Source organism: Ahaetulla prasina, chromosome 17 (assembly GCF_028640845.1).
Source record: "Ahaetulla prasina isolate Xishuangbanna chromosome 17, ASM2864084v1, whole genome shotgun sequence".
NCBI lineage: Eukaryota > Metazoa > Chordata > Lepidosauria > Squamata > Colubridae > Ahaetulla > Ahaetulla prasina.
The window spans coordinates 11697256-11769344 of record NC_080555.1 but is presented as its reverse complement, the minus strand read 5'-3'; the positions used below and the strand labels follow the sequence as shown (position 1 = coordinate 11769344).

Sequence of the window (72089 nt, the reverse complement as noted above, 5' to 3'; positions counted from 1 at the left end):
CCAGAGATGATGAGTATGTGCTGAGCTTCTTTCAGGAAAGGCACCTACCTTCAGGATTTTGGAAGAAGGACCTGGGAATGGTGAGTATTCGTCAAGCTTCCTCCAGGAAAGGCACCTACCTTCAGGATTTTGGAAGAAGGACCGGAGATGGTGAGTATTCATGAACTTCCTACAGGAAAGGCACCTACCTTCAGGATTTTGGAAGAAGGACCCAGAGATGGTGAGTATTCATAGAACTTCCTCAGGAAAGGCACCTACCTTCAGGATTTTGGAAGCAGGACCAGAGATGGTGAGTATTCTAGAGCTTCCTCCAGGAAAGGCACCTACCTTCAGGATTTTGGAAGAAGGACCTGGAGATGGTGAGTATTCAAGAGCTTCCTCAGGAAAGGCACCTACCTTCAGGATTTTGAAGCAGGACCTGGATGGTGAGTATTCATTGAGCTTCCTCCAGGAAAGGCACCTACCTTCAGGATTTTGGAAGCAGGACCCGAGATGGTGAGTATTCAAGAGCTTCCTCCAGGAAAGGCACCTACCTTCAGGATTTTGAAGCAGGACCAGATGGTGAGTATTCAAGAGCTTCCAGGAAAGGCACCTACCTTCAGGATTTTGGAAGAAGGACCTGATATGGTGAGTATTCATAGAACTTCCTACAGGAAAGGCACCTACCTTCAGGATTTTGGACGCAGGACTTGGCGATGGTGAGTATTCCCAGAGCTTCCTCCAGGAATGGCAACTACCTTCAGGATTTTGAAGCAGGACCTGAGATGGTGAGTATTCAGAGCTTCCAGGAAGGGCACCTATCTTCAGGATTTTGGAAGAAGGACCTGGAGATGGTTAGTATTCCAAGAGCTTCCTCCAGGAAAGGCACCTACCTCCAGGATTTTGGAAGCAGGACCCAGAGGTGGTGAGTATTCAAAGAGCTTCCTCAGGAAAGGCACCTACCTTCAGGATTTTGGACGCAGGACTTGGCGATGGTGAGTATTCATAGAACTTCCTACAGGAAAGGCACCTACCTTCAGGATTTTGGACGCAGGACTTGGGGATGGTGAGTATTCGTAGAGCTTCATCCAGGAATGGCAACTACCTTCATTATATTGTAAGCAGCACCCGGATATGGTGAGTATTCATATGGTTTTGTCCAGGAAAGGCACCTACTGTCAGAGTTTTGGACGCAGGACCCGGAGACAGTGAGAATTCATAGAGCTTCCTCCAGGAAAGAAATCTACCTTTAGGATTTTGGAAGAAGGACCCAGAGATGGTGAATTTGTGTTGAGCTTCTTTCAGGAAAGGCACCTACCTTCTGTATTTTGGAAGAAGGACCCAGATATGGTGAGTATTCATCGAGCTTCCTCCAGGAAGGGCACCTATCTTCAGGATTTTGGAAGCAGGACCTGGAGATGGTGAATACTTAAAAAGCTTTTTCCAGGAAAGGCACCTACCTTCAGGATTTTAGAAGAAGGACCCAGAGATGGTGAGTATTCATCGAGCTTCCTCCAGGAAAGGCACCTACCTTCATGATTTTAGAAGCAGGATCCTGAGATGGTGAGTATTCCAAGAGCTACCTCCAGAAAAGGCACCTACCTTCAGGATTTTGGAAGCAGAACCTGGAGATGGTGAATACTTAAAAAGCTTTTTCCAGGAAAGGCACCTACCTTCAGGATAAGCTCGAAGAAGGACCCAGAGATGGTGAGTATTCATCGAGCTTCCTCCAGGAAAGGCACCTACCTACATGATTTTAGAAGCAGGATCCCGAGATGGTGAGTATTCCAAGAGCTTCCTCCAGGAAAGGCACCTATGTTCATGATTTTGAAAGCAGGACGCGGAGATGGTGAGTATTCGTCGAACTTCCTCCAGGAAGGGCACCTACCTTCAGGATTTTGGAAGATGGACCCAGAGATGGTGAGTATTCATCGAGCTTCCTCCAGAAAAAGCACCTACCTTCATGATTTTAGTAGCAGGATCCTGAGATGGTGACTATTCATTGAGCTTTCTCCAGAAAAAGCACCTACGTTCATGATTTTGGAAGCAGGACCTAGAGATGGTGAGTATTCCTACAGATTCCTCCAGGAAAGGCACCTATGTTCATGATTTTGAAAGCAGGATGCGGAGATGGTGAGTATTCGTCGAGCTTCGTACAGAAAAGGCACCTACCTTCAGGATTTAGGAAGCAGGACCTGGAGATGGTGAATATTCATTGAGCTTCCTCCAGAAAAGGCACCTACGTTTATAATTGTGAAAGGAGGACCCAGAGATGGTGAGTTTTCCTTGAGCTTCGTAAAGGAAAGGCACCTACCTTTATGATTGTGAAAGCAGGACCTGGATTTGGTGAGTATTCATTGAGCTTCCTCCAGGAAAGGCACCTACCTTCATGATTTTAGAAGCAGGATCTGGAGATGGTGAGTATTCCTACAGTTTCCTCCAGGAAAGGAACCTATATTCATGATTGTGAAAGCAGGACGTGGAGATGGTGAATATTCGTCGAGCTTCCTACAGGAAAGGAAGCTACCTTTATGATTGTGAAAGCAGGACCTAAAGATGGAGAGTATTCCTAGAGCTTCGTACAGGAAAGGCACCTACCTTTATGATTGTGAAAGCAGGACCCGGAGATGGTGAGTATTCCAAGAGTTTCCTCCAAGGAAGTCACCTACGTTCAGGATTTTGGAAGAAGGACCCGGAGATGGTGAGTATTCCAAGAGCTTTCTCCAGGAAAGGCACCTACCTTCAAGATTTTGGAAGAAGAAACTGGAAATGGTGAGTATTTGAAGAGCTTTCTCCAGGAAAGGCACCTACCTTCAGGATTTTAGAAGAAGGAACCATAATTGGTGAGTATTCATCGAGCTTTCTGCAGGAAAGGCACCTACCTTCAGGATTTTGGAAGCAGGACCCGGAGATGGTGAGTATTCCAAGAGCTTCCTCCAGGAAAGGCACCTACCTTCAGGATTTTGGAAGCAGAACCTGGAGATGGTGAAGATTTGAAGAGCTTTCTCCAGGAAAGGCACCTACCTTCATGATTTTAGAAGCAGGATCCCGAGATGGTGAGTATTCATCGAGCTTCCTGCAGGAAAGGCACCTACCTTCAGGATTTTGGAAGCAGGACCTGGAGATGGTGAGTATTCATTGAGTTTCCTACAGGAAAGGCACCTACCTTCAAGATTTTAGAAGAAGGACCCATAGTTGGTGAGTATTCATCGAGCTTCCTGCAGGAAAGGCACCTACCTTCAGGATTTTGGAAGCAGGACCTGGAGATGGTGAGTATTCATTGACCTTCCTCCAGAAAAGGCACCTACCTTCATTATTTTGGAAGCAGGATCTAGAGATGATGAGTATTGAGCTTCTCCAGGAAAAGCACCTATGTTCATGATTTTGAAAGCAGGAGCCGGAGTTGGTGAGTATTCAAAGAGCTTTCTGCAGGAAAGGCACCTACCTTCAGGATTTTGGAAGCAGGATCCGGAGATGCTGAGTATTCCAAGAGCTTCCTCCAGGAAAGGCACCTACCTTGAGGATTTTGGAAGCAGTACCTGGAGATGGTGAGTATTCCAAGAGCTTCCTCCAGAAAAGGCACCTAGCTTCAGGATTTTGGAAGCAGGACCTGGAGATGGTGAGTATTCATCGAGCTTCCTGCAGGAAAGGCACCTACCTTCAGGATTTGGAAGGAGGATCCCGAGATGTTGAGTATTCCAAGAGCTTCCTGCAGGAAAGGCACCTACCTTCATGATTTTAGAAGCAGGATCCGGAGATGGTGCGTATTCATTGAGCTTCCTCCAGGAAAAGCACCTATGTTCATGATTTTGAAAGCAGGAAGCGGAGATGGTGAGTATTTGTCGAGCTTCCTACAGAAAAGGAACCTACCTTTATGATTGTGAAAGCAGGACCCAAAGATGGTGATTATTCATCAAGCTTCCTCCAGGAAAGGCACCTACCTTCATGATTTTAGAAGCAGGATCCGTAGATGGTAAGTATTCCTAGAGCTTCCTCCAGAAAAGGCACCTACGTTTATGATTGTGAAAGCAGGACCCGGAGATGGTGAGTATTCATCGAGCTTCCTGCAGGAAAGGCACCTACCTTCAGGATTTAGGAAGCAGGATCTGGAGATGGTGAGTATTCATTGAGCTTCCTCCAGAAAAGGCACCTACGTTTATGATTGTGAAAGCAGGATCCGGAGATGGTGAGTATTCCAAAAGCTTTCTCCAGGAAAGGCACCTACCTTCATGATTTTAGAAGCAGGATCCCAAGATGGTGAGTATTCATCGAGCTTCCTGCAGGAAAGGCACCTACCTTCAGGATTTTGGAAGCAGGATCCCAAGATGGTGAGTATTTGTCGAGCTTCGTACAGAAAAGGCACCTACCTTCAGGATTTTGGAAGTAGGACCTGGAGATGGTGAGTATTCATTGACCTTCCTCCAGAAAAGGCACCTACCTTCATTATTTTGGAAGCAGGATCTAGAGATGATGAGTATTCCTACAGATTCCTCCAGGAAAGGCACCTATGTTCATGATTTTGAAAGCAGGACGCGGAGATGGTGAATATTCGTCGAGCTTCCTCCAGGAAAGGCACCTACTTTTATGATTGTGAAAGCAGGACCCGGAGATGGTGAGTATTCCAAGTGCTTACTCCAGTAAAGGCACCTACCTTCAGGATTTTGGAAGAAGGACCTGGAGATGGTGGGTATTCCTAGAGCTTCGTACAGGAATACTTCATGATTTGGGAAGCAGAACCTAGAGATGGTGAGTATTCCTACAGATTCCTCCAGGAAAGGCACATATGTTCATGATTTTGAAAGCAGGACGCGGAGATGGAGTTTATTCATAGAGCTTCCTCTAGAAAAGAAACATACCTTCAGGATTTTGGAAGCAGGACCCGGAGAGAGATTTTGGAAACAATCATGAAGGTAGGTGCTTTTTCTGGAGAAAGCTCAATGAATAGTCACCATCTCAGGATCCTGCTACTAAAATCATGAAGGTAAGGTGCCTTTCCTGGAGAAAGCTCTTCAAATCTTCACCATCTCCAGGTTCTGCTTCCAAAATCCTGAAGGTAGGTGCCTTTCCTGGAGGAAGTTTTTTTTTTAAATTTCTTTTTGTCACAACAGTATACACAAACAATTTTCATAGATAAAACAACATATTTTGAAGAAAATATATACATATATGTAAAAAAATATGTATCAACTATATCAATTTGATATGATGAAGGGAACAATAGGACAGGAACAATAGGCACTTTTGTGCTCTTATGCACGCCCCTTATAGCCCTCCTAGGAATGGGGTGAGGTCAATAGTAGACAGTTTTTGGTTGAAGATTTTGGGATTTTGAGTAGAGACTATGGAGTCAGGTAATGAGTTCCAAGCATTAACAACTCTGTTACAGAAGTCATATTTTCTGCAATGAAGTTTGAGTGGTTGACATTTAGCTTGAATCTATTTTTTGCTCTTGTAATATTTTAATTGAAGCTGAAGTAGCCTTTTATAGGAAGGATATTGCAATAGATGATTTTGTGTGTTAAACACAGGTCATGTCGAAGTCGATGGAGTTGTAAGTTTTCTAATCCCAGGATTTCGAGTCTGTTGGTATAAGGTATTTTGTTGTTTTCGGAGGTGTGAAGAACTTCTACTAAAATATTTCTGGACTCTTTCTATTGTATTTATGTCAGAGATGTGGTATGGGTTCCAGACGGATGAGCTGTATTCAAGAATAGGTCTGGCAAATGTTTTGTACGCTCTAGTTAGTAGTGTAGAGTTTTTAGAAAATATATACATATATGTAAAAATATGTATCAACTATATCAATTTGATATGATGAAGGAACAATAGGACAGGAACAATAGGCACTTTTGTGCTCTTATGCACGCCCTTATAGCCCTCCTAGGAATGGGGTGAGGTCAATAGTAGACAGTTTTTGGTTGAAGATTTTGGGATTTTGAGTAGAGGCTATGGAGTCAGGTAATGAGTTCCAAGCATTAACAACTCTGTTACAGAAGTCATATTTTCTGCAATGAAGTTTGAAGCGGTTGACATTTAGCTTGAATCAATTTTTGCTCTTTAATATTGCGATTGAAGCTGAAGTAGTCTTTATAGGAAAGATATTGCAATAGATGATTTTGTGTGTTAAACACAGGTCATGTCGAAGTCGATGGAGTTGTAAGTTTTCTAATCCCAGGATTTCGAGTCTGTTGGTATAAGGTATTTTGTTGTTTTCGGAGGAGTGCAGAACTTCTAGTAAAATATTTCTGGACTCTTTCTATTGTATTTATGTCAGAGATGTGGTATGGGTTCCAAACAGGTGAGCTGTATTCAAGAATAGGTCTGGCAAATGTTTTGTATGCTCTAGTTAGTAGTGTAGAGTTTTTAGAAAATATATACATATATGTAAAAAAATATGTATCAACTATATCAATTTGATATGATGAAGGGAACAATAGGACAGGAACAATAGGCACTTTTGTGCTCTTATGCACGCCCCTTATAGCCCTCCTAGGAATGGGGTGAGGTCAATAGTAGACAGTTTTTGGTTGAAGATTTTGGGATTTTGAGTAGAGACTATGGAGTCAGGTAATGAGTTCCAAGCATTAACAACTCTGTTACAGAAGTCATATTTTCTGCAATGAAGTTTGAAGCGGTTGACATTTAGCTTGAATCAATTTTTTGCTCTTTTAATATTGCGATTGAAGCTGAAGTAGTCTTTTACAGGAAAGATATTGCAATAGATGATTTTGTGTGTTAAACACAGGTCATGTCGAAGTCGATGGAGTTGTAAGTTTTCTAATCCCAGGATTTCGAGTCTGTTGGTATAAGGTATTTTGTTGTTTTCGGAGGAGTGAAGAACTTCTAGTAAAATATTTCTGGACTCTTTCTATTGTATTTATGTCAGAGATGTGGTATGGGTTCCAAACAGGTGAGCTGTATTCAAGAATAGGTCTGGCAAATGTTTTGTATGCTCTAGTTAGTAGTGTAGAGTTTTTAGAAAAGAAGCTGCATAAAATTAGGTTTACAACTCTTAGGGCCTTTTTTGCTATGTAGTTGCAGTGGGCTTTGGCATTAAGGTCATTTGATATGAGAACTCCAAGATCTTTAACAGGGTGGGGGTCATCAGTTAGGTAATGTCCATCAAGTTTGTACTTGATGTTAGGGTTCTTTTTTCCAATATGTAATACTGAGCATTTGCTGGTTGAGATTTGGAGTTGCCAAGTTTTAGACCAATCGGAAATTAAGTCGAGGTCATCTTGAAGGGTAGAAGTATTATTAGTGATATTAAATAGTTTGACATCGTCAGCAAAGAGAACACAATAACTTGAGATGAGGTCGCAGAGATCATTTATGTATAGTAAGAAGTGTGTTGGTCCAAGAACACCACCTTGGGGAACGCCACTTTTGACAGGAACAGGATTTGATATAGCGTTGCCAATTTTGACCCCTTGTTGTCTGTTTGAAGGAAGGCATTTATCCAATTGTGAAGAGGTCCCGAAATGCCATAGGATTTTAGTTTGAGGAGTAGTTTATCATGTACTACTGAATCAAAAGCTTTGCAGAAGTCTATGTAGATTGCATCTATTGCTTTTCCTTGATCAAGGTTGGTAGTCCGTATGTTTTTCAAGTGGAGAAGTTGTAGATTACATTTTTTTTAAAAACCAAATTGTTTTTTGTTTTGTTTTTATTCAAAAAGTTTTACCAAATTGTTTATTAGAGAGAAGGTTTTTTGTTTCGAGATGGAGTGTAATGGATTGATTTATGATGGATTCCATTACTTTGCATGAGATACTTTGAGATATGATATGAGATACATTCCATTACTTTGCAAGGACATTGCAATAGATGATTCTATGAGTTAAACACATCATTACCTGTAATGATGGCTTATTGTGCATCTTCCTTATGATTAAACTACTTGAAACAGCAACTGGATGACTTTGGGCTCATAACTAGCTGATTGTAACTCGTAGTCTTGCAGTTGGCAAGGAAAGTCCTAGTCGTGCAATGCGAATGGCAGTTGTGGTTATGACTTTTGACCTATAAGGGATCGATGGTGATTTCTCCCTCTTCAATTCACAGGACAGCCGTCTTATTGACTTTTGGGCCAATAAACCAAAAGAGAATAACTTCTATTCCTGCAAATAGGTTTTGTGAGTTCTACTTCGGCAACATGCGTGACCTCAGGCTGAGCGACTTGTTGCCTATTCCCAGGAGAGGGTGAGTCCTTTCTCTGCAATATGCAGGACAGGCAGCTGAGCAGATCAACGGTTGAGTTTTGGCCAGATGACTTCCTTTCTGGCAATAGGCATGGTGAGTTCCTGTCCTGCAAGATACACTGAGTGAGCCAATCAGAAGGAGAAGGTGAGTTCAATTCTTACAATTCTCACAACAGCCTCCTTAGTGACTTAGGACCAATAACCAAGAAAGGGTGTCTTCTCCTCCTGCTATAGGCATGGTCAGTTCTTACTCCTGGAATGCTCACAAGAGGCGGCTGTGTCACCTTGGGCCAATCCCCAGGCAATGGTGAGTTCTAGTCCTCCAATAGGCACCAAAGCTTTCCTTCCTTCCTTCCTTCCTTCCTTCCTTCCTTCCTTCCTTCCTTCCTTCCTTCCTTCCCTCCCTCCCTCCCTCCCTCCCTCCCCCCTCCCTCCCTCCTTGTTTCTTCCTCTCTCCTTTTTTCCTCCCCTTGGAGAAGGCCATCTCAGTGACTTTAGCCCAACCATTCTTTCTCAGCCCTAGAAAGGAGGCAATGGCAAACCACTTCTGGAAACCTTACCTGGACATGTTCAGACAGTCTTCGAGAACTGGACCCGACTGAACGGAAGGAAAAAAGAGCAGCGGATGACGAAGATGGAAGGGACCCTCTTCAGCGCATCACATCCTGGCTGAGACCACAGTGAGGCTGGGCAAAGGCCCCTTCGACCCCCAAGCAGACCAACGACCCCCATTGCACAATCTGAAGTCAGCGACTGAAGTGGGACCACAGCCATTTCACCCGGGAGATTGCTGACTGAGCCACAACCACTTGATGCTGCCCCGTATCATCTGACAAGCGTAGAGTCCCCACAAGCCATGAATACGAACCGAACTAATCCAGGCATTCTGGCTGGGAATTCTGGGAGTTGAACTCCCCACATCTCAAAAATCACCAAGTTGGACATTTGAGACTCCAGAGGTCTGCAGGGAGCTGACTTTCCCCAACAGAATAAGCAAAATAAAAAAGGAAGAAACACACCATGAGGATCCAGGAGACCCACTGAAGATACGGTAAACCATGGACTCCTGGCACCGCCCTCCATTTCCCAATGACCTGACCGGTGCACAGAAGAAGTCTACCTGGACTCGTCTCAACTGGGTTCATAATTTATTCCTAATAAATGTGCCACCACAAATCATGATATCCAGTTAATTCTGAGCCCCCTTCATTCTGGCTGCCATCCAGCCACCCACTGGGCACACCTCGAAGTTTCATGGTGCCCTCTTCTCTATTTGAGCTTCCTCTTGCGTCCTCTGCTCCACGCTGAGTCCCCCTGCTTACTGTCAGCAATTTCACAGACGGTGATGCACAGTTTGTCCAAGCATCACTTCTTCAGATTCGGGGGTCCCTCTCCTTCCCTGCCTTGGCCCCCAGAGTGCCCTACCGGTTGTGCACCTCACTCAAGAAATGCTCCAGTTCCTGCTCCATGAGGGCAGCTGGTGGACGTACGCCTGGAGGGTGGAGTGGGTGCCTGGAGGGTTGGATCCGAACTCGGACTGGCTAGGACAAGATACACAGGCAATTGGTCCCTGTCTTCTTCTGGAGAGGACGTCTGGACCTCCTGCACCACTGGAGGAGAATGGGGAGTTACCTATCTTAATTAATTAATTAAGAACCAGTTGTAATTAATTAGTAGTAGACAATCACTTAAATATATGCCAGGAAGGTATGGCAGCAGCCAAAAAAGCCAATGGAATCCTAAGCTGCATAAGTAGAGGGATAGAATCAAGATCACATGAAATTCTAATAATTTTTCATCTCGCAGAATCATAGTGTCCTAGTCACATTAGGCCATTGCCTCAAGCTGACCACTTGTTCGGACTTCAGCTCCCAGAATTCCCCAGCCAGTATGCTTTAATTCACCTTCATTCGTGAGTATGCTTTTAAGATGGATGGACTTCAGCTCCCAGAATTCCACAGTGAACATGCCTTCAAATGGGTGGAGCGATTCTGGGAGTTGAATTTGTACACAAGCTTGAGAAACACTCCGTAGGACAACAACAACAAGCTGCAATATTGTGACATTAGCCACAAGAGGGCCCTGACTACCAGGCTGAGCTACCGGCAACCTTGCACTCCAGTTACAGCTGTTGAGCTGCTGCCAAAATCCAGGAAGCAGCAGGAAGATTTAAACTCCCACGATTCCTTCTAAACCAGCCCATCTTGAGAAATGCCGGAATAAAGGAATTAAGGAACTTCCTGATGAAGTTCCTTCTCTTTTCTGTCCCCTTTTTGTGCCCATCTCCTGCGTTGGCTGAAGCTCTTCAGAGCGTTGGATGTTTTCTCCAAAAAGGAAGACAATCTTCCCGTCACCACAAACCTTCGGGATTTATTTTATTTTTATTTATTGAATTTATTGGCCACCCATCTTCCCACAGGGTAACTCTGGCTATTTTTAGCCTGGGCGGGTGGGGGGGCAGAGAAAAGAGAACTCGGGTGCCCAAAGTAGCTTTCTCTGGATCAAACCAAGCCTTGTGTAGAAGTTGTAGAAGTGAATAAATAGAACACGTGGCTTGGAGCTGCCTGCCAATAGTTGGATTTCAGCTCCCAACATCCCAGACAAGATTGACCCCAAATGTCTCCATGACCAAATGGCCTCTGTCTGCTTGAAACAGAATGGAAGGGGCCTTGGAGGTCTTCTAGTCCAGCCCGCTGCCCAAGCAGGAGACCCTGTACTATTCCAGACAAGTGACTGTCCAGTCTCTTCTTCAAAACCTCCAGTGATGGATCACCCACAACTTCTGGAGGGAAGCCATTGCATTCATTAATTGAACAAGGCAGGTTTGGCTTGCTCTGAAGGTGACCCAGAGCCTGAAGGGAGGTGAGATCCAGGGGGAAAAAGACCCTCCTGGACCCTCCAGCCCCCATTTGGCTCAGTTGAGTTGCCCAACCGTTTCAGGGATGGGTCTGTTCTTGCAGGAAACTTTCTGCCTATCTGGAAATCCACCCCAAAGTCAAAGGCTGCCCCATAACTCCCAGAATCTCCGGCCAGCCTTTGTGCAAAGTAGGCCACCACAGCCTCTGATTTCAGAGTTTCCCAAGATTCTTGAGTTAGGATTTGCATCCAAGGAATCTGTCCCAAGTTCTCTCTGAATTTACTAAAATCAACTCTTTTAAAATCTAAGACTCTGGTATCATTATGTTCTATTGCAGTGATGGCTAACCTTATCTGGACTGAGTGCCCAAAGCATGCAAGCGCGCACATGAATGCGGGTGTGTGCGCTCAAACCCCCAAAATGCAATCTGCGTGCAGCCCCCCCCCCCGCAATATACACACATGGCCCTGCACACATCCTATTTTTTTTTTATTTGAATTTATATCCCGCCCTTCTCCGAAGACTCAGGGCGGCTTACATTGTGTCAAGCAATAGTCTTCATCCATTTGTATATTATATACAAAGTCAACTTTTATTGCCCCCAACAATCTGGGTCCTCATTTTACCTACCTTATAAAGGATGGAAGGCTGAGTCAACCTTGGGCCTGGTGGGACTTGAACTTGCAGTAATTGCAAGCAGCTGTGTTAATAACAGACTGCATTAGTCTGTAGAACCACCAGTGCATGTGCATGTGGCCCCTGCTCATGACGCCCCCCTGCACACACTCTGCCTCCAGTGCCTGCATGGCAGAGACCCTAAAACCAGCTGATCAGTGGGAGCCCTGTGTGCATGTGCAGTGGAGCTGAACTGGGGCCATATCTGGCTCACGTGCCATAGGTTCTCCATCATGGTTCTATTGCTTGTGTTTGTGTTATGTTGAATTCCTGTATGACATGGTCACTCTCACCCAAGGTTCCTGCAGTTTCAACTCCCTCTATCGCTTCTTCTCTGTTTGTAAGAATTAAGTCCTGTATGGCTATTCCTCTAGTTCCCCCCTCTTATCTTTTGGACAACAAAGTTGTCAGCTAGGTTGGTTAGAAATCTATTTGATTTCTCATTTGATGCATAATTAATCTTCCAATTGATGTCAGGGTAATTGAAGTCCCCCATTACTATTGCAGTGTGTTTCCTACATATATTTGTTAGTCGGTTATCAAAAAGGACATCAATTTTTTTTGCTTGGTTGGGTGACCTATAATTTACTCCTATGGCCTGCACAGACTAATATTTTCCGAATTACATCCTCATTTGATGGAGTGTTCTCATATTGTGCAAATACAATCCTTGCTGCTGTCAGTATTTGCAAAAATAAATATAATAACCCTCCGGCATTATACCCCACAAAAATATTTCTGGTTTCAGATCTATATGTTGCTTAATGTTGCAACACCCCCAATTTCTCGCAGCCACCAGTTTCCTTCGCTGGATGGGTTGCTCTAGGCTGGGAGTCTGCAAACTTGGCTCTTTTAAGACTTGTGGACTTCAACTCTGGGAGTCTTAAAAGAGCCAAGTTTGCAGAGCCCTGCTCTAGGTCTTTTATCCTCTGCCAGACGGGCCCTGGAAGGGCCGCTGGGCTAGCAGGAGGCGGAGGGAGGGCGCTGCTGGTCTCATTGGGGAGGGAATGTTGATCAAGTCCTCCACAAGTCCTCCACCTGGGGCAGGTCCCTGGGGAAGGCTACCTGTTCAAAGGATGCAGGGGGAGGGCTGTGGTAGTTGGCTGCCTCAGGTTTGCTAGGCCCTGGGCTCTGCGATGCCTGGCTGCCCCTTGAACCAGGCTGCCTAGATTGGAATATGGGTCTAGGCCAGGGGTTTGCAAACCTGGCTCCTTTAAGATTTGTGGACAGCAAAGCTGGCTGAGGAACTCTGGGAGTTGAAGTCCACAAGTCTTAAAGGAGCCAGGTTTGCAGACCCTGGTCTAGCTGAGCTATGGTTGATATGACTATGAACTCCCAGAATTCCTGAGCCAGCATGCTGGCTCAGGAATTCTGGGAGTTGAAGTCCACAAATCTTAAAGCCAGGTTTGCAAATCCTTGGTCTAGGCAATTACTGAATATATTGTGACCCACTGGTTCACTGCCCCATTCACTGCCTCGTTCCCCATGGGCCAACCACAGTCATTACATCCACCAATCACTTCTATTCATTTTGTTTTGAGAACCAGCCGATCACGCTGTGGCATCTGCTTTGGGTGTCCTTGAGAAGGAGAGCTGGCACATGGGAACCAACGATGCTGGGAGGTTATTCCCCCCACCCTTGCCTTTCAAGCCACCCCCCCCACATTCTTTATCAAGCTGTGAGCAAAGAGGAATATAGGTGAAAGTTTGAGTCTATAAGGATTTGCCTCTCCTCTCTCCTCAAGGAAGCAGAACTCTTGAAACAAGCATCATTTCAAAAGGAACTTTTATTGGGAGATAGTGATAGCAAGAAAAACAAGGCCGGATCTGAAATTCCCGCATGTGGCTTGCTGCATTGTACTGCATATACCTCGTTGCTTCAGAAACCTACAACACGGAGCCGAAGACCTGCCTACCAGCAAAGATGGGAAAGAAAAAGAACGAAAACACATCAAGGAAGCCCTCAGAACGTGTGGCTATCCCAAGTGGGCCTTCATCAAATCTCAAAAAAGACCTTACAGGAGCTCCTCCATAACAGACAAGAGAACAATAAAGGAAGCAACATTGTCATTCCATAAATTGCAGGCATATCGGAAAAGCTCAGGAGGACCTTCAGCCAACTTCAAACCCAAGAATACACTAAGGCAGAAGTTTGTCTGCCCCAAAGATAAAACACCCAGACAAAAACCGAGCAATGTGGTATATGCAGTATAATGCAGTGAGCCATGTGCAGATCCGTACATTGGGGAAACAAAACAACCACTTCATAAACACATGGCACAACATAGGAGAAAAAACACATCAGGACTAGATTCAGCAGTCCACCTACATTTAAAAGACAAAGGCCACTCTTTGGAAGACAGCAAAGTCCACAGTTTGGACAGAAAGGACTGCTGGTTTGAAAGAGGAATCAAAAATTGCCCTTTTTCCAAAGTCTCAGCATTTTTTTTGTAATGTGGCAGCCCCTCAAATATTGGAAGATGCTATCATGTCTCCCCTGGTCCTTCTCTTCACTAGACCAGCGAGGCCCAGTTCCTGCAACCATTCATTGCATTTTTTAGTTTCCAGTCCCCCAATCATCCTGGTTGCTCTTCTCTGCACTCTTTCAAGACTCTCATCATTTTTTTTATAGTGTGGTGACCAAAACTGGATGCAGTACTCTAGGTGTGGTCTTACTAAGGCTTTATAGAGTGGTAGTAGTACCTCCCTTGGTCTTGATTGTATCCCTCTGTTAACGCAGTTTAGGATTGCGTTGGCTTTTTTGGTTGCCATCACACATTGCTGGCTCATATTTAGCTGATTGTTCGTAAGACTCCAAGATCCCTCTCACAGTCACAGCTTTTAAGGAGAGGCAGGAGAGGCAATGGGGTGGCTGCTGCTGAAGGAGAAACGAAACTCGTCTCAGAAACGAAACTTAAAGTGAATGGTTTCCAGTCCGGGCATACCAGAGGGATGGAACCATCTGAAGATGCACCCCACGTGCCACCTAAGAGGAACGTGGATTGGACAAGACTGACTGGACTACCGGGAGGGGGGGGGGAATGGCTTGATGCTTAATTCTTCTATGTGTAATCCACGCCTGTTACCTCAGAGCTTGCTTTCACTTTGTTGCATTCAGTTCATACTCAGTAAAAGTCCCTTTCTCTACAAACAATGGAGTTGGGGTTTTTCTTTCTTGAATATTGAAAGGAGGCATTCCTGACATTAAGCAAGCTCTTAACCTGACACCTGGTCTGTTTCTAGGTCTGGCAATGCACTGCAAGGCAAGGCAAGGCAAGGCAATGCCAAGGCCACCTGTTCAGCAGCTCTGAAGTGTCTATTCGCTATTCTTTTTTTAGTGCAAAGACAATTCCACCCAGTTCCTCTGGATAACCCATTATCCATCAATAGCTGGAAAAGAGAACTGAAGAGTCGATCTTCTTAGAAATCATCCTTAGGAGGGTACCTTTCTTGGTTTTCATCACCAGAATGAGTCCCAAACAGCCAAGAAGGAGAAGACTTCCTACTTTGCTAAGGCACAGCAGGGCCCAGAGAGGCAGCCTGTAGAAGTTCTTGGTCTGACCTGTGAAAAAGAGCCATAGAGCCTGTTAATCATTTTCAGCAAACACCAGAGAATGGAGAGTTCATGGCCCCCTAGCAGCAGAAGAGCCACCAGACCTACTTAGAAACCGAGTCCTTCTCCTGGGGCTCAAAAGGAAGATCTGTCCCACTAGAGCCTCAGGCAGACCAGGCCGCCTGAAAAATACATCTGGAGGACACTTGAGTGTCATTCAAAAGACCCCTGTCAGCTGTCCAGCTGGAGGGGATAGGGAGGGGGGAATAGAGATAGCTGGGGTTTTGTAGTTAAAATAAAATAGTTTCCTGCGGGAACCAAGGACATTCCAACAAGTGGCTGGAGAGAGGAGGAAAGAAGTTATCTAGCAACCGGACAGCACCTCTATTGGACAATGTGACTGATAACTCCAAAGTTTCTTGGGGTTTGTGAAAGCAAACCCACAAAAATGATTTTAAAAGTAAAAAAAAACATTGCGTGCCACAGCTGATCACCCCCACGTGCGCACTGTTCTACTTATCCCATGCCTCCTTTTGGCATGCACTGTGCACGCACATCGCATTTGGTGTGTGGTGCGCACTGTGCATGTGTGTTTGCGATATAAAAACTATAAAAAAAGAGAGACCAGGAAACCCCCCAAGATTACTCCATGGGAAGAGATTGCCATGGACTCTATCGTGGAGCTCCCTGACAGCAGGGGAAACACAGTCATTTGAACCATCATTGACCTGTTCTCAAAGCAAACACGCTTCATAGCTTGTTCAGGTCTCCCATCAGTCCATAAACTAGCCAAACTATTCATAAAGCACATTAATTAGCTAGCAAGAAAGAAAGAAAGAAAGAAAGAAAGAAAGAAAGAAAGAAAGAAAGAAAGAAAGAAAGAAAGAAAGAAAGAATTCTTTATTGGCCAAGTGTGATTGGACACACAAGGAATTTGTCTTGGTGCATATGCTCTCAGTGTACATAAAGGAAAAGATACATTCATCAAGTTACAACATTTACAACACAATTGATGGTCAATATATCAATATAAATCATAAGGATTGCCAGCAACAAAGTTATAGTCATACAGTCATAAGTGGAAAGAGATTGGTGATGGGAACTATGAAACGATTAATAGTAGTGCAGATTCAGTAAATAGTCTGACAGTGTTGAGGGAATTATTTGTTTAGCAGAGTGATGGCCTTCGGGAAAAAACTGTCCTTGTGTCTAGTTGTTCTGGTGTGCAGTGCTCTATAGTGTCGTTTTGAGGGTAGGAGTTGAAACAGTTTATGTCCAGGATGCGAGTGATCTGCAAATATTTTCACGGCCCTCTTCTTGATTCGTGCAGTATACAGGTCCTCAATGGAAGGCAAGTTGGTAGCAATTATTTTTTCTGCAATTCTAATTATCCTCTGAAGTCTGTGTCTGTCTTGTTGGGTTGCAGAACCGAACCAGACAGTTATAGAGGTGCAAATGACAGACTCAGTAATTCCTCTGTAGAACTGAATCAGCAGCTCCTTGGGCAGTTTGAGCTTACTGAGTTGGCGCAGAAAGAACATTCTTTGTTGTCCTTTTTTGATGATGTTTTTGATGTTAGTTGTCCATTTTAGATCTTGCGATATGGTAGAACCTAGAAATTTAAAGGTTTCTGCAAAGCAAGCGTCTCGCCCAAAACGGGAACTTGAGAAGAATGGGTAGTGATACTGCTTATGCACACACAAAAAAACCCCAGGTTTCCAGAGAATTTTGGCTGTTATTTTTAAAAGTGCCACCCGTCAGCAGTTTTACAATTGAGACAACACATTTAAAAAAGAATTTAAAAGGAAATCCACCCGAAAAGGTTGGTGGAAATGATTGTGTCTGGACCGGCTACTTAACCGGGTTGTAAATGAACTCTTCTCCTAAGTTTTAATACAATAAAATTAACCAGTTATAGTTTTCCATTTGTGGCCGTTTTGTTTAGCAGCCATTCAAAGTTACGACAGAACTGGGATTTGCAATTGTCTTTGTACTTAACAACCATCGCAGTGTTCCCACAGTCATGTGATCAGAATTTGGGAGCTTGGCAACCGACGATTATTTACGATTGTTGCAGTGATGGGTGGCGAACCGGTGGCGGCGGCAAGAGGCTCCACCCACTCACCTGGACACTTCTGCACATGTGCAGAAGCGTCATGCAAGCGCATGAGCAAACCGGTAGCAAACTAAATTGAAACCCACTACTGCAGAGGTCTCCAACCTTGGCAACTTTAAGTGGACTTCAACTCCCAGAAATCCCCAGCCAGCAAACTGGACTAGTGGACGGTTGTCTGGGGTCATGCGATACAATACAGATAGTTCTTGCTGTATATATCAAAGGCCTGGAGGAAGAACGGCTGCAGGAATTGGGTTTGAAAAGAAAAGAAAAATTAGGGGTGACATGATAGCTGTATTCCAGTATTTGAGGGGCTGCCACAAAGAGGAGTGGGGTCAACTTATTTTCTAAAGCACCAGGAGGCAGGAAAAGAAACAATGGATGGAAACTCATCAAAGAGAGAAGCAACCCGGAATTGAGGAAAAACTTCCTAACAAAGAGGACATTTAACCAGTGGAACAGCTTGCCACCAGAAGTTTTGGGTGCTTCATCATTGGAAGTTTTGAAGAAGAGACTGGTATAGCCACCTTTCTGAAATGTTATAGGTTCTCCTGCTTGAGCAGGGGTTGGGCTAGAAGACCTCCAAGGTCCCTTCCAGCTCCATTCATTCATTGTATTATATATATATATATATTGTACATCGTCCCTCTTATGAAGGAAATGGATGGTTCAGAAATAGGAAATCAATCTATCAATTACATAAAACACATAAACACGTACAGGTAGTCCTCAACTTACAACCAACACGGAGCACAAAATTTCCGTTGCTAAGCGGGGCCGTTGTTAAATGACTTTTGTCCCATTTTATAACCTTTTACCCCGGTTGTTAAGTGAATCACTGCCGTTGTTAAATCAGTCACCCGGTTGTTAAGTGGTTCCCCCACGGCCTTTGCTTGTCAGAAGGTCGCAAAAGGGGATCCCGGGACGCTGCCACCGTCATAAGTGTGAGTCAGTTGCCGAGCGTCCCAATTTTGATCACGCGGCCGTGGGGATGCTGCAGCGGTCGCAAGTGCGAAAAAAGGATCCTAGGTCACTTTCTTTAGTGCCGTTGTAACTTCGCACGGTCACTAAATGAATCCAGGATTGCCTTTACGTCATATACTTATGGTCATAACCCAAGGACTGCCTGTGTGCCCTTCAAAGTAAAGCCATCCATTATCTGATCGAATGTGCTTAAACAGGAGATTTATGACCCCTGGAATATTCTTCCCCGAGTAAATTATTCTCTAATTACTACTAGTCTTTATCGTTATTATTATCTCAAGTTCTAACTATTTATGGCTGTCCATCAGAGTTTTTAAACGCTGGCTGGACTTTCTCTCGCTTCTGTGTTTCTCCTTCTCTTCTCCAAGTCTTGCTGATGTTGGGTTTTTCTGTCGCAATTGCATAAGAAGGCATCGTGTCCAGGTGTTATCTGGTTGTTATCATCCCAAGCTTTCTGGTATTCTGTTCAATGGAGCAGAGGAGGAGTAGGAGATCTAATCAAGAGTTTCGTGGAACGTAATTCTCTGCTCTCTGACTCCCAGTTTTTATCAGTTAAAAAGTTTTGTCGATAGGTTACATAACTTCCTGTGCTTCGTGCCAAGCCTTTCATTAAAAAAACACACTGGTGTACACAAGTCACCTTGAATCCAAATACAAATATAATAAATAATAATAATAATAAAATAATCCTATGGCTGGAAGGGAACTCGGAGGTCTTCTAGTCCAACCCCCTACTCAAGGCAGGAGCCTTATACCAGGGGTCTCCAACCTTGGCACCTGTAAGACTTGTACTTATACTCCAAAGCACCAGAAGACAAACAAGGGATGGAAACTAATGAAGGAGAGAAGCAACCTAGAACTAAGGAGGAATTTCCTAACCGTGAGAAGAATTAACCAGTGGAAAGACTTGCCACCAGAAACTGTGGGTGCTCCATCATTGGAGGTCTTTACGAAGAGATTGGGCGTCTGTTTGTCTGGAATGGTATAAGGCCTCTCCTGCTTGAGCAAGAGGTTAGAACAGAACAACAAAGTTGGAAGGGACTTTTGAGGTCTTCTAGTCCAGGGGTCTCCAACCTTGGTCCCTTTAAGACTTGTGAACTTCAACTCCCAGAGCAAAGCTGGCTGAGGAACTCTGGGAGTTGAAGTCCACAAGTCTTAAAGGGACCAAGGTTGGAGACCCCTGTTCTAGTCCAACCCCCTGTTAGGGCAGGAAACGAAATTTCACACAAATAGTTGTCCAATCTCTTCTTAAAAGATTCCAGTGATGGCACCCACAACTTCTGGAGGAAAGCTGTTGTACTCACTGGTGGAAAATGGTCATAAATCAATTTTTTCAGTGCCGTCATAACTTTGAATGGTCACCTAAAGAATGGCTGTAATTTGAGGACTTGTTGTTTCCTTCTCCTTTTGCAGCTGCCGCTGCTTAAAACCTTCAATGAGAAGACCTAACATGGCCTTTGCACTCTTTATAAAGCAATAATGTGGGGAAAACAGAGATGGCAAGATAAATTTAATAATAACTAGGCTCTGTGCAAAATGTGAGGTGGGATGGCCATTATTCCTCATCCAATGTTGCCCTTCAGTCATAAACCACCTGCAAACCGCAATGGCTGGTTCACACAACATGATGCCAAGATAGAATCTGGAAGTGTCTTGGCCAGGTTGCAAAACCTGAAGATGGCACTAGATGGCAGCATTTTCTTCAGGGTTTTTCAGCTGGATGTGATCATTGCTGCTATTGGTAACAACCTCCTGCAGTTTCCACCCCCCCAAACTTCGTAACCATAAAGATGTGTCTGACTTCAACTCCCAGAATTCCCCAATCCGCAGGCTCCCAATCAAAAACACTGTTTTAAAGTCTTATTTTACGAAAGTATATGGAAAGAGAATGAGTGGAAATCCTATGCAAAGCACAAATTTTTAACTGGTTGAAGTCCACCCATCTTAAAAACATGCTGACTGAGGAATTCTGGGGGTTGAAGTCCTGGCCTCTTCAAGCATGCTGGCTGGAGAATTCTGGGAATTGATGTCTGTTCATCTTAAATCCTGTAAGCTGGGGGATTCTGGGGGTTGAAGTCCTAGCCTCTTAAATCATCGGTTGCATAAACGGAGGTACAGAATCAAAATCAGTGTTAGCACTGCTTTATTTTTATTTTTTATTTTTTATTTTTTTTCGTAACTAAAAGAAACATTTTATTCATTGCAACAATACAGAATACACTGTATGATAAATGCATAATAAAAAAAACATTTCTTACAATAATGTAACAATACATGCCTATTAATTATTATTTAAATGAGTACTTTTCCACTGAATGAATATTTTTTGTCAATGTATCATCTTCTAACAACATATTGGAAATATCTGAACAAGAAATATCCTTCATATTGAATTTTACGGCAAGTGCTGCAGCTAGAGTATCAACCTTGATTGATTCTCGATTTCTCACTTTTCCAAAAATCATTAGCAATTGAAAAAAATCCTTTCAACTGCTGCATTAGTTTCAGAGCAGCACAATGTAAATTGAAGAATAAATGAATTTTCACATGGAATATGTTCATTTTTGAAATGGCTGAATATTTCCACCCATTTTTTATCAATTTCAATGTGTTTATTTTCCCATTGTATTAATTTTTCAGAATTTAAAAATATATTCAGTCTTCTAATTTCTTCAAAGAGACAATTGTCATCTATTTTAATGTCTGGCATTTCTTTAGATAAAAACTCAACACAAGATTCAATATCTGTCCAATATACTTGTGATGACATCAAAAAACACCATTAAAAACTGTGATGATTGTTTCAGACCATTCTTTGATACCGTATATACTCGAGTATAAGCCGAGTTTTTCAGCACATTTTTTGTGCTGAAAAACGTCCCCTCGGCTTATACTCGGGTCTATACGGCTTATACTCGAGTTTTGTTTTTTTAAGCCTCGGCTTATACTCAGTATATACGGCTTATACTCGAGTTTTTTCTTCTTTTTCACATTTTACCCTGCTGGAAGCCCTGCCGGTGCAGTGAGAGGGCGGGCGGGGAGCCAGCCTTCTCAGCTGAGGAGGAGGGTTTCAACCGGTAGGTGCCTCATTTCCACCCTCGCTATCGAGTCCCCAGTTTACCCCAGTTTTTGGGGTAAAATTGGGGACCTCGGCTTATACTCGGATCGGCTTATATTCGAGTATATACGGTATATTGAAAACATGTTTGGTAAAAATTCTGCACTTCTTTGATAAACTTTTCCGTTATGCCCAGATTTGATTCCTCTAAGTATGACAATTTTCTTTTTATAACTAAAACAAGAAATTGTTCTTCAAATCGAATTTTATATTGAAGGAAAAAGTCATTCAAAATAAGATTAATTCTGTAGCTGAAATGTGCTCACCTTCAATCTTTTGAATCGTTTTGTGAAAAATAGATGCTTGATTATGTACAAAATATATTAATATCTCAGCTATTTCATTTTTTTTTTCATAAAAAAGTTTTCTTTTTACAATCATGTCAAACAACTCATCCAATGTACAGTTATATACAATTAGTCGGGCTTGCCCAGTCACCACCCTCCTTTTTAACACTCTTCCCTCTTCTACCTTCTTCTACTTTCCAGACCTTCCTCTCCTTCTCTTATCTACATCCTCTCCTCCCTCCACCCTACACCTTCCTTCTCCCTCTTCTACCCCTCTTCCTTCCTCTTCTCTTCTTTCCTACCTCCTACTCTCTCCTCCTTTCTCCCTCCCCACCGTTCTAAAATGATAGCTAGGCAGACCCGACCCCACATTAATTATATTTATACATCTTCAATAATCCCTGTACATTAACCATCACTCCATCTCTAGCCTCAACCCCCCAATTCCCCTCCCCCTTACCCCCCACCCCGACTTCCCAGAACAAAATGCAGGGTATCAAAACTAACAATCATAATCTAAAATAATTCCTTAATTATAATCTCTAGTCACTCCACACTTAGTCACACTCTCAATTCTCCTCTCCTTCAGAAATATATCTAATACAAAATATTTCCTAAATTTATTAGCACTGCTTTATAAAGCTTAGGCCACACCTGAAATACTGCTTCCGGTTTTGGTCACCACGTTACAAAAGAGATGTTGAGACTGTGGAAAAAGTGCAGAGAAGAGCAACTAGGACAATGATGGTGAACCTATGGCACGTGTGCTACAGGTGGCCAGCTGATTTCCGGGCCTTCTGGACTCACCGGAAGTCGGAAAACAGGCTTTTTCTGTCCTCCAGGGGGTGGTGGGTGGGGAAGGCCTTTTTTGCCCTCCCCAGACTCCAAGAAAGGCTTTGGAACATGGGAAGGGTGAAAAACAGGCCGACTGGGTCCGCCGTGCCATCGCATGCCAAAAGCGGGGGTGGGTGGGAGCGTGTGAGGGCATTGTGCATGCAGGCGCGGGGGCGGGGCACATTGAATTATGGGTGTGGGCATGCGCGCCCACGACTCTCCTGCACTCCCCCCGCTCTTGGCACACGACAGCAAAAAGGTTAGCCGTCACTGAACTATGATGATTGAAGGCCTGGAGATATGGTTGGAAGATTTGGGTTTGGCCACAGTCCAGAGAAAAGAAGAACTAGGGGGTGACATGATAGCAGTCTTCCAATATTTGAGGGGCTGCCACCAAGAGGAACTCTGGGAGTTGAAGTCCACAAGTCTTAAAGGGACCAAGGTTGGAGACCCCTGGACTAGAAGACCTCAAAAGTCCCTTCCAACTTTGTTGTTCTGCTCTGTTCTAACCTCTTGCTCAAGCAGGAGAGGCCTTATATCATTCCAGACAAACAGACGCCCAATCTCTTCGTAAAAACCTCCAATGATGGAGCACCCAATGTTTCTGGTGGCAAGTTGTTCCACTGGTTAATTCTTCTCACGGTTAGGAAATTCCTCCTTAGTTCTAGGTTGCTTCTCTCCTTGATTAGTTTCCATCCCTTGTTTGTCTTCTGATGCTTTGGAGTGTAAGTACAAGTCTTACAGTTGCCAAGGTTGGAGACCCCCGGTATAAGGCTCCTGCCTGGAGTAGGGGGTTGGACTAGAAGACCTCCGAGGTCCCTTCCAGCCATAGGATTCAAGGTGACTGTGTACACCAGTGTGTTTTTTTAATGAAAGGCTTGGCACGAAGCACAGGAGGTTATGTAAGGAAAGGGTCAACTTGTTTTCCAAACCATCAGAAAGCAAGACAAGAAACAATGGATGGAAACTAATCAAGGAGAGAAGCAACCTGGAATTCAGGAGAAGGTTCCTAACAGAACAACCAACCAACCAACCAACTAGTGGAACAGCCTGCTTGCAAAAGTTGTGCGTGCTCCATCACTGGAGGCTTTTAAGAAGAGACTGGACAGACATTTACCCAGGAAGCTATGGGGTTTTCTGCTTTAGCAGGGGGCTGGACTGGAAGTCCTCCATGGGTCCCTTCCAGCTCTATTCTGATTGATTGAAAGAGACTGGAAGAAAAAGCTGTCGATTAGACTGCGCGAGAACGGCTGGCTGGTGGTTGTGAAAGGCTGCTAGCCATAAATCTTGCTTTTCCTGTGCAACTGGGGTGGGGGGTGAGGTGGGTGAGGGTGTACTGGTGTGCTTGGTCTCTGTTTGATTCCTGGCTTTAGGGGAAGGGGCCCCTGGGTTGTGGACCTGCTCCACACCTGCTTCCTGGCCCTAGGAGGGTTCTCACCCTGTGCTCTCCAAGGGCTACGTGCAGGAGGGCTGTTTCTCCCAGTCCCATGACACTCTGGCTCCGATAAAGCCGCTGGGAGGCTGGGCACCACCCCTCCTATCTTCCACTCTGGCTGGAATCCAGAACTCTACCAATGGGTTGATTGCAACACAGCAGCCGAGCGGATTCTGCTCGATCCTTCCTGCCTCTTCCTGTTTCTCTCCTGGGGCTGAAGCCAGGCAGGAATGCTCCTCCACCTTAGCAAGTGGAAGATGGGTGGACTTCAAGTCCCAGAATTCCCCAGCCTGGCCAGTGTTTCTCAGCCTTAATCGCTTCATGCAATGAGGACTTCAACTCCCAGAATTAGTCATTTTTTCCCAATCTTAGTCGCTACCAACCTGCCTTCCATTGAGGATCTGTATACTGCACGAGTCGAAAAGAGGGCTGGGAAAATATCTACAGACCCCTCACATCCTGGACATAAACTGTTTCAACTCCTACCCTCAAAACGACGCAATAGAGCACTGCACACCAGAACAACTAGACACAAGGACAGTTTCTTCCCGAACGCCATCACTCTGCTAAACAAATCATTCCCTCAACACTGTCAAATAATTTACTAAGATTGTATTACTATTATTCTTCTCTTCCTTACTAGTATCTATCTCTTTCCTCTTATTACTATAACCATCTTCCTTGTATCTTTCAATTTATATTGTTTTTGCTTGTTTCCTAGTACAATTTGATAGTTTATTAGCAACCTTGACTATCACTAAATGTTGTATCTTTTTATTCTTGATGAATGTATTTTATTCTCCTTATGTACACCGAGAGCATATACACCTCAGACAAATTCCTTGTGTGTCCAATCATACTTGGCGAATAAAGAATTCTATTCTATTCTATGAGGACTTCAACTCCCAGAATTTTCCAGCCAACCACTGTCCCTCAACCTTATAAATAACTGTCTGGTTCGGTTCTGCAACCCAACAAGAAAAACACAAACTTCAGAGGATCATTAGAACTGCAGAAAAAATAATTGCTACCAACTTGCCTTCCATTGAGGACCTGTATACTGCACGAATCAAGAAGAGGGCTGTGAAAATATTTACAGATCCCTCACATCCTGGACATAAACTGTTTCAACTCCTACCCTCAAAACGACGCTATAGCACATTGAACACCAGAACAACTAGACACAAGAACAGTTTTTTCCCGAAGGCCATCACTCTGCTAAACAAATAATTCCTCAACACTGTCAAACTATTTACTGAATCTGCACTACTATTAATCTTCTCATCGTTCCCATCACCAATCTCTTTCCACTTATGACTGTATGACTGTAACTTTGTTGCTGGCAATCCTTATGATTTATATTGATATATTGACCATCAATTGTGTTGTAAATGTTGTACCTTGATGAAGGTATCTTTTCTTTTATGTACACTGAGAGCATATGCACCAAGACAAATTCCTTGTGGGTCCAATCACACTTGGCCAATAAAAAATTCTATTCTATTCTATTCTAAGTTGAAAATGGACCAAACTTTAACACCCAGAATTCCCTAGACAGTGTTTCTGAACCTTGCCAAGTTGAAGATGAGTGGACTTCAACTCCCAGAATTCCCCTACCTGATGGAAGGTGGAAATTCCACCCATCTTCAAGTTCCCATGATTGAGAAATACTTGTTTAGGGCCAGGTGTGAAGTCAGACAATGTTTGTGTTAGCATGTGTTATTAGTTTTACCGTTAAGCCATGATTATTTGAACCACCAAACCACAATTGGTTTATTCACCTGTGCACTAAGCCATAAGCCACTCACTTGCTCACCTCAGGTGATGCTAAAACCGAATAAAATAATTGTGGTTTAATGCAGTGACCGAACACACGTGCCGATGTGGGTGTCTAAGAAAGAGGACTAGGCTGAAGAATGGACACCCAAAGTATCAAATTTGGCAGAAATGGCAAAAATTTCTGCTTACTTGAAAGACTATACACAAGAAAAATATATTTTAGAATGGAAAATGTGGATTGATTATATTCAAAATAAGTATCAGATAAAAAAATATTGAATAGTATATGAGTAAATTTAGGAAATATTTTGTATTAGATTTATTTCTGAAGGAGAGGGGAATTGAGAGTGTGATTATGTGTGGAGTGACTAGAGATTATAATTTAGGAATTATTTTGGATTATGATTATTAGTTTTGATACCCTGCATTTTGTTCTGGGAAGTCGGGGTGGAGGGTGGGGGTAAGGGGAGGGAATTGGGGGTTGAGGGTAGAGATGGAGTGATGGTTAATGTACAGGGATTATTGAAGATGTATAAATATAATTAATGTAGGGTTGGGTCTGCCCAGTTACCATTTTAGAACGGTGGGGAGGGAGAAAAAAGGAGAGAGTAGGAGGTAGGAAAGAGGAGAAGAGGAAGGAAGAGGGGTAGAAGAGGGAGAAGGAAGGTGTAGGGTGGAGGGAGGAGAGGATGTAGATAAGAGAAGGAGAGGAAGGTTTGGAAAGTAAAAGAAGGTAGAAGAGGGAAGAGTGTTAAAAAGGGGAGTGGTGACTGGGCAAGCCCGACTAATTGTATATAACTGTACATTGGATGAGCTGTTTGATATGATTGTAAAAATAAAACTTTTTTATGAAAAAAAAAGAAAGAAAGAAAGAAAGAGGACTAGGCTGAGGTCATACGTTATATGTTGGCAAGTGTGAATTCAGCCATAGGAGTGGTGCGGTGGCCTAGAGGTGGAGCTCTCGCCTCACAATCAGTAGGCTGTGAGTTCGATCCCAGGTAGAGTCAGATATTTCTCTCTCTGGGCGCAATGGGAATATTTCTGCTGAACAAAACTCTGCGTTGGCGACCAGGAAGGGCATCCGGCCAGTAAACACTCAACTAGCTCCATTCAGTTGCTTAGATTCCACCCCGCAAGCGATTCTGGCGTCGTTAAGAGAAGATGATGTGTGAACCCAGTCATAAGACAGGTTCTCAACAAACTTGAAGCACGAATTCCGGGAAGTGAAGTGCACGTGTGCTAGCTGGGAATTCTGGGAGTTGAAGTCCACCAGTCTTCGAATTGCCATGGCTGAGAAATGCTGTTCTTGATAGCAACCTGTTTTTTTCAGGAAATGTTGCGAGGTTGTTGTTTTTATCCCCGAGTCTTCAAAAAAACCAGAATTGAGTAACTGCGTGAAGTCAATAAATACCGCTAGATTTTCTTCATCAACCACGCAGCCTCCTTTGAAATTACAGATTGCAAATCTCTCATCCACCATGAGATGGAGTTAGAGTCTAAGGGCCCTCCAGATTTCTGTTATCTAGTTGTGGCTTGTCTCCTGCAGGTACAGGTGGTCCTCGGCTTACGGCTATAATTCAGCTCGAAATTTCCTTTGCTAAGCAAGACAACAGTTAAACGACTTTTAATGTTGGAGGTGTGATTGTGATGACGCTACATATTTTCATATTTGGTGGACTTGCAAGAAAATTAAGGCCTTTTGGATAAGAATTTGGTGGATTATTCAAAATGTACTGAAGAAGAAGATAAAGTTCCTGCCGCAATTGTTCCTTTTGGGAATTATAACGGATTGTACAGGGATTGAGACTAAATTGATTCTGAATTTAATAACAGCAGCAAGACTGTTGATTGGACACTACTGGAAGAAAGAAGAGGTACCTACAATAGAAAAATGGATATTGAAAGTCATTAATTTGGCTGAGATGGCTAAAATCTCAGCTTTTTTAAAAGACAATACGCAGGAAAGATATTTAATTGAATGGAAAAAATGGATTGATTATCTACAAAACAGATATCAGATTAAGAAATATCAGATTGCCTTTGAATAATTAGGAAGTTTTCTTTTATGTAATGGGGAGGGGGTTGGGAGATGAAAAGATTTGGATGAGGTTAATTGGATTAGAAGGGAAAATTTTACTCTATGTTTGGTTTATGTATAACAATACCTTGTGATTGACCCGGGAAGCCGGGGGAAGGGGTTTTGGGAGGAGGGGAAAAAAGGGGGGGAAATGTTTTTGTTTTTTAAAACTTTTTCAATTAAAAAAAAACAAAAAACAGTTAAACGACTTATAGCCAAGAAAACCGGCTGCGCGGGTGATAGAGGGAGCCCCTCGTGGCTCCCGTGTGACACCTATCCTGCGCAGACTGCACTGGCTACCTGTGGCCTTCCGGGTGCGCTTCAAGGTTTTGGTAACCATCTTTAAAGCGCTCCATGGCATAGGGCCGGGCTATTTACGGGACCGCCTACTGCTACCGAATACCTCTCACCGACCCGTGTGCTCTCACAGAGAGGGACTCCTCAGGGTGCCGTCAGCTAGGCAGTGCCGTCTGGCGACGCCCAGGGGAAGGGCCTTCTCTGTGGGGGCTCCCACCCTCTGGAACGAACTCCCCCCAGGACTCCGTCAACTTCCGGACCTCCGAACCTTTCGCCGCGAGCTTAAAACATACTTATTCATCTGCGCGGGACTGGATTAGATTTTAAATTTACTGGTTTTAAATGGGTTTTATTATTTATTGTTTTTAACAATTCGGCTTTGTGGAATAAGTTTTTTAACTGTTATTTTAGTCTGTATTTATATGTATTTTTTACTTGCCTGTGAACCGCCCTGAGTCCCTAGGGAGATAGGGCGGTATATAAATGTGAAAAATAAATAAATAAATAAATAAAAAAAGAAAAGCAGAGAAAAGCTAAAAGTGCAAGAAAACAAAAAGAAAAATTAGAAAGAGAAAGTGCAAAGAAGCACAGGACGTCCTCGACTTACGACCATGATTGAGTCCAAAATTTCTGTTGCTAAGCGAGACAATAGGGACATTGCAACCGTCTTAAGTACATGCCAGTTCCCCAGCATCTAAATTTCGATCACGTGACCTCAGGAACGCTATAATGGCTGTAAGTCTGAAAAACGGTCATAAGTCACTTTTTTCAGTGCCGTCGTAATCTGGAACAATCACTAAACCAGGGGTCTGCAACCTTAAACATTCAAAGAGCCATTTAGACCCATTTCCCAAAGAAAAGAAAACGGCGGGAGCCACAAAACCCTTCCTGTGCCTGACTTATTTCTTGAGCGGCCACAAAACTAGCATGTGTCGTTGAATTAAACATTCTGTTTTCGTCAGAAACGTCACTTTTCTTGGATTGATCCATGGTTGAAAAGCTCAATAAAGCCCACCGTGCTGGCGGGTGTCACATATTGGTGGTTGTGACGCATATTTTGAGTGACAGGGAGCCGCAGCAGAGGGGTGAAAGAGCCACATGCGGCTCCAGAGCTGCAGGTTGCTGACCCCTTCCCTAAACCAATAATTGTAAGGACTACCTGTAATGCAATCTCCCAATTGCAGCCTTCCATTTTGTTCTGGGGTTGTTGTTTTGGGTTTGTTTTGGCAATTTTTTTATTTTTTGCAAAAAGTTAACACAGGGGCATTTGATCCCTGCTCACCTGGAGCTGATATTTTGGGGAGGAAAAATAAATTTCTTCTCTGGATGGGGGGGGAAAGGCAAGAGACATTTTGTTTTTCTTTCTCTCTTTCCCTCTCCCTTCATTCTTCGGATTTTAAATGAGCAGGCAAGGATGTCTCGGGTACTGCGGTGGTGGTGGAGAGGCCCCTGACCTGGAAGAAGGTTAGGACACAGGTCATAAATCACAGGTTGAGCCTCGTCCCTGCCTTCGGTCACGTAGCAAACCATTCAGCAGCTGCTGGGCAGACCGGAAGGGCGACCCCAGTGGTGGGGGGAAGGGTCCTTGGGCAACCCTGCGCCTCTCTGGGCCAAAGTGGAATTCCTTTCTAAATGTCAAATGATCAGGAAAAGCAAACTACCCATATCAATAAAAAAGCTTCAATCAAAAAAAAAAAATCCCTCTGGAGAAGAAACAAAAAAGGCTATGTTGCAAATTTCAAAATCCGCTACAGAAATATATGCAACCAAATAAAAACTGAATGCACAAATTACCACACCAAGCAAGAAGTGAACCTTCTGCGCACAAATTCCAATCGTGCCTTTTATAATTTTGTTAACAATAAACTTAAAGACTCAAGATCCATCCCACCACTAAAAGATTCTAACAACAAAGAATGCAATGACGAAACAGTCAAAGCAAACCTCTTCAACATTTTCTTTGGCTCAGTTTTTGTTAACTCCGATAACACACATCTGACATTCCACAAACGTACCAGCAATGATTATGGTGACTTAACTCATATAGATTTCACAGAAGATGTTGGAAAAGCTCTTCATAACTTAAAACCATCGCTATCTATTGGACCTGATGGACTATGTGCATACTTCTTAAAAAAAGACTACTTCAGCTTCAATTGCAATAATACTAGAGCAACCAATAGATTTAAACTTAATGTCAACCGCTTTAATCTAGATTGCAGAAAATATGACTTCAGTAACAGAGTTGTTAGTGCCTGGAATGCACTACCTGACTCTGTGGTCTCTTCCCATAATCCTAAAAGCTTTATCCAAAAACTTTCTACTATTGACCTCACCCCATTCCTAAGAGGACCATAAGGGGCGTGCATAAGCGCACAAACGTGCCTACCGTTCCTGTCCTATTGTTTTTCTTTTCTTCTTCCTATATATATATATATATGCTTATAACTCCTTATATTTACCCATATATGTGTTTATATATTATATAATCTTTTTGTATGATACATATATTGTTATGACAAAATAAATAAATAAATAAATAAATAAATAAATAAATAAATGTTTTGACATGTAATTTTTATTACTCGTCTCCATTTTATATTATTCAAAAGTGGAACATACAAAATCCAAAAAAAGAATACATACACACACACACACACACACATATACATATATAGGTAAAGGTTCCTCTCGCACACACGTGCTAGTTGTTCTAGGGGGCGGTGCTCATCTCCGTTTCAAAGCCGAAGAGCCAGCGCTGTCCGAAGACGTCTCCGTGGTCATGTGGCCGGCATGACTCAACGCCAAAGGCGCACAGAACACTGTTCCCTTCCCACCAAAGGTGGTCCCTGTTTTTTCTACTTGCATTTTTGACGTGCTTTCGAACTGCTAGGTTGGCAGAAGCTGGGACAAGTAACAGGAGCTCACCCCGTTAGGCGGCAGCGCTAGGGACTCGAACCGCTGAACTGCCGACCTTTCGATCGACAAGCTCAGCGTCTTAGCCCCTGAGCTACCGTGTCCCCTTTTAAAATTCACCTCATACATGTCCTCAATATACATCAATTCCTTTAGTGATCTACGAAGTTACAAGGGGACAGAAAAAAGTGACTTATGACCATTTTTCAGACTTACGACCGTAGTGGCATCCCCATCGTCGTGTGATCGCAGTTTGGCAACTGACTCGTATTAGTGACGGTGGCAGTGTCCCAGGGTCACGTGATCCCATTTTGCATAGCAAAGTCAGTGGGGAAGATAGATTCACTTAACCCTCAAGCTACTACTAACTTAAGACCTGTGGTGGTTCACTTAACAACTGTGGCAAGAGAGGTCTAAGCCACCACATCCTTTTTATATACATACACACACACACACATATATATAGGGATGCAGTGGCTCAGTGGCTAAGACGCTGAGCTTGTCGATCGAAAGGTCGGCAGCTTAGCGGTTCGAATCCCTAGTGCTGCCGTGTAACGGGATGAGCTCCCATTACTAGTCCCAGCTTCTGCCAACCTAGCAGTTCGAAAGCACGTCAAAAATGCAAGTAGAAAAAAATAGGGACCCCCTTTGGTGGGAAGGGAAGAGTGTTCCGTGCGCCTTTGGCGTTGAGTCATGCCGGCCACATGACCACGGAGACGTCTTCGGACAGCGCTCGCTCTTCGGCTTTGAAACGGAGATGAGCACCGCCCCCTAGAGTCAGGAATGATTAGCACGTATGTGCGAAGGGAGCCTTTACCATATATCTATATATCTATATATCTATATATGTTTTCTGAGGTTTTCGCAGGTGTTTGTATGTAGGTCTTTGGTTATTCGGGTTTTCTCCCGCGTAAAATTGGAAGTGTCTTGGCGACGTTTCAACGAAATCCCATTCATCATCTTCAGGCTAGGTGAACACTGACGAATGGGATTTCGTCGAAACATCGCCAAGACACTTCCAATTTTATGCGGGAAAAAACCCAAATAACCAAAGACCTATATATCTATATATCTATATATCAGAGGTGGGTTTCAGCAGGTTCTGACCAGTTCTGGAGAACCGGTAGTGGAAATTTTGATTAGTTTGGAGAACCGCTAAATATCACCTGTGACTGGCCCTGCCCCCATCTATTCTCTGCCTCCCAGCTGATCGGGAGGGAATGGGGATTTTGCAGTATCCTTCCCCTGCCACGTTCACCAAGGTAGTAAAAATTTTTTAAACCCACCACTGATATATATACACACACATACCGGTATATATATATTTTTATTAGTTTTTTTAAAAAGAAAGATAAAAACCAGCGCCAAGAAAAAAAAAGAAAAGCAGCGAGAAAGCTAAAAGTGCAAGAAAACAAAAAGAAATATTAGAAAGAGGAAGTGCAAAGAAGCACAGGAAGTCCTCGACTTACGACCATGATTGAGTCCAAAATTTCTGTTGCTACGCGAGACAATAGTTTAAGTGAGTTTTGCCCCATTTTACAACTTTTCTTCCCACAGTTGTTAAGTGAACCACGACAATTGTTTTTTTTTTTTATTGAAAAAGTTTTTAAAAAAACAAAGACATTTTCGCCCCTTTTTTCCCCCCCTCCCTCCCAGAAAACCCCTTCCCCTCCTCCCAGAAAACCCCTTCCCCTCCCCGGCTTCCCGGGTCAATCACAAGGTATTGTTATACATAAATCAAACATAGAATAAAATTTTCCCTTCCAATCCAATTAGCCTCATCCAAAGCTTTTCGTCTCCCAACCCCCTCCCCATTACATAAAATAATACTTCCTAATTATTCAAAGGCAATCTGATATTTCTTAATCTGATATCTGTTTTGTAGATAATCAATCCATTTTTTCCATTCAATTAAATATCTTTCCTGCATATTCTCTTTTAAAAAAGCTGAGATTTTAGCCATCTCAGCCAAATTAATGACTTTCAGTATCCATTCTTCTATTGTAGGTATCTCTTCTTTCTTCCAGTATTGTCCAATCAACAGTCTTGCTGCTGTTATTAAATTCAGAATCAATTTAGTCTCAATCCCTGTACAATCCGTTATAATTCCCAAAAGGAAAAATTGTGGCAGGAACTTTATCTTCTTCTTCAGTACATTTTGAATAATCCACCAAATTCTTATCCAAAAGACCTTAATTTTCTTGCAAGTCCACCAAATATGAAAATATGTAGCGTCATCACAATCACACCTCCAACATTTCGCTTGGATATTAGGATACATACATGATAATTTTTTGGGATCTAAGTGCCATCTATAAAACATCTTATAAAAATTTTCCCTTAAATTCTGTGCTTGTGTAAACTTAACATTTCTAACCCAAATTTTCTCCCATGTTTCCAACATTATTGGTTCCTGAATATTCTGTGCCCATTTTATCATACAGTCCTTTACCAAATCCTTTTCCGAATCTATTTCAAGCAACACATTATACAATCTCTTTATATGCTCCTGGGTCTGATTTCTAATTTAACCACGACAATTGTTAAGATAGTCACACGGGTTGTGATTAACTCAGTGGGAGAAATCAGATTCGCTTAACGACCATAGTCAAAATTATCTTAAAATGTCCAGTTTCGGGATAACTTGCTTAACCACCGCATTCTGGTCCCAGTTGTGGTTTAATTCGAGGACTCCCTGTAATCTGAACATAATGCTTGAGATATGTATACAGGTAAGTCCTCGTCTTACGATCACAGTTCAGCCCAGAAATTCGTTAAGTGAGTTTTGTCCCATTTTACGACCTTTCTTCCCGCGGTTGTTAAGTGAACCACTGCAGTTTTTTAATATCCTCACACGATTTTTTAAGTGAATCTGGCTTCCTCATTGACTTTGCGTGTTAGAAGTTCGCAAAAAGGGATCATGTGACCCTGGGACACTTGCAACCGTCATAAGTACATGCCAGTTGCCAAGCGTTTTTGATCACGTGACCATAGGGATATACTGCAAGGGCCATCAGGACCTTTCGCCGTGAATTTAAAACTTATTTATTTCGTCTTGCTGGACTGGCTTGAATTTTTTAAGATTTTAAATTGATTTTATGGGTTTTAAATTTTTGTAATTTTATAGGGAGATATTTTATCTAAGGCCAATGGAATAAGTTTTTTAAGGGTTGTTTTTAGTATTGTATGTGTAGTTTTTTGCTTTTATTTTGGCTGAGTCCTTCGGGAGAAGGGCGGTATACAAATTAAAATATTATTATTATTATTATTATTATTATTATTATTATTATTATTATTATTATTATTATTATTATTATTATTATTATTATTATTATTATTAGAGTGAAAAACGGTCATAAGTCCCTTTTTCCAGTGCCGTCGTAACTTCGAACGGTCCCTAAATGAACTGTTCTAAATCGAGGACTATCTGTAGCATCAGATCTTTATATACTTGCTTTCAGTAGTTGTGGGAGCTTCATTCCTGGAGGCCTTCAAGAAGAGACTGGGTTGCCCTCTGCCAGAAATGGTGTAGGGGTCTCCTGCTTGGGCGGGGGGTTGGACTAGATGACCTACAAGGTCCCTTCCAACTCTGTTATTCTCTTATATGAGTTATAAGCGCCACTATCGATTTACTGCTTGCTCTAAGGTTACAACATACCTCTCTCCTTTTTACAATCTGTCCTGTCTTGTCTGCCAAACCTTGAATCAAGAGTTCATTTTATTTCTCTTTCATGCAAGAGGTCCATAAAGAGTTTGCAATCTACAATAAAGGCTGATAGGACGATTTCTATGACCAAAGAGAGCAATTTGGCCATCTCAGCCAGTTACATCATCATTACCAACCATTCCACTGTTACGGACGGTGTTGAATCTTTCCAACTCGGGGCACACAATAAAGTCACTGCAATGATGTGTAAAAACCGATCACGGTGATGTTCCTGATTAGATTAGATTAGATTAAACAGAATTGGAAGGGACCTTGTAGGTCATCTAGTCCAACCCCCTGCCCAAGCAGGAGACCCTACACCATTTCTGACAGATGGCAGTCCGGTCTCTTCTTGAAAGCTTCCAGGGATGAAGCTCCCACAACTTTTGAAGGCAAGTTCTGTTCCACGGGTTGATTGCTCTCCCTGTCAGAAAATTTCTCCTTATTTCCAGGTTGAATCTCTCCTTGTTCAGTTTCCATCCATTGTTCCTTGTCTGGCCTTCTGGTGCTTTGTAAAATAGCTTGACCCCCTTCCTCCTCTCTGAGGAAGCCTCTCAAATATTGGAAGATGCTCTCCTGTCTCCCCTGGTCCTTCTCTTCACTAGACTAGCCAGGCCCAGTTCCTGCAATTGTTCATCGTATGTTTTAGCCTCCAGTCCCCTAATCATCCTGGTTGCTCTTCTCGGCACTCTTTCTAGAGTCTCAACATCTTTTTTTATAGTGTGGTGACTAAAACTGGATGCAGGACTCTAGGTGTGGTCTTACTGGGGCTTTATAGAGTGGTATTAGTACCTCTCTTGATCTTGATTGTATCCCTCTGTTAATGCAATTTAGGATTGCGTTGGCTTTTTTGGCTGCCGCCGCACACTGTTGGCTCCTATTTAACTGGTTCTCCATTAAGACTCCAAGATCCCTCTCACAGTTACTGCTCTTAAGCCTGGTTTCATCCAAGTCAGAGGTCTCCAACCTTGGCAACTTTAAGCCTGGCGGTCCAACTCCCAGAATGGAATTGGAAATTCTGGGAGTTGAAGTCCACCCATCTTAAAACATGCTGACTGGGGAATTCTGGGAGTTGAAGTCCACCCATCTTAAAACATGCTGACTGGGGAATTCTGGGAGTTGAAGTCCACCCATCTTAAAACATGCTGACTGGGGAATTCTGGGAGTTGGAAGTCCACCCATCTTAAAACATGCTGACTGGGGAATTCTGGGAGTTGAAGGCCATCTATCTTAAAGCATGCTGACTGGGGAATTCTGGGAGTTGAAGTCCACCCATCTTAAAACATGCTGACTGGGGAATTCTGGGAGTTGAAGGCCATCTATCTTAAAACATGCTGACTGGGGAATTCTGGGAGTTGAAGTCCACCCATCTTAAAGCATGCAGGCTGGGGAATTCTGGGAGTTGAAGTCCACCTATCTTAAAGCATGAGACTGGGGAATTCTGGGAGTTGAAGTCCACCCATCTTAAAACATGGTGACTGGGGAATTCTGGGAGTTGAAGTCCACCCATCTTAAAGCATGCAGGCTGGGGAATTCTGGGAGTTGAAGTCCACCCATCTTAAAACATGCTGACTGGGGAATTCTGGGAGTTAAAGTAGTTAAGGTTGAGAAAATCTGTTGCGGGGAAACGAGAAGAGAAAGGAGCAGCTGGTCTAAGCAGTGTTTGGCTTCTGGAAACAACTAAGCAAATATTTTGTTCCTCTGGTTAGATTACAATGTTCTTGCAGCCAGACCGCAAAGCTGCGATTAAGCAATCGGTTCACAGAGATGAAAACAAGTTAGAATAAACAAAGCAAAAATGCAGGCTCCAGTGTGCTTACAAAATAGGAATTATTTTCAGTTATAAACATCTATATACAGTTACGGCTACATTTTCTTGGAAAACACAGGACACACCAGAAAGAAGAGCAATTCTGAAAGTCATTTCTCAGCTCAGAACATTTTAATTGTTTGTTTTTATATTTCCTTTGCTTTACCTCAGAAGTTTTAAGAGCCAGGTTAAGGGGAACTTTACCACAAGGCATAAATGTTCCCCACCTTGAGCTATTTCTAAAAATCGCAAAGGTAGGATGTACACCCATCAATGTCATAAAATATCTAAAATCCTCTATACGAATTTATCTTAAGAAGACAACAGTGAAAAACGGCGCATTGAGAGATGCCGTTTGCATGGTGAGAGTGAAAGATTCAAAATAAAAGTGAGTTTTTGAAAAACCAATAAATCTCAAGGACGGAAATGTTGTATAAAAAAATAGAACAGATTTTTTTTTTATTGGCCAAGTGTGATTGGACACACAAGGAATTTGTCTTGGTGCATACGCTCTCAGTGTACATAAAACAAAAGATACCTTCATCAAGGTACAAAACTTACAACACTTAATGATAGTCATAGGGTACAAATTTAACACAGCAATAGTCATAGGGAACAAATAAACAATCAGGAAACAATCAATATCAATATAAATTGTAAGGATACAAGCAACAAAGTTATAGTCATACAGTCCTAAGTGGAAGGAGATGGGTGATGGGAACGATGAGAAAATTAATAGTAGTGCAGACTTAGTAAATAGTTTGACAGTGTTGAGGGAATTATTTGTTTAGCAGAGTGATGGCCTTCGGGAAAAAACTGTTCTTGTGTCTAGTTGTTCTGGTGTGCAGTGCTCTATAGCGTTGTTTTGAGGGTAGGAGTTGAAACAGTTTATGTCCAGGATGCGAGGGATCTGCAAATATTTTCACGGCCCTCTTCTTGATTCGTGCAGTATACAGGTCCTCAATGGAAGGCAAGTTGGTAGCAATTATTTTTTCTGCAGTTCTAATTATCCTCTGAAGTCTGTGTCTTTCTTGTTGGGTTGCAGAACCGAACCAGACAGTTATGGAGGTGCAAATGACAGACTCAATAATTCCTCTGTAGAACTGGATCAGCAGCTCCTTGGGCAGTTTGAGCTTTCTGAATTGGCACAGAAAGAACAGTCTTTGTGGTTCTTTTTTGATGACGCTTTTGATGTTAGGTGTCCATTTTAGATCTTGCGATATGGTAGAACCTAGAAATTTGAAGGTTTCTACTGTTGATACTGTGTTGTCTAGTATTGTGAGGGGTGGAAGTATGGAAGGGTTTCTCCTAAAGTCTACCACCATTTCTACGGTTTGTATTTGTTATTTGTAGCTTGGGGTTGAAACAAGGGGTCCTTGGTGCTCTCTGAGCTTGGTGGTTTTCTTGCAGACCTTTCATGACCCAGCTAGGTAACATCATCAGGGCTAGAAGGGAGTGGGACTACTTCGCTGTTGATGGGAGTGTGGTTTTTTTCTTCCTGGATTGGCCCGTTGTTTAATATTAGCTTGTTTGTCTGAGTTGGCAGTTCCTTGTTTGGGATATGGTTTACTTTCTTGATTGTGGGTCGAATCTACTTACCTCGGTGTCAATTGCTATATTTTTGGTCTTTTGAATGGTGTGTAAATGTTGCTTTATCTCTATGGGGCTGTTGATGGCCAGTTTGTCTGAGAGCACCAGGCTTCCAAGAATTGTCTGGCGTTTTTGGACTTGGCTTGGTCTATGACCATGATGACGAACCTATGGCATGTATATCTGTGGGCACACGAGCATTGCCCTAGCTCAGCTCCAGCTGATTTTCGGGCCTTCCGGTCGCACCGGAAGTTGGGAAATGGGCCATTTCTAGCCTCCGGAGAGCCTCCTGGAGGGTGGGGAAGGCTGTTTTTGCCCTCCCCATGAGTGTGGGCACACATGTGCATGACCCGCACTCCCCCTATTTTTGGCACGCGATGGCAAAAAGGTTAGCCATCACTGGTCTAGGAATTGAAATCCACACGTCTTCACATTGCCAAGATTGGGAAATAATGCACCATATATATATATATATATATGGTAGGTTATTTTTAAAGTGCAGCTATTTCTTTGCGGGGTGACGCACAAGCCTCAGGCTGGATGGTTGCCCCACAACTATCTGGGGAAAATTGAACTTATTGGGAACTAAAAGAAAACCAAGCAGAGGCAGTGCATTTTTTATTTTTTTTTGCAAAGTTTCTGACTCAGCGGAAAGAACTTAGTGCACTTGGTGACTCTGAATTGAACAGCTTTCAACATCAGAAGGCAGAAAAATCTGTTTTTCCTTGCATTTATCATTCCCAGAACTAAGCTAATCCAATGCGAGGCCTCCTTTCTGTAAACCGGGCTGTGACTCCATTCACAAAAAAAATTTAAATAAATATGTATTGTCTTTACCCTTTGATCTTTCATTAACATGCATGTAAAAAAAAAATTGTGTTTCAAAATTTTCACGGTCTCTTTTCATTCGGCTGAAACCCATTTCAGATAGTCCTTGACCTAGGAACACAATGGGGACTGGAACGTCCATTCCTAAGCAATGCGGTCATTAAGGGAGTCGTTCCCAATTTTAAATCCTCCAGAATAACAGAATTGGAAGGGATCTTGGAGGCCTTCTAGTCTAACCCCTTGGTCCAGAAACCCTATACCAGAGGTCTTCAAACTTGGCAAGCTTTAAGACTTGTGGACTTCAACTCCCAGAATTCTTTAGCCAGCGTAGCATAGCTGGCTGCAGAATTCTGGGAGTTGAAGTCCACAAGTCTTAAAGCTGCCAAATTTGAAGACCTCTGCCCTATACCCATACAAATGGCCGTCCAATCTCTTCTTAAAAGCTTCCAGGGATGGAGCACCTACAACTTCTGGTGGCAAGTCATCCCACTGATTAATTGTTCTCACTGTCAGGAAATGTCTCCTTAATTCTAATTTGTTTCTCTCTTTGATTAGTTGCCATCCCTTGCTTCTTGTCCTGCCTTCAGGTGCTTTGGAAAATAGCTTGACCCCCTTCCTCCTCTCTGTGGCAGCCCCTCAAATATTGGAAGATGCTCTCCTGTCTCCCCTGGTCCTTCTCTTCACTAGACTAGCCAGGCCCAGTTCCTGCAACCGTTCATCGTATGTTTGAGCCTCCAGTTCCCTCATCATCCTGGTTGCTCTTCTCCGCACTTTTTCTAGAGTCTCAACACCATTTTTACATCGTGGTGACCAAAACTGGGTTTGCTTGTCGGAACCTGGCTGGGAAAGTCACAAATGGCAATCATCGTAACCCCGGGATGGTGCAACTGTCATGATTACATGCCTGTTGCCAAGCACCCAAATGTTGATCACGTGATAGCATTGTGTCCATCGTAAGCGCGAGGATCCATGGTAAGTCACTCAGCATCGCCACAATTTGGAATGTTTGCAAGTTTGAAGACTTTGTTGTTGTTAATTGCGAAGTCGTGTCCGACCCATCGCGACCCCATGGACAACCTTCCTCCAGGCCTTCCTGTCCTCTCCCATCCTCTGGAGTCCATTTAAGCTCATGCCTACTTCTTCAGTGACTCCATCCAGCCCCCTCATTCTCTGTCGTCCCCTTCTTCTTTTGCCCTCAATCTTTCCCAGCATTAGGCTCTTCTCCAGTGAGTCCTTCCTTCTCATTAGGTGGCCAAAGTATTTGAGTTTCATCTTCAGGATCTGGCCTTCTCAAGAGCAGTCAGGGTTGATCTCCTCTAGAACTGACTTGTTTGTTTGCCTTGCAGTCCAAGGGACTCGCAGGAGTCTTCTCCAGCACCAGAGTTCAAAGGCCTCAATTCTTTGGCAATTCTTTGAAGAATTTACATTTAAATTTAAATTCTTTAAAGAATTTACAGGTAGTCTTCAATTATTTGAAGACTACCTGTAGTCTATTTTCCATAGAAACATTAACTTTGAACGGTGCAAATGTGGTTAATGTGATTATTTGGGGGGGGAATCCATTCATTGCTCCAAACAAAGGCCTTGCCTTGTATTTGTAAATCAAATACAAATTTATTTATAAATCAATTTTCTTTGATTGAGCAAAAGCTTGGTGTCAATCTATGACAAACTTGCATTCTGGGGCAGGTCGGAGTAACAGAGTCTCAGCTAACAGACGTGATCTCGGAACCACTGACCCAAATGTTTCAAAGATCCTGAAGCACTGAGGAGCTACTATAAAATCCCCAAAGCTTCAACCAAAAACTGTCTACTATTGACCTCACCCCATTCCTAAGAGGTCCGTAAGGGCCGTGCATAAGAGCACAAGAGTGCCTACCGTTCCTGTCCTATTGTTTCCTTTCGTTATATCCAATTAATATAGTTATTACATACTCATGCTTATATATATATGCTTAAATATTGTATAGTTATTTCATGCTTATGCTTATATATATTGTGTTTCAAAATAAATAAATAAATAAAATACTTGAGGACTGGAAAAGAGCTGATGTGGTTCCCATTTTCAAAAAAAGATCCACGAAACTACAGACCTATTAACCTGACATCAATACCTGGGAAGATTCTGGAGAAAACCTCTCCTTATATACACTTCAGCCTGAGGCTGCATCCAATCAAGCGAGATATTTCCGCCTAAAACTCCCGCCAAAACTTACAGTAATACATTACACTCCTTCCCTCCCAGAAGGCACTTTGCCAATATTTGCATATTACTTCTCTCGTAGTCCGCAGGTGCGTGGGCGTCTCCTGACTCTCCCGGACCTGCAGTTCACTTTCTGGAGTTGAGTCGAGCTTGCCGGAGGCTTTTCGTTCCTCTGAGCTCCTCCTCCCGGCCATCCGGCCCTGGATTATTTGCCGGCTCGGACCTGCTGTCCTCTAGAGGGACCGGAGGGTGTCGCTGGACTTCGCCTGACTCAGATAAGTCTCTGTTTGGTTCTACGCTTTCTGTTTGTTCTCGGCTCCAGTCAGCTGTGGGGTTAATTAAATCATAGTCAGGGCTGGTTTCGCCTAATTCTGCCTTATCGCTCAATCTGTTTCTTAATTGATCTATGTGGCGCCTCCAAACTCTGCCATCGCCTATTTCCACTAGGTAAGATTTGGGGCCCGTTTTGTCTATGACTATCCCCCTCTTCCAGCTTGGGCCGTCGCTGTAATTATGTGCCCACACTGAGTCTCCTATGTTTAATTCCCGGATTCTATCTGGTTTTGTTTTGAACCCGTCCTGTCGTAGTTCGGTGTAGCCGGTCTAGCGGGCACCGTAGCTTCCGCCCCATTAATAGCTCGGCTGGGCTGCGGCGGTGGCCACACAGGGGTCCTGTGTTGGGCCCGGTTAGGAATGCGTCGATGTGTGCCTGCCAATCGCGGGCCGCTTGTGATAGCGCTTCTTTCGCCTCGAACAAAACGTTCAGCAAGGCCGTTCGGCGCAGGGTGGAGCAGGCGCTGAGAGGGCATGTCGGATGCCCTCTTCAGCCAGGTACCCTTCAAATAATGCTGCGGTGAACTGTGGGCGTTATCGGACACGAGGGTGTCCGGTAGCCCGTGCGTGGCGAAAAGGTGTTTTAGTGCTGCAATGACAGCTCCAGCGGTTGTGGATTTCATTAGGATGATCTCCAGCCATTTGGAGAATGCATCCACCACAATTAGAAATGTTTGGCCGTGGAAGGGCCGGCAAAATCAATGTGTATGCGGGACCAAGGGCCTTGGGGTTTCTCCCACTCCAACACTGGGGCCGTGGGTGGTAGTGGTCTGGATTCCTGACATACCTGGCATCGCCAACCCTGTCACCGATTTCCCTGTCCATTAGGGGCCACCAAACATAGCTCCTGGCTAGCCCTTCATCCTTACAATTCCTGGGTGACCCTCATGCAGTAGTTCCAGGACTTTTTCTCAGCTTCTCTGGAACTACCACCCTATCCCCCAGAGCAGGCACCCCTTGCACAGACAATTCCCTCTTTTCTTTGCAAACTCTCTAAAGCAGTCGCCCGGCGCAATGGCCATCCCTTTGAACCCAACCGATTACAGTTCTTAAAACAACGTCGGTAGGAGGCCGAGCCACTTCCTGCGATGTGACTGGGCCAGAGTCCCAAGAGTCAATTAGTAGAACGGGGTGCCGGAGTAGGGTCCTCGATTTCCCGGCAATGGGCATCTGCTCAATGCGTCCGCATGCCCCAGCTCTTTCCAGGTCGATGCTGCAGTTTGTAGTAGGCGGCCAGAAAAATAGTCCATCTGGTCAGCCGGGGTGATAGTGCCACTGGCGTTGGGCGGTCGCCAGCCAGTAATCCCAATAGCGGTCTGTGGTCAGTGATAATTTCAAAGTCTCTCCCAAAAACGTATTCGTGAAATTTTTTCACCCCTGACACTATTGCGAGCCTCCCTATCTAGCTGGCTGTATTCCCTCTCAGCCGTGGACATCGTTCGTGAATAGAACGCTATAGGGGCTTCAGTGCCGTTTGGGAGTCTGTGGCTAAGTACAGCTCCTACTCCATAGGGGGACGCATCACAAACCAATACTAACGGCAGTCTGTTGTTGTATTGTATTAACAGGCTATCGCTTGATAGCAAACTTTTTACTGCCTCAAATGCCCTATTCTCTGACTTCCCCCACGACCAAGCAGTGTTTTTTCCAAGCAACTTATGCAGCGGTTCAGCAACGGTTGCCTTGTCTTTTAAAAACACGGCGTAAAGTTTACCAGACCCAGGAAAGCCTGGAGTTCTGTCTTGTTTTTGGGTGCTGGGGCTCTCTTTATCGCCTTGACTTTGCTCTCAGTGGGGTGAATCCCTTTTTTGTCTATTCTATAGCCCAAAAATTCAACAGATTCGACCCTATCTGACACTTGCTTGCTTTGACTTTTAATCCTGCCGACCTAAAATGGCCAAAACTTTCCTTAATCGCTTCCCAGTTCTCTTAAATCTTCCCTGATACCAACACATCATCGAAATAGGGTACGACTCGGTAACCCTTGTAGGAGCCGCTCCATCAAATTTTGGAATAGCCGGGCCACACTCACCCGAACTGTAACGGGTGCACTTAAAGGCACCCGGTGCGTTACAATGGTCTGGGCTTCAGCTGTGCTAGCATCTACGGTAGCTGTTGGTACGCTTGTGCCAAGTCTAATTTGGCGAAAACTTGTCCGTGCCCTAGTGAGTGCAATAAGTGTTGCACTACTGGAACTGGGTAGGCGCTCTTTTGCAATGCTTTGTTCAAGGTAGCCTTGTAATCAGCGCAAATTCTTATGGACCCGTCTGGTTTTATAGGGTGACGATTGGCGTCTCCCATTTGGCATGGTCAACTGGCACTAGTATCCCTGGCTGACTAATTTATCTAACTCTTTGTCGATTTTAGGTTTGAGTGCAAAGGAACCCTCCTTGCCTTTAACCTAATGGGAGCTATTTGGGGTCTAAATTGAAGGAGATAGGGGTCCCTTGTACTTGCCTAAACGGTCCTCGAATCGTCTGCGAATTCCTCCATTAGGGCGTTTGCAGGTTGCATCCGCTCGGTGGGCGCCAGTCACCCCATTCCCAACGCCTGAACCAGTCTAGCCCCAGCAAGCTTGGCAAGGTTCCCTCGACTAACGTGATGGGCAGGGTCTTTTCGTATGTCCGTGCTTGACCTCGACGGTCGTTGTCCTCGAACAGGGATGCGGTTGCCCTGGTAATCCTGCACCGAGCCGTTGTTTCTGTAGCTTGCGCTTTGCGATGTGCGGCAAGGCTTTCACAAAAGTGTCCCAGGACATGATTGTGATAGCTGATCCTGTGTCTACTTCCAGTCGGCACGGTGCGCCTTCAATTGTCGGGTTTGTGAAGATCTTTTCTTGATGCGGGTAGCTGCGTGGTCTATGGTAACAGTCATTCGGTTTGACTTCGCGCTCTTTCTTTCCTGGCCAATCGCTGGTCGCCGCCGATCTCGCGCTCTGATTGGCTGGTTTGAAATTCGGCGGAATGTGGGGTTTGCATCTCTGACTCAGAGCCGCTCTGATTGGCCGATTTGAATTTTCGGCGGAATGTGGGGTTTGCATCTCTGACTCAGAGCCGCTCTGATTGGCCGATTTGAATTTTCGGCGGAAGGTTGGGGTGCTCGGCAGACTTGAGCCAGGTGCCCTTCCTTTCACACCGCCGGCAAATGGCGTCCCTGAACTTACATCTTTGGCGCTGATGTCGCCCGCAACTTCCGCATTCCTCCGGGTCTTCCTTGTCGATTTTCCGGTGTAGTGGACTTCTTCCTCCTCTTCGCTGGTTGACTCACGATAGGTTTCTTCGTGGTGGACTGTGCTCGCTTTGCGCCCGCCATCGGCGTGAGTCGCTTTTGTAAGGTGTCTGCTGCATGGTTGGACATCTCATGGGCTCTGGCTTCGTCCAGAGCGTTTGCCAATGTCAGGTTGCTCTTGGCTAGCAACCGTCTCCTCAAACGGATGTCTCTGTCCCCCCGTATAAGTTGTTCCAGCGGCTCTTCGTCCAGATCGCGGTACTGCAATGCTTGGAGGCTTGTCTCAGGGCTGCCATGTAGTCGCTGATAGACTCGCCTTCTTGTTGCCTCGCTCCCCAAACTCGCACCGTCGAGCGTATTTGGACGGGCTGGTGCGTAGTGATTCTTCAGGAGGGTCTGAAGGGCCTGCCCCGATACGGAGTGTAGCGGTGTTGGCTCCGCTAGGGCTTCTGCGACGGCGATGACTGCGGACCCACAGTGGCTTATGAAGTAAGCCCGTTTGCGGTTGTCGGAGACTCCCTGTAGCTCGTTTGCCTCCAGGAAACTTTCGAAACGGGTCAAATATATTCCCCATGTCTCCTGGGCAGGGTCAAACGGAGCGGGTGGCGTGTAGCCGGTCATCGCTGCATTCGCTATCACCTTGCTGGGTTTGATTCTCGTAGTGAGTTCAGCTCTGTTCTGGTGCTCTGCCTCAAAATCCCACCTTCGTCGCCAATGTTAAGTTTGGGTATTGACGAGGCAGGAGACCAGGTTAGTGACAACAGCTCTTTAATATAGTGTGACCCAGCAAAACTCTGGAGAAAAACCTCTCCTTATATACACTTCAGCCAGAGGCTGCATCCAATCAGAAGCGAGATACTTCCCGCCTAAAACTCCCGCCAAAACTTACAGTAATACATTACAAAAGCCTTATTCCATACCTAAAATACTGCATCCAGTTTTGGTCACCACACTATAAAAAAGATGTTGAGATTCTAGAAAAAGTGCAGAGAAGAGCAACTAAGATGTTTAGGGGACTGGAGGCTAAAACATACGATGAACGGTTGCAGGAATTGGGCCTGGCTAGTCTAGTGAAGAGAAGGACCAGGGGAGACAGGAGAGCATCTTCCAATATTTGAGGGGCTGCCACAGAGAAGAGGAAGGGGGTCAAGCTATTTTCCAAAGCACCTGAAGGCCAGACAAGGAATAACGGATGGAAACTGATCAAGGAGAGATTCAACCTGGAAATAAGGAGGAATTTCCTGACAGTGAGAGCAATCAACCGATGGAACAGAAATTGCCTTCAGAAGTTGTGGGAGATTCATCCCTGGAACATTTCAAGAAGAGACCGGACTGCCCTCTGTCAGAAATGATGTAGGGTTTCCTGCTCGGGCAGGTGTGGTGGACTCGATAACCTTCAAAGTCCCTTCCAACTCTGTTAATCTGTATAATTGGAACTGCTGGGAAGGAGATTTAGGTTAGATATGAGGAGGAATTGCCTAAGTTGTCAAATGGTCGAGGAGGTTGCTTCATGAAGTGGTTTGTTGCCCTCACGGGAAGTCTTTCAACAGAGGTTCTGGATCTGGATGACCTATTTTAGTTGAAGTTGTGAGACTTGGAACACCCTTAGATTAGGGCTGGTCATCCACTTCCTTCCTCCTATCTCCTTGCTTTGTTCCTGTTGACCTGTATCCTATAAAGCAGGGGTCTCCAACCTTGGTCCCTTTAAGACTTGTGGACTTCAACTCCCAGAGGGAGTTGAAGTCCACAAGTCTTAAAGGGATCAAGGTTGGAGATCCCTGCTATAAAGGGGTGATGTAAAGTTTCTGAGTAAGGGAGTGATTTGACCACTGTGGCTCAACCCTGGTTTCTTTAAGACACAGTAGGTGGACTTCAGCTCCCAGAATTCCAGAGCTAACTATGCCGTCTGGGGGAATTCTGGGAGTTGAAATCCAGCTATCTTAAAGTTGCTAAAGTTGAGATGCACAGCGTTTAGGCTGATACAGGGAATCCTTGACTTGCAGCCATTCGTTTAGTGACCGTTTGAAATGAGAACAGCATTTACGACCATTTTTTTTAATACACACACCCTGTTGCAGTATCCCCAAAGTCACATGATCAAAATTCATGTTTTCTCTTTTAGTTGCTGTTACACATTTATTAATATTTGCAATACTGTGCTTATCTTTCTTTTATGTCACAGTGTTATTAATATTTGTGATAGTACTCTTGATGTTTTCATTGTTTTATATATTTTTCAACCTTGGCAAAATGAAGAGCTATGGACTTTGTGTTGAAGTCCATCTGCCTTAATGTTGTCAAGGCTGAAAAACACTAGACTGGTTGTAGATTATATGATTTTATATTACCCTAGGTTTGGTCTCTGATCAAAATAGTTTACAGTTCTTACTTAATTGAACTTTTTATCTTTCTACTGGCAGCCACTAAGAAGCTTTAAGGAACTCGTATTCGTATTTTTTTTTCCAGCCCTTAAGCGTTCCATACTTGCAAATAAAATAGGGGAAATATTAACATCTGATCTGCTCTTTCAAAATTCTTTTTTTTTCTCTGCAAGTTGGCATAATGCAAAGGAAGCATTTTGTTAAAGTTAAATGATCAGCAATAAAATATGCTATATCTGAACAGGCACTTTAGTTTCATGGGGGTAGTCATATGTCTAAAAATGTAATTTTTGGCACCCTCGTTGAGTATCAGTTCCTCCATTGACGGAGGTCAGACAGACCTCTTGAGGACCAGCAGCTTTGAAAATGTCACCATGACTAAATGGCAACCTCTGCCATCCACATCTATCCTTCCAGTGGTCAGTTTAACTGCATCAGGGCAACACTTGGTTAATAAATTCATCCCTGAAGACTTTCAAGAAGAGACTGGACTGCCGTCTGTCAGAAATGGGGTAGGGTCTCCTGCTTGGGTGGGGGTTGGACTAGATGTCCTCCAAAGTCCCTCACAACTCTGTTGATCTGTAATCTGTAATGCTTGTGCCTTATTTTACTGTAACAGAGAGAGTCGGAAGTCAATGTTTCTTTTACTTTTTCTTTTTTCTTATCCTTCCTCACTTCTCTTCCCCCTCTTCCTCCCCACCGGTTTCCTATTTGCTTTCGTATTTTTTTATCTTATTTTATCTTTATTTATTTATTTATTTTGTCACACAGTATATATAAGCATAAGCATGAAATAACCATACGAATTGGATCCAATCAAAGGGAACATTAGGACAGGGACGGTAGGCACGTTGGTGCTCTTATGCACGCCCCTTACAGACCTCTTAGGAATGGGGTGAGGTCAACAGTAGATAGTTTTTGGTTGAAGATTTGGGGATTTTGGGAAGAGACCACAGAGTCAGGTAGTCTATTTCAAGCATTAACAACTCTGCTAGTGAAGTCATATTTTCTGCAATCAAGATTGGAGCAGTTCACATTAAGCTTAAATCTATTTATTTATTTATTTATTTATTTATTTATTAATCATACTTATATACCGCACCATCTCCCGTAGGACTCAGGGCGGTTCACAGGCATATTAAAACAATATAATAAATAAGCATTAAAACCCAGTTAAGACTAAATATTACCATGGCCTGATCACTAAAACAGTAAAAACCAGTAAAAACCCCATTAAAATTTTGCTAAAACATTTTATTCTTAGGCTAGTCCAGCGCGCTGAAATAATAGAGTCTTCAGTTCACGTCTGAAGGTCCGGAGGTCGGGGAGTTGTCATAATCCCGGAGGAAGCTCGTTTCACAGGGCTGGTGCCGCCACAGAGAAGGCCCTTCCCCTGGGGGTCGCCAACCTACATTGTTTGGTCGACGGCACCCTGAGGAGGCCCACTCTGGGAGCGCACAGGTCGTTGGGAGGCAATCGGCGGCAGAAGGTGGTCTCGAAGGTACCCCGGTCCTAAGCCATGGAGCGCTTTAAAGGTGGTAACCAAAACCTTGAATTGCACCCGGAAGACTACCGGTAGCCAGTGTAGGCCGCGCAGGATAGGTGTTATATGGGAGCAACGCGGTGCTCCCTCTATCACCAGCGGCGCATTCTGGACTAACTGGAGCCTCCGGGTGCTCTTCAAGGGGAGCCCCATGTAGAGAGCATTGCAATAGTCCAGGCGGGAAGTGACGAGGGCGTGAGTGACCGTGCGTAAGGCGTCCCGGTCAAGGAAGGGGCGCAACTGGCGGATCAGGTGGACCTGATAAAATGCTCCCCTGGCGACGGCTGTCAAATGATCCTCTAAGGACAGCCGATCGTCCAGGAGAACGCCTAAGTTGCGCACTCCCTCCCTGGGGGTCAGGACTTCCTCCCCCACAGTCAGCGATGGTGTAAGCTGACTGTACCGGGACGCCGGCACCCACAGCCACTCTGTCTTGGAAGGGTTGAGCTTGTTCCTCCCCATCCAAACCCTATTGTGTGCTTGTGTATTGTTCCAATTGAAGCTGAAGTAATCTTTGACAGGAAGGACTTTGAATTGAATCTTATCATTATAAATTATATAATTAAATTATAAATTATATAATTATAATTATATAATTATAATATATATAAATATAAATATAAATTATATAATTATAAATCTTATAATTATAAATTGTATTGAATCTTATAATTCAATACAAGTGTTAAACCGGAAAGATAACGTAATTTGAACCTGATGTGCTTTTTTTGTGGTCTAGTTTCTTGTTTTGGGAGCATCTGGGTTGATCTGAGTGCGAAATCTTGGAGGGTTGTTTTTTTTTTAAGGAAGCCCTGCTGACAACTTGAAGGAGAATTGATCTGCCCCTCCAAACATAATCCTTTTTCACCTTGAAGAATGTGAGTCGGAGAGCTGGATGGATCCCAGCTGGAGAGAGTCACAGGCTTGTCAACAAGAAAAGGAATCACGCCTCTCCAGCGTGGTTGTGCATGTGGACAAGCTCGCTCAGCCAATCAGGGAGGTCTTGCACTCAGGGCACGCCTGTGACACACGCATGGGAGGTGTGTGCAACCGCCTTCCAGGAGCGGATGCAACTTCTGTGGTGAGCCAACCAACAGTTGCGCCTGGCCGGGGCCCTTGCTCATGGTCTCTGCCTCGCCAGGAAAGGAAAAAAGGAAGCACAAAAGCTGAAACGTTGTGGTTCCTTTGCAGTTGTCACATTTGTGCAAGGGGGGAGAGGGGGAAGTCCCATTTCAGGTAAGTTCCTGGTTAAGTAGGATGATTCCTTGGGGTGGGGGGCGGAGAGGTAGCCAGCATCTGGATGGAGAGAGACTTCAGACACAAAACCAGCAGCTGACATGTATTTGTTATTTAGAATGGAATAGAAATAGAATCACAGAGTTGGAAGGGACCTTGGAGGTCTTCTAGTCCAACCCCCTGCCTACACAGGAAACCCTACACCACTTCAGACAAATGGTTGTCCATCATTTTCTTCTTTAATACTTCCAGTTTTGGAGCATTCACAACTTCTGGAGGCAAGTTGTTCCACTGGTTAATTGTTCTAACTTTCAGGAAATTTCTCCACACCAGAACAACTAGACACAAGGACAGTTTTTCCCTGAAGGCCATCACTCTGCTAAACAAATAATTCCCTCAACACTGTCAAACTATTTACTAAATCTGCACTACCATTAATCTACTCATCGTTCCCATCACCCATCTCTTTCCACTTATGACTGTATGACTGTAACTTTGTTGCTGGCAATCCTTATGATTTATACTGATATATTGACCATCATTTGTGTTGTAAATGTTGTATCTTGATGAACGTATCTTTTCTTTTATGTACACTGAGAGCATATGCACCAAGATGGGCCGGAATAGCTCAGGCTGTAAGGAGCCTGTTATTAGAACACAGCAGCCTGCAATTACTGCAGATTCAAGCCCCACCAGGCCCAAGGTTGACTCAGCCTTCCATCCTTTATAAGGTAGGTAAAATGAGGACCCAGATTGTTGGGGGGGGCAATAAGTTGACTTTGTAAATATACAAATAGAATGAGACTATTGCTTACACACTGTAAGCCGCCCTGAGTCTTCGGAGAAGGGCGGGATATAAATGTAAATTAAAAAAAAAAGGCAAACTGGCTATGGGAAGCTCATTTACATACCTAATTCACCTCTGACCCCAATTTGATCATCCTGGACATAGTGATGAGTCCATGGAATGAGCTAAACCCTCAATCCAGATTAACAGTGCTCAGTTTTGGCACTCAGAGATCACACGACGCTGCACCAAATCAACCACACTATGGTTTAAGATGATGGCTTAGTTCACCCACAGGGAATCTAATAGTAGAGTTAGAATAAAATCACAGGGTTGGAAGGGACCTTGGAGGTCTTCTAGTCCAGCCCCCTGCTCAAGCAGGAGACCCTACCATTCCAGCCAAGTGACTTTCCAGTCTCTTAAAAGCCTTCCGTGTTGGAACACCCATAACTTTGGGAGGGAGGCCATTCCACCGATGAATTGATGTGAGATTATAGAATAACATAGTTGGAAGGGACCTTGGGGCTCCAATGGGCGGGAATTTCAGAGAGGATTGCCAAGATCATCCTGGGATCGTAACCCACAAACGTGAACTTATCTTCGATATCTCTCAATCTGAGCCCCTTTGAAGGGTCGTAATAGCTCAGGCTGTTAGAGCCTGTTATTAGAACACAGTAGCCAGCAATTACTGCAGGTTCAAGCCCGGCCCAAGGTTGACTCAGCCTTCCATCCTTTATAAGGTAGGTAAAATGAGGACCCAGATTGTTGGGGGGGGGGCAATAAGTTGACTTTGTAAATATACAAATAGAATGAGACTATTGCCTTATACACTGTAAGCCGCCCTGAGTCTTCGGAGAAGGGCGGGGTATAAATGTAAACAAAAAAAAAAAAAGACAAATTCCTTGTGTGTCCAATCACACTTAGCCAATAAAAATTCTATGCTATTCTATTCTATTGGTTAGTTTCCATCTGTTCCTTCTTCTCCTGCCTTCAGGTGCTTTGGAGAATAGCTGGACCCCCTTCCTCCTCTCTGAGGCAGCCCCTCAAATATTGGAAGATGCTCTCATGTCTCCCCTGGTCCTTCTCTTCCCTAGACTAGCCAGGTCTAGTTCCTGCAACCATTCTTCATATGTTTTATTTCTTCATTCTTCATATGTTTTAGTCTCCAGTACCCTAATCATCTTTGTTGCTCTTCTCTGCACTCTTTCTAGAGTCTCCACATCTTTTTTACATACGTAGATGTCTTTTACATACATAGAAAAAATAGAATAGAATAGAATAGAATAGAATAGAATAGAATAGAATAGAATAGAATAGAATAGAGCTGGAAGGGACCTTGGAGGTCTTCTAGTCCAGCCCCCTGCTCAAGCAGGAGAACCTATAACATCTCAGGCAAATGGCTGTCCAGTCTTTCCTTAAAAACCTCCATAACTTCTGGTGGCAAGCTGTTCCACTGATTAATTATCCTCCCTGTTAGGAAGTTTCTCCTTAATTGCAGGCTGCTTCTCTCCTTGATTAGTTTCCATCCATTATTCCTTCTCAGGCCTTCAGGTGCCTTTGGAAAATAATTTGACCCCCCTTTTCTTTGGGGCACCCTCTCAAACATTGGAAGACTGTTATCATGTCCCCCCTAGTCCTTTTTTCCTTCAGACTAGCCAAACCGAAATCCTGCAGCTGTTCTTTGTATGTTTTAGTCTTCAGGCGTTTGATTATTTTAGTTGCTCTTCTCTGAACTTTTTCTAAAGTCTCAACCTCTTTTTTGTAATGTGGTGATCAAAATTGGTTGCAGGATTCCAGGCGTGGCCTTACCAGGGTTTTTATAAAGCAGCAATTTATTTTATTTATTTATTTTTGTCACAACATCATACAAAAAGATTATATAGTATATACACATATAAACATATATAGGAAGAAGAAAAGAAAAACAATAGGACAGGAACGGTAGGCACGTTTGTGCGCTTATGCACGCCCCTTATTTGTCACAACTGTTCGTTTAGCAACCATTCAAAGTTACAAAATTACAGGGCAGTCTTCGCACTTATGACCAGTGATACAGGTAGATGCAGAGAGTCCTCGACTCACAACAGTTCATTTAGTGACCATTCGAAGTTACAACGGCACTGAAAGAAGCGACCAGACATTTTTCACACTTAGGGCCGTTGCAACATGTCATTACAGATTAACCGAGTTGGAAGGGACCTTGGAGGTCATCTAGTCCAGCCCCCAGCCCAAGCAGGAGACCCTGCACCATTTCTGACACATGGCAATCCAATCTCCAGGGTCACATGATCGAAATTCAGACGCTCGGCCACCGACTCAGATTTAGGACGGTTGCAGTGTCCTGGGGGTGGGGGCGGGGTCACGTGATCCCCTTTTGCGACCTTCTGGCGAGCAAAGTTAACGGGGAAGCCCGGATTCACTTCACAGCCTGGAATGATTCACTTAGCAACCGTGGCAAGAAAGGGATGTGAAATGGGTCTCGTTTAGCAACAGAAATCTGGGGCTCAGCTGTGGTCGTAAGTCGAGGACTACCTGTGCCTGACCAACACCTGACTGCTCGGTTCTGTCGTGCCTATTAATTCACACTTAGTTGTTACAGTCCACAATCAAAATTTGAATCATATCCTGTTCCTCTGCTTTCCCCCGCATCCCCTCCTCCTTAAAAGAATCCACATTACTATTTCCTCAACGGATGACAAGCTGGCCTTACGGTGAATCAGACTTAAGCTTCTTGACTCATCGAAAGGGACCTTCTGAGGTCATCCAGTCTAACCCCCCTGCAGTTGCCAGAAAACTCTTTTCTTCCGGGTGTGATTCAACGCTGCTGCTTTCTTAGCTAACGAGCCTGAGTTGGCACAGATCCTGTTCCTTGACGGACTGCCTGTCTTTAACAGATTAACAGAGTTGGAAGGGACCTTGTGGGTCATCTAGTCCAACCCCCCGTCCAAGCAGGAGACCCTACTACACCATTTCTGACAGATGGCAGTCCAGTCTCTTCTTGAAGTTCCATCGGTTGATTGTTCTCACAGTCAGGAAATTCCTCCTTATTTCCAGGGTGAATCTCTCCTTGGTCAGTTTCCATCCATTCTTCCTGGTCTGGGCTTTGGGTGCCTTGGAAAATAGCTTGACCCCCTTCCTCAATGTGATCTGGCAACATTGGGTTTCTTCAATTAAATCAGGGGTCTCCAAAGGCTCCAGTTCATTGGCTACTTCTTTACATGCATTTCACCCCCCCTATTTTTCTGTTACTTTTTTCCTCGTTTCTTTGTCGTTCTTTTTTCTCTTTCGCTCTGTTTCAGCTTGCATTCATCTTATTCTTGTGTTTACATTTTTCAATAATTTTTAAACCATTTATCTTATAAAACCGTCCTGTTGACTGTACCTGCTCCACAAGAGTTGTGAAGCTTCATTTGCATCTGCTGGGTCATTTTTAAACTACATTTTATCTTTGTTTCCTTTTCTTCAATTGATTTCATTCTAATTTTGTTTTGGTTGCTGCTAGTCGCCTGGAGGACGTGGGACACATTTAATAATAAAAGCAGCAAGCAAATCAATAACTTGAAACACTCCTGCCTGTTATTATTCAGGAGCTTATCTCCTAAATTAACATTCCTTATCTGTTATTATTTAGGAGCTTTTCCTTAAAAATGACATTTAATGATGTCATTTATCACCTCTGGAGAGCTCAGAAAATATCTAAAAGTCCCATGATGTTTTATCTGTAGAAAACACACCCAGTGTTTAGCTGGGCAGAATGATAAATAAACTTATTTCTGAACTGAATTTGAATTTGAGATACTTCCTTATGTGAATGAAGAGAATTGGTAGGTGGGATCAAGGGACCCCTTTCAGGGGCTTAAAGGCACCAGCTGTGTGGGGTTTCCGCACCTCTTCTACCCAACCAAGTTAATTAAGAAGCTAACATTGCCAGTAAATCTGGCAGGTTGTCTCCTTTCCTCCAATTCTTCACAGGTTTTTCTTTTACAGCTGTAAAATGGGAAGAAGTTGGCCAGTTTCATAACAGTGTGTCCATCCAGATGGCTGTACGAAAATATTCTAGAGAAAATATTTTACAAGCTCCCAGCTGTGTCTCGCACCCCAGGAAGTGTTTTAGTACTGCTTTGTACTGCTTTAAGATGACACTTAGAATTCTGCGTCCAGTTTTGGTCACCACGATACAAAAAAAGATGTTGAGACTCTAGAACAGCGGTTCTCAACCTGTGGGTTGGGACCCCGTTGGGGGTCGAATGACTATTTGCCAGGGGTCGCCTAAGACCATCGGAAATATGGGAAGTATACTTGCGAGTCGAAGAATCGCGCTCCAATGGTTGACTCCACAAGCCAGCTGCAGGCTCTTCAAATCGCTAGACGAATTCGGCTTCAGGCGGATGAATTAAAAAAGAGAGAAATCTTTGCTCTGATGTCTCCCTCTCAAGCCAGCTGCAATCACTCCCAATCGCTAGCCTAATCTGGCTTCAGGCGCCATAAACTTAATAGGGGAGGAGTCTCCGCTTTAATGCCTCCGTCCTCAAGGCAATCGCAAGCAGTTCGGATCGCTAGCCAATACGGCTTCAGGCGCGATAAATTCAAAACGAAAATAATTTTACGGTTGGGGTCGCCACATCGTGGGGAATTGTATTAAAGGGGTCGCAGTACTATAAAGGTTGAGAACCACTGCTCTAGAAAGAGTGCAAAGGGGATGATTTAGGGGCTTGGAGGCTAATACATATGAAGAACAGTTGCAGGAATTGGGGTTGTCTAGTCCCGGGGTCTCCAACCTTGGCAACTTTAAGACTTGTGGACTTCAACTGCCAGAATTCTGGGAGTCGAAGTCCACAAGTCTTAAACTTGTCAAGGTTGGAGACCCCTGGTCTAGTCAAATGAAAAGAAGGACTAGGAGTGACATGATAGCAGTCTTCCAATATTTGAGGGGCTGCCATAGAGAAGAGGGGCGGGGGGGTCAACCTATTCTCCAAAGCACCAGAATGGCATTGGGCCGGGTTATTTACGGGACCGCCTGCTGTTACCGAATACCTCCCACCGACCCGTGCGCTCTCACAGAGAGGGTCTCCTCAGGGTGCCGTCAGCGAGGCAATGTCGTCTGGTGACGCCCAGGGGAAGGGCCTTCTCTGTGGGGGCTCCCACCCTCTGGAACGATCTACCCCCCGGACTTCGTCAGCTTTCGGACCTTCGGACCTTCCGCCGCGGGCTTAAAACATACTTATTTAATTGTGCAGGACTGAGCTAGATTTTAAATTTTGGGTTTTAAATTGGGTTTTATTTCTATTTTTAATTGGACGGGCTTTAGAATAAGTTTTTTAAATGTTTTATATTGTATTTATATTCTATTTATTTGTTTTTAGTGCCTGTAAACCGCCCTGAGTCCCTTGGGAGATAGGGCGGTATATAAATATGATTAATAAATAAATAAATAAAATAAATAAATAATGAGAAGTAGCGGATGGAAATTGATCAAAGAGAAAAGCAAAGTTAAGAATTTTTCTGACACTGAGAGCAATGAATCACTGAAACAGCCAGAAGTTGTGAGGCTCTATCACTGGAGATTTTCAAGAAGAATAAAAAGAATGATGGAGTTGGAAAGGACCTTGAAGGTCTTCTAGTCCAACCCCCACCTGCTCAGGCAGAAAGCCCGATACCATTTCAGAAAAATGATTATCCAATCTCTTCTTAGAAACATCCAGTGTTGTAGCACCCACAACTTCTGGTGGCAAGCTGTTCCTCTGATTAATTGTCCTCACTGTTAGGAACTTTCTCCTTAATTCCAGATTGCTTCTCTCCTAGATTAGTTTCCATCCGTGGTTTCTTGTCCTGCCTTCTGGTGCTTTGGAGAATAATTTGACCCCCTCTTCTTTGAGGCAGCCCCTCAAATACTGGAAGGCTGCTATCATGTCACCCCTAGAGACTTGAGCAGAGGGTTGGATTAGAAGATCTCCGAGATCCCTTCCAGCCCTACGATTTTATGCTATGTGTATCCTAGCTGTCCTCAAAAGGTTAACAAGTCCAACTCAATACTTAATAACTAGCACACCATTCCATTGTTCAAGGGGTGAATATGGAATTTACTGCTGGCTGGTTGGGAAAAGTGGAGTTTAGTATTTCTTGTTTATTTATTTATTTTTTAAATTAATTTTATTTTAATACAAACAATCCATCTTCCATTAAACAGTGTGTTGTCTGGGTACAAATGTCTTGTGCAATAACATTTAAAATTTACGGCCATATTCATTGTTTGTCTCCTCTTAATTCTGATATACATAGCGTATTTAATACTGTGATAATCGTCTTCTTAACTTATTTAATTCTATTGGTATATTTTCTATATTTCACTAATCTACTTTTACTTCTAACTTTCATATTTATTCTCTAGCCATCGGTAGAATAGTTCCCATGTAATATAATATTCATCTTGTTCCTTCTCTTTGATTGCAAGTGTTAATAAGGCGACCAACTTTTTTACAATGAGAAGGAAGACACAAATAAATTGAAGAAAAAAAAAATCTAAATAAAAGAAACATTTTATTCATTGCAACAATACAGAATACACTATAATATGATAAATGAATAATAAAAAACATTTGTAACAATAACATTTTATATTGTAATTATGCTTACATGCCTATTAATTATTATTTAAATGAGTACTCTTGGTGGTCAAGTTTTCATAATAGCTGCTCTGTCCCCAGCTGCAATATAAAATTCTCCGCTGCAAATATTAAAACAATGTTATCCTTCTTTGATATGAGGAATGGAAATTCCTTATTCAATTTATCGTTGAAATGGCATTTCCTCTTTTTTAATTTTTCCATCCCTAAATGAAATTAAAAATAAAATATAGAGCTACGTGAACGATGCAAGCACATTTATTATGAATAAATAAAATTAATTCTTAAATCTGAAACAATAAGGTAAGAGAATAAACGTGTAAATAAAATTACACATATTTGGAAATTATTAAACAGATAATGAATTAATAAAAGGTGAATTATTGTGCTCACCTGCGTATGGTTGAATATTCACTGAGAAAGAAGGGAGTCTATACATGCATGTGTGCCGTGTCGTGTTTCGGTAAGAAGTACACAAAGCCACTTGCGCATGGCGCACTCTCTCAAAACAATTCTTCTGCACGGAGCACATGTGTCTCATAATCGCGTCTCGCCGCACTGTATCGAGCCTTGACGAATCGTCATGTCAAATACAAATACGTCACATCACACGCAATGAATTGGCTCGGAATCGATCAAAGATGGAGATTTACAGATTAGTCTTCAAATATCGAAAAGGAGGACATGCAGGAGGACACTTTTCGAGAAAGGACAGAACTTACAAAAGAAGGATTGGTCACCTTAGTGTTAAGCTATTCATTTCTGCACATTCTAATATTTTCCTAATCACATTTTCCTCCGTAGGAATCTCTTTAATTTATTTCTGAGCTGTTGTACGTTGAAGGTGGGGGGCCTTGGGACTCCCTTGCCAAGGGGTTCCCCAGGAACAACCATAAGACGTAGGTTTTGCTGTAACTTAACCTGTTTACGGAAGCAACCCATGTTAGTTCATTCACGGGGTGAGTTTTAAACCCAACAGATGGACTGCCCTGGCGGTCACAAACGCTGAAAGGTTAATATAATATATAATATATAACAACAGAGTTGGAAGGGATCTTGGAGGCCTTCTAGTCCAACCCCCTGCCCAGGCAGGAAACCCTACACCATCTCAGTCAGATGGTTATCCAACATTTTCTTAAAAATTTCCAGTGTTGGAACATTCACAACTTCTGCAGGCAAGTTGTTCCACTTATTAATTGTTCTGTCAGGAAATTTCTCCTTAGTTCTAAGTTGCTTCTCTCCTTGATTAGTTTCCACCTATTGCTTCTTGTTCTACCCTCAGGTGCTTTGGAGAACCGCCCGACTCCCTCTTCTTTGGGGCAACCCCTGAGATATTGGAACACTGCTATCATGTCTCCCCTAGTCCTTCTTTTTATTAAACTAGACATACCCAGTTCCTGCAACCGTTCTTCACATGTTTTAGCCTCCAGTCCCCTAATCATCTTTGTTGCTCTTCTCTGCACTCTTTCTAGAGTCTCAACATCTTTTTTACATCGTGGTGACCAAAATAGATTGCAATATTCCAAGTGTGGCCTTACCAAGGCATTATAAAGTGGCACTAACACTTCACGTGATCTTGATTCTATCCCTCTGTTTATGCAGCCCAGAAATGAACCTCAATTTAGCAATCTGGATGAAGGAAACCAACGGGGTTTCTACGGATCTGGTTGAGCGTGTTCGACAATTGCCTGAGAGTCGACACTCGCACCGACAAGCTTGCGTAACACGGTACGCACCGGAGCCTGGATTTCCACAGCCCTTGTCTGCAACACCTTAATATCATTCCCAACATCTAGACTTGTGGGAGATATTTTTTTTTTGCCTGTGGCTTGGAAAGCTAAAAGGGAGTTGAGACCTGTTTTGTGCTGAGGGGGAGAAGAACCCATCTTGGAAAAAACAGGAGAAACCACGTGTGGATCGTTTTCCTTCCCCCAAAAAAGTTCCACACGGATGGGCCCACGTGGCCAGTTTCTTCTCCCCTGGAAAGGAATGCATGTTTTGAAATGTTTCTTGTTTTAAAAGGATTTTTTAAGGCTTTCATTGTAATGTATGCTTTTGAATTGTGAGCCGCCCAGTGTCGTCGGCTGAGATAGGCGGTTATAGAAATCAATCCATCAATCCATCAAATAAACAAATAAATAAATAATTGCTTCTTTGTGGAATTGGACAAGGATTTTTTCTGCACATCTTGATCGTCATTTCCATTTTCTAGACCAGTGTTTCTAAACCTGGGTAGCTTTAAAATGCATATTTCTTCAACTCCCAGAATTCCCCAGGCAGAATGGAATTCTGGGAGTTGAAGTCCTCCCATCTTAAAGCATGCTGGCTGGGGAATTCTGTGAGGTGTAGTCCATCCATCTTAAAGCATGCTGGCTGGGGAATTCTGGGAGTTGAAGGCCACCCATCTGAAAAGACACTGGCTGGGGAATTCTGGGAGGTGTAGTCCACCCAGCTCAAAGGATGCTGGCTGGGGAATTCTGGGAGGTGTATTCCACCCATCCTAAAGCCTCCTGGCTGGGGAATTTTGGGAGTTGAAGTCCACCCATCTTAAAATTGTTCATGTTGAGAAAAACAGGGCTGGACTCTTGTACAGCTGCAAGTATCTGGAGGAGGCCCTGGAATTTTCACACTTCCTCCTTTTGCTGTTCCAGGGAGTTTCCACATCGAGGCTGGTGCCCTCCCCCTCTCCAGCCCTTCAGATTCCACCGTCTGGGCTGCAGGGGCTAAGATAACTTTTGGTTATCTGAGGAGGGATACTTAATCCAAGAGTACAGCTTGATGACCTCAACACCCAAGTCTGAAATCCAAAGCCTGGCCCAGAAAAAGGGGCATTTCTTTTTGGACCGTCATAAGAACTTCCTAACCTCTGAGTTGTAATTGGAGCTCAGAGGGACATATATCAAAATGATGAGTTTGGAAATGTTCTCTTTCTTTCTTTCTTTCTTTCTTTCTTTCTTTCTTTCTTTCTTTCTTTCTTTCTTTCTTTCTTTCTTTCTTCCTTCCTTCCTTCCTTCCTTCCTTCCTTCCTTCCTTCCTTCCTTCCTTTCTTTTTTAAATGTATTTATCCATATTGAGGATTTTATACAGAGCAAAAAACCAAACTCAAGAGAAAGGTAGAAAGGAAGGGAGGGAGGGAGGAAAAGAACGGAAGGAAAAGAAAGGAAGGAAGAGAAAGGAAGGAAGGAAAAGAAGGAAGGGAAGAAAGATGGAAGGAGAGAGGAGGAAAAGGAAGGAAAGAAACAAACTAAAGTTATGGACGTTTTAATTTATTTATTCTTACATTTAGAATAGAATAGAATAGAATAGAATAGAATAGAATAGAGTAGACTAGAATAGAATAGAATAGAATTTTTATTGGCCAAGTGTGATTGGACACACAAGGAATTTGTCTTGGTGCATATGCTCTCAGTGTACATAAAAGAAAAGATACCTTCATCAAGGTACAACATTTACAACACAATTGATGATCAATATATCAATATAAATCATAAGGATTGCCAGCAACAAGTTATAGTCATACAGTCCTAAGTGGAAAGAGATTGGTGATGGGAACTATGAAACGATTAATAGTAGTGCAGATTCAGTAAATAGTCTGACAGTGTTGAGGGAATTATTTGTTTAGCAGAGTGATGGCCTTCGGGAAAAAACTGTTCTTGTGTCTAGTTGTTCTGGTGTGCAGTGCTCTATAGCGTCGTTTTGAGGGTAGGAGTTGAAACAGTTTATGTCCAGGATGCGAGGGGTCTGTAAATATTTTCACGGCCCTCTTCTTGATTCGTGCAGTATACAGGTATGCCTTCCATCTCACGGGAGCGAGATATGAATGAAATAGAATGATCCCTGACTTTCTTTTTAACAAATAATAGCAAACTGAGTTTTTCCCCTTGCTTCAAAGCCTTATTTAATTTTCTTTTTTTTTTAGTTGTGGAATCCACCGATCACCCTATTAGAATTTACATTAAAAAAAAACACCCTGGAAAAGCCTTTGATCCCCTGCCCCCCCACCTTCTCTTCAAGCAGCCCTTGGAAGCCTCGGAATACAGATAGACTGCTAACACTTAGGAGGCTCCGTCAAAGGCCCTCAAGATAAGGGGAAATGCCAGATCCGATACAGGGAGTCCTCGATTTACAGCCACAATTGAGCCCAACATTTCTGTTGTTCAGTGAGACACTTGTTAAGTGCCCCATTTTACGACTTGTCTTGCCACCGTCGCTAAGTGAATCACCGCAGCCGCTAAGTTAGTAACCCGGTTGTTAAATGAATCCGGCACCCCCACGGACTTTGCTTGTCAGAAGGTCGGAAAAGGGGATCGCGTGACCCTGGGGGGGACACGGCAACCGTCATAAATATGGGTCGGTTGTCAAGCATCTGAATTTTGCTCATGTGAACGCAGGGATGCTAGTCGTTAAGTGTGAAACGTGGCCATAAGTCACTTGTTTCAGTGCCACTGTGAGTTTGAACGGTCACTAAACAAGCTATACACACCTAAACTTGCACCTCAGGATCAAAGCCCAGGACAAAATGACCTCAGGTTGCATATCTAAACATTGAACTAAATCTTGTCGTAATGTGTACTTCTATTGGTAGACTTACAATAGTTCATTTAGTGACGGTTCGCAGTTACAACGGCACTGAAAAAAAGTGAGATGGCCCTTTTTCACACTTACGATCACCTGATCAAAATTCAGATGCTTGACTCACATTTACGACGGTCGCAGCGTCCCGGGGAGAGGGGGCGTCATGTGATCCCGTTTTGCGACCTTCTGACAAGCAAAGCCGGTGGGGAAGCCGGATTCACTTAACAACCAGGTAACTAACTTAACAACCGCAGTGACTCACTTAACAACCGTGGCAAAAAAGTTGTAAAATGGAACAAAATTAACTTAAGGACTGTCCTGCTTAGTGTTCATCAGTCGAGGATCATTGCATGCGGTTTGAATGAATGAATAAATCATCTACTTCTAAGCAAACACCCATTTGTGTTTATCATGTATTATAGGTTTATTCGTGACCCAGCTCGGAAAATCCGACCAAGTAAATTCTTCTAAAAATCCGTTTCACTTTTTTCTTCCTTTAACACAAAGTCAAAAATATCAGCCTTTTCCCTTCACACCAGCCTTTCTCAATCTTGGCTGTTTGAATAGAGATGAATTTCAACTCCCAGAATTTCTGAATTCTTCAGAATAACAAGAGTTGGAAGGGACCCTGTAGGTCATCTAGTCCATCCCCCTGCCCAAGCAGGAGACCCTACACCGTTTCTGACAGATGGCAGTCCAGTCTCTTCTTGAAAGCCTCCAGGGATGAAGCTCCCACAACTTCCGAAGGCAACTTCTGTTCCATGGGTTGATTGTTCTCAATGTCAGAAAATTTCTCCTTAGGTTGAATTTCTCTCCTTGGTCAGTTTCCATCCATTATTCCTTGTCTGGCCTTCGGGAGAATAGCTTGACCCCCTTCCTTGATTTGATTTGGCAATGTCGGGTTTCTTCAATTCAATCAGGGATCTCCTCTCTGTTGGGGAGTTGAAGTCCACCCCTCTTAAAAGAAATGCTGGCTGCGAAAATTCTGGTAATTCAACCTAATCTCTCTTAAAGGATGCTGGCTGGGGAATTCTGCCTGGAGAACCACTGGGGGTCCAGCTTAAGGTGGGGATGGGGACGGGGGAAATGGGGGCGCCCCAAAGAATATACACCCTAAAAATTAAGCCGCCCCACCCGAAGGATCCAGAGATCTCTGGCTCCTTCCCCATTGCAACCCGGAGATGCAATTTGCAAAAGTTTGCTATTTTTTCCCCCCTTGCAAAGAATACCTCGTCCTCTCCTTTCCCCACAAAAGGCAGAAGCGGAGGAGGAGGGAGGACAGGAAAGGGATCCTCTTGCAAGCAAGGAAATCCCTGGTGTGGGGGCGGGGGCGCGGAGGTTGCGGTCCCCGGAGGCGGCCGAGCCTTGCCACGCTTAGAGGATGCTGCGCAAGGCGGCCTCTGATTGGCCGGCTGCAGGGATCACGCGGCACGCGATTGGCCCGGCGCTTTTCGGCACTCGGCTTGCACGCGTCCTCCGCCTGATCTGATGCCGCCCCGAGCTTCCCACGGTAGGAACAGCCCGTTCCCGGCTGCTTTCTCGCTCGGATGAATCATCATCGCGGCTCCCTTTTCCAATCGGCTCTGGGGTTCTCTGGGCGTCTTTGCTTTCCAAAGGAAGCGAAAGGCAAATGTTTCCTATAGCTTAGAGAACCCATTGCAAGCGGTAGAGTCCATTTGACGCTGATTCGTTGGGGTTGGGGTTTATTTAGAAGAAGAGAATGGAATATGGAATATGGAAGAGAAGAGAAGAATAAAGAGAAGAGAAGGAGGGAAGGGGAGGGGAGGAGAGGAGAAGAGAAGAGAAGAGAAGAGAAGAGAAGAGAAGAGAAGAGAAGAGAAGAGAATACATGGAATGGAATGGAATGTCCTAGTGACAATATGGGCTAGTAGTGTGTGGCGGCAGCCAAAAAAGCCAATGAATATAGAATAGAATATAGATTAGAACAGAATCTAAAACTGAACAGAACAGAACAAGGAATGGGAGAGGAGAGAAGAGAAGAGAAGATGTGGAACAGAATAAAGGGAAGGGAAGGGAAAGGAAGGGAAGAGATGGAATGGAATGGAATGGAAGAGAGAAAAGAGAGAAGAAAATATATAGAATGGAATGGAAGAGAGGAGAGAAGAGAATATATAGAATGGAATGGAATGGAAGAGAGAAGAAGAGAAGAAAGAGAAAATAGAAGAGGAGAAAATAAAAGAGAATAATTGAATTGAATTGAATTTTTTATTGGCCAAGTGTGATTGGACACACAAGGACTTTGTCTTCGGTGCATAGGCTCTCAGTGTACATAAAAGAAAAGCCATTCATCAAGAATCATAAGATACAACACTTAGTGATAGTCATAGGTTACTAAATAAGCAATCAAATCATACTAGGAAACTAAATAAACAATATAAATTGTAGAGATAAAAACAACATGGTTACAGTCATAAGTGGGAGGAGGTAGGTAATAGGAAGGGTGAGAAGAATAATAGTAATACAGTCTTTGTAAATAGTCTCACAGTGTTGTGGAAATTACTTGTTTAGCAGCGTGATGGAATAGAAGAGAAGAGAAGTCCTCGGCTTACAACTGTTCATTTAGTGACTGTTCAAAGTTACAACAGCACTGAAAAAAAATGAAATATGACCGTTTTTCACACTTATTGACGGTTCAGCGTCCCCCATGGTCCCGTGATCAAAGCCAGATTCACTGAACAACCACGTTCCTAACTTAACAGTGATCCATTTAACAACTGCGGGAAGAAAGGCCGTTAAAATGGGGCAAAACTCACTTAACAAAAATGTCTCCCTTAAGCCACAGAAATTTTGGGCTCAGTTGTGATCATAATTCGAGGACTACCTGTATGAATCTCAGGTCTGGCTCCATTGTGTGTTGGGAACAGCCTGAGATAAACCAACTTGGCGCCTCTCCCCAAATGTTTTTCCCATTGGAGATAACCAAAGTATAATTATATAGGCCAGGAGTCTGCAAACTTGGCTCTTTTAAGACTTGTGGACTTCAACTCCCAGAGTTCCTCAGACAGCTTTGCTGGCTGAGGGACTCTGGGAGTTGAAGTCCACTAGTCTTAAAGGGACCAAGGTTGGAGACTCCTGCTTTGCTGGCTGAGGGACTCTGGGAGTTGAAGTCCACAAGTCTTAAAGGGACCAAGGTTGGAGACCCCTGCTTTGCTGGCTGAGGGATTCTGGGAGTTGAAGTCCACAAGTCTTAAAGGGACCAAGGTTGGAGACTCCTGCTTTGCTGGCTGAGGGACTCTGGGAGTTGAAGTCCACAAGTCTTAAAGGGACCAAGGTTGGAGACTCCTGCTTTGCTGGCTGAGGGACTCTGGGAGTTGAAGTCCACAAGTCTTAAAGGGACCAAGGTTGGAGACCCCTGCTATAAAGGTATAAAGTTTATGCTCCTTTCTATTTATTTTTATTATTTCTTTCAGCATTTTCCTTCTTTTTCTACCACCATCTCTCTTTTTTCCTTCTTTCCTCCCTCCCTCCCTCCATTCCTTCCCCCAATCTAACCTAACCACCCTTATCTTCCTTCCTTCCTCCCTTTCTTCCTCTCTCCCTCCCTCTTTCTTCTTCCTTCCTTTCTCTTTCCTTCTTTCCTTTCTCTTTCCTTCTTTCCTTTCCTTTCTCCCTTTCTTTCTTTCCCTTTCTTTCTCCCTTTCTCCCTCCCTCCCTCCCTCTTTATCCTTCCTCCCTTTCTCTTTCCTTCCTTCCTTTCTCCTTTCTCCTTTCCTTTTTCCCTTTCTCCCTTCCTTCTTCCCTTCCTCCCTCCCTTCCTCTCCCTCTCCCTCTTTCTCCTTTCTTCCTTCCTCTCCCTCCCTCTTTCTCCTTCCTTCGTTCCTTCCTTCGTTCCTTCCTTCCTTCGTTCCTTCTTTCTTTCTTTTCTTTCTTTCTCTGTTTTTCCTATTTATTAGTCTGGGTTTGCTTTTATCCCCTTGGTAAAACTTATAATTAAGGACAGGATCTTCAAAAGGTCTCAGACTCAACTAAAGATATCTATTGCAACCAGACACCTGCCCTGCCCTTCGAGGCCCTGCAGCCCCCCTCCCCAGCCCAGCGCAGGGTCGAGGGGGGCTCCTCCACTCCTTTTAGCTCAAGGAAGGCAGGAGGTGGCTGGGTGATGTTTGCTCCTTCTTGGTACCCGGGTACATTTCCTTCTCCAGCCGAGCATGCAGCTGAGGTGTGGGCACCCACATGCAACGGGGGCTCCACCAATCCCTGCCACTCACTGCTCCTCTCAGCCAATCAGGAAGGCTCCCCTTTGCTTGCTGGAGCCAGCTGGCGCTTGCCAGCTTCACCTAAAGGCATCTTGGCACCCGACGAAAAAGGCATTGAGAAAGTGCCATGTGTGGTTCTCTTGTTACACTCTCCTTTTCTAGTAATTGCACACACATACAAGCGCACCCCAGTTCTGGGCAGCATCGTCTCCTGCTTTGGCTCAGCACCAGGGCTTCTGTGCCACCCCTAAGAAGGGCAGAGGGTGGAGAAGAAGAAGAAGAAGACCCTCTGGGACTCCTGCTGCTGAGCAGGGGGGTTGGGTTAGATGACCTCCAAGGTCCCTCCCCAACTCTCGTCATTCTGTCTTCTGCCTTCTATAAGTCTTTTGAAGAAAAGCACACTCCGCCCCTCAGAGGATTGTTCGGTGGGCAAGGTGTGGTCACCTTTGTTCCTCAACCTTGGCAACTTTTAAGAGATGTGGACTTCAACTCCCAGAATTCCCCAGCCAGCATAGTCCGCATCAGGGGTGAAATGTAAAATTTGTTACTATCTATCTATCTATCTATCTATCTATCTATCTATCTATCTATCTATCTATCTATCTATCTATCTATCTATCTATCTATCTATCTATCTATCTGTGGCTTGGGGGTTGGGTGGGGTGGGGTAATGTGACTGGGTGGGCATGGCCAACTTTTTTTTTTTTTTACATTTAAAAGCATTTTTTTCTACAAGCTCTTTGGCCGAAGAGGTTGTAAAAAAATGCTTTTAAAAGCCTGTGACGATCAGGCGACTCAGCTGGGATCGCCAGAGGAAAAAAAAGGTTTTTAAAGGGTTCGGACGATCCCAGCTGAGCCACGTGATCATCAGAGGCTTTTTTTTTTTACTTTTAAAAGCATTTTTTCAGCGGAAGAAAAAATGCTTTTATTTATTTATTTATTTTCTTGAAAAAGTTTTACAAAGAAATTTTTTTAAAACAATTGTTCCCCCCCCCCTTCCCCCCGCCCTCCTCCCTCCTCCCTCTCCCCTCCAACCCCACCCCAACCCCACCCCTGAGACTTCCCAGAAAAAAATGCAGGTTATAACATCTAACAATCGTAAGCTAAAATACAACAAAAATCTTAACTCCTATCCACCCTCTTCCAACGCCCCCTTAACTCCCCTTTCCCATATAAACATATACATTAATATATGCCATTCCTAACATTATTCATAAACTGTTTGATACTTTTTAGTCCGATACTTGTTTTGAATATAATCAATCCAACTTCTCCACTCCCATACATATTTTTCTTGTGAATGGTCTTTCAGATACGCAGAAATTTTTGCCATTTCTGCTAAGTTCAATACTTTAAGTCTCCATTCTTCAATCGTAGGTAAATCTTCTTTCTTCCAGTATTGTGCAATCAAAAGTCTCACTGCTGTTATTAAATTTAAAATCAGCGTAGTCTCTATAATGCTTTTAAAAGTAAAAAAAAACCTCTGATGACCGCACGGCTCAGCTGGGGTGGGGGGAGGGGGACAGGGATTTTTGCTACCGGTTCTCTGAACCACCTGCTGCAATCGCTACCAGATCGGGCGATCCTGTCCGAACCGGGAGCATTTCACCTCTGGTCTGCATCTTTTTAAAAGTTGCCAAGACTGAGGAAAACGGACCTGCGGCTCCTCAGAACCTTTGATCCTCTGACTTTCAAGCCACAAGCAAGTCACCAGATTTATTTATTTATTTATTTATTTTGCAAAGCAAAATAAAAGCAGGCAGAAATGCCAATCAATCAATCAATCAATAAATAAATAAAAAGGATATGGATATGATGTGTAGGGCTGTAATGGTGAACCTATGGCACGCATGCCACAGATGGCACATGGAGCTATATCAGGCACATGAGCTCAACTCCAGTGCGCATGTGTGTGCTGGCCAACTGATTTTCAGGCCTTCTGGGCACACTGGAAGTAAGGAAACAGACTTGTTTTTGGCCTCCAGAGGGCCTGGGGCAGGGGAAGGCCCGTTTTTTGCTCTCCCCAGGTTCCTAGAAAGGCTCTGGAGCCTGAGGAGAGCACAAAACAGGCCTACCGGGCCCAACCTGCCATCGTGTGCCAAAAGCAGGGGGAGTGCGGAGTTTGGTCATCTCTGCTGGAATTTTTAACCTTGACAGATCTCCCAATGCATCTGCAGGAAATTTGAGTGGACAAAAAATAATAAAGGAATATTTCCCTGGGGTTTTGTTGCTTTGTTATTCATTTGTTGCGGAAAGCATGTTGTTTTTGTGTGTGTGTCTCTCTCTTTTCCTTCTTAGTCTGAGTTTTTAACTTTGGGAAGTGTTCTTTCTTTCTTTTTTCTTTTTAAAGATTAAATATCTTTTTATTACAACAAATAAAGACCTGGAATTAAAAAGGCACCAGAGACTAGTAAAAAAAGGTATTCATTTGTTGGATTTACAGATTAACACCCACCCACCCCATCCAAGCAGACCCTAGGGTCTCCTGCTTGGGTGGGGGGGTTGGACTAGATGACCTACAAGGTCCCTTCAAACTCTGTTAATCTGTATCTGTATCAAGAAAATAAGGATATTTGCTTTTTTTCCCCAATTTGAATCCAAAATCTTCCCAAGAGGCAGGAATGGCCTTCAAGCTCTGGCTGTAAACTTTCCCAAAGAATTTCTGGCTTTTGATCCCAGGGTTAATAATGATGCTGAGAGCTGCTCCTGAAAATGCAGGAAGGCTCATAAATTTAAGTGCCTGCCCTGAAGGGAACAATCAACAACCTCAGTGCCAAACGGCCTCCAGCCAGGAGCCCAAGGAATCCCACCAACCCCGTGAAGGTGCCAAAATACAAGAATTATTTAACAAACCTGGATGGTTTGTAGAGTTAAAATCCTGGTCTGGCCATGGCTGATGTCAAAATAGAATAGAATAGAATTTTATTGGCCAAGTGTGACTGGACACACAAGGAATTTGTCTTGGTGCAGATGCTCTCAGTGTACATAAAAGAAAAGATACCTTCATCAAGGCACAACACTTACAACACAATTGATGGTCAATATCTCAATATAAATCATAAGGATTGCCAGCAACAAAGTTACAGTCATACAGTCATAAGTGGAAAGAGAAGCAAGGTGAAGAAGAAAAAGGAAGCAAGGTGAGATATAGTTTATTCAGATTTAACAGAGTTGGAAGGGACTTTGTAGGTCATCTAGTCCAAACCCCCCCCACCGAATGGATGGACAAGCCAAGATCCCAAAATGTTGGCTTGGGAATTCTGGGAGTTGACGTTTATTGAACTTTAAGCAGGCTGGGTGGGTAATTCTGGGAGTTGCAGTCCACCCATTTTAAATAAGGTGTCCTGTTTGAGCAGGGGGTTGGACTGGATGACCTACAAGGTCCCTCCCTCCCGACTCTTCTCTTCTTTTCTCTTCTTTTCTGCATTCTCCCCTTCTCTTCTGCATCTCTTCTCTTCTCTTCTCTTCTCTTCTGCATTCTCCTCTCCTCTCCTCTCCTCTCCTCTTCTCCTCTCCTCTCCTCTCCTCTCCTCTCCTCTTCTTCTCTTCTGCATTCTCTTCTCTTCTTTTCTCTTCTCTTCTCTTCTGCATTCTCTTCTTCTCTTCTTTTCTTCTCTTCTGGGGAATTCTGGGAGCTGAAAACCCGCCATTTTAAAAGATGCTGAGTGGGGAATTCTGGGAGTTGAAGTCCACCCACCTTAAAGCAAGCTGGCTGGGGAATTCAGGAGTTCTTCCTCATGGTGGAAATTGCTCCTTGTAGTAGCGTTCTTCGCCCTCTGGTCTTGAGTTGAAGGGGAGGTTGAGAAGCGTGGGCAGCTGCAGATGTTGGAGAGAGACAGGACTGGACTGGGGTGGGTGGGTGGAAAATCCCCTCTATCGCTGGCCCTTTGCTCACTGGCTGTGACAACTTCACTGAGTTAACTCATTTTCTGGATTTGAATCCTTGGCTGGGCAGACAGGCATCTGTTAGCCAGGGCAATAATATACGTGGGTACATGCATAGTTTTGTATGTATGTATGTATGTATGTATGTATATATGTATGTATGTATGTATGTATGTATGTATCTATCTATCTATCTATCTATCTATCTATCTATCTATCTATCTATCATCTATCTCTAATCTTTCTTTCTTTCTTTCTTTCTTTCTTTCTTTCTTTCTTTCTTTCTTTCTATCCTCTCTCTCAATATCTATCTATATCTATCATCTGTCTATTTATCTATCATCTATCTATCTATCTATCTATCTATCTATCTATCTATCTATCTATCTATCTATCTATCTATCTATCTCTAATCTCTCTCTTTCTTTCATCTCTCTCTAATATCTATCTATCTATCCTGTCTATCTCTCTCTCCTATCTATCTATCTATCTATCTATCTATCTATCTATCTATCTATCTATCTATCTATCTATCTATCTATCATCTATCTCTAATCTCTTTCTTTCTTTCTTTCTTTCTTTCTTTCTATCCATCAGCTCTCTCTAACCAATTTCTTTCTTTCTTCCTTTCTTTCTATCCTCTCTATCTATCTATATCTATCATCTGTCTATTTATCTATCATCTATCTATCTATCTATCTATCTATCTATCTATCTATCTATCTATCTATCTATCTATCTATATCTATCTCTAATCTCTCTCTTTCTTTCTCTTTCTTTCTTTCTTTCATCTCTCTCTAATATCTATCTATCTATCATCTGTCTATCTATCTATCTATCTATCTATCTATCTATCTATCTATCTATCCATCTATCTTTCATCTCTCTCTAATCTCTCTCTCTCTCTCTCTCTCTCTTTCTTTCTTTCTTTCTTTCATCATCTCTCTCTAATATCTATCTATCTATCTATCTATCTATATTGTCATGTTTATTTTTATGTTTATGTGTATAGTAGAGGTGGAGACCCTTTGAGAGCTGTCATGCAACGTAATTTCATTTGAATGTGTGCCGATTAGTGTACGACTCCAAAGTGACAATAAAGTTATTCTAAGTTCTAAGTCTAAGTCAGATGAGTTGATTCAGGAATGAGTTGTAAGCACACAACTGGTGAGCAATGATTTTCACTCCCCACACATCTTAAAGCTGACAACTAAACCTCCTGTCCACCCCCAAAACCAGCGGATTGTGTGGTGTACATGCAGCACAATTAGTCCATAACTTACGATTGTTCCTTTAGCCACCATTCCAAGATATGACATCACTTAGTGACTTAACACCAGTCCCTGCAGCAGATGATTCGGGTCGGGATGCCTAGCAGCTGCCTTGCATTTGTGACGGGGATGGTGGCAGCGTCTTGGGGTCATGTGACCAAGATTCCATTCTCCTTCGGGAGACAGCCGAAAAGTGGGATTTCTTTCATCAAAGCCAACCAGCCAAGAGGCAGGTTGGTCTAGTGGTGAAGGCACCAGGCTAGAAAGCAGGAGACGGTGAATTCTAGTTCCATGTTAGCCATGAAAGCAGGCTGGGTGACTTTGGGTCAATCACCGGGAGACCGGGAGTTCTAGTATCGCCACAGGCATGAAAGCTGGCTGGGTGACTTTAGACCAATCACCAAGAGATTTGGAGTTCTAGTCCCACCTTAGGCATGAAAGCTGGCTGGGTGACTTTAGACCAATCACCAAGAGATTTGGAGTTCTAGTCCCACCTTAGGCATGAAAGCCAATTGGGTGACTTTGGGCCAATCACCAGGAGACTGGGAGTTCTAGTCCCACCTTAGGCATGAAAGCCAACTGGGTGACTTTGGGCCAATCACCAGGAGACTGGGAGTTCTAGTCCCACCTTAGGCATGAAAGCCAACTGGGTGACTTTGGGCCAATCACCAGGAGACTGGGAGTTCTAGTCCCACCTTAGCCATAAAAGACAATAGGGTGACTTTGGGCCAATCACCAGGAGACTGGGAGTTCTAGTCCCACCTT

The 72089-nt window shown here is 43.6% G+C and overlaps 1 long non-coding RNA gene across 1 annotated transcript; it reads left to right on the top strand.

Annotated features, from left to right (window-relative positions):
• Window positions 1–49821: 49821 nt before the first annotated feature.
• Window positions 49822–59524, top strand: LOC131186465 (uncharacterized). Its single transcript, XR_009152373.1, has 2 exons — window positions 49822–49966; window positions 58979–59524. It is a non-coding gene; the product is annotated as an uncharacterized LOC131186465 (long non-coding RNA).
• Window positions 59525–72089: the final 12565 nt, after the last annotated feature.